Source organism: Zea mays, chromosome 9 (genome assembly GCF_902167145.1).
Source record: "Zea mays cultivar B73 chromosome 9, Zm-B73-REFERENCE-NAM-5.0, whole genome shotgun sequence".
Lineage (NCBI taxonomy): Eukaryota > Viridiplantae > Streptophyta > Magnoliopsida > Poales > Poaceae > Zea > Zea mays.
Genome location: NC_050104.1, coordinates 129,899,292 through 129,971,380, shown reverse-complemented (window position 1 = coordinate 129,971,380; position 72,089 = coordinate 129,899,292). Strand labels below are relative to the sequence as shown.

Sequence of the window (72,089 nt, the reverse complement as noted above, 5' to 3'; positions counted from 1 at the left end):
ATCGAAGTAGATCTGTCATCGGTGCCTGAAAACAATTGCGACAAAGGAAAATTGTTCGTCAAATCGTCTGTGCGTCCTATGTCTCGCATGTGAGATTTGGTGATCGATTTTTTTTGGTGTCCTACCGGCTACCGCCTGTGCATCCTGGCGTGGCTTCCTTCTTCGATGTCTCAACTCGCAAGTCAGGGCGGCGGCGCCTGTGCATCCTGGCGTGGCTTCCTGTTGGATCTTTTATGGGCTTGGCCCATTTATTGAATAAACTTTATGGTGTGTAATGGTGGAGAATACCAATAGTACCACATTGGAAGTCCAAGGGTCCTTTGCCTTGACTTATATGGTGGGATTTATTCCACTTAACTTGAGCAGTCAAGAAATGGACAAGGGCGTGCTACACGCGCGCGCGCGCCGCTGCCGGCCGGGCCGGGCGTGGCGTGGCGAGGCGAGGTGAGGCAGGCAGGCGAGCGGGCGTGGTGTGGTTGTGTTAATTTTTAGCACTCACTAACCGCGTACGTCAGCCGAGTGACCTTGTCTCTTCGTCAGCCAGCCGAGTGACCCTTCTCCTTCAGCTGCCGACTTATGGCGTGACTCGGCGAGAGCTGGCCGACTCATGGCATAACTCGGCTAGAGCTGGCCGACTCTTGGCGTGACTCGGCGACCTTTCTCCTTCAGCTTCCCTCTGCGAGAGGTTAAATAGAGGAGCACCCCTGTCACTCGGTACACGCAAGAAAACACTTTCAGAACACAGTCCAGCAGCCGAGTGAGGGTATTTCCATCTCGTGACTCTGCGCGCACAGAGAAGCGAGAGGGCAGGTGCCTCCGGAGCCCTTGCCGTTCGAGACCTTGCACGAGGGATCGGCAATTAGGTTTTTGGGGAGCGTCTACGCGACTGCCCAAAGTCTTCTTCCTGCTGACATGACAAGTGAAGTCGGACAAGGATCTAGATCCTCGGAGCGCATGGCAGGGTATGATCAATTCATCTCCTTACTGTTTTTCATTCTGCAAATTATATATGTTCATACCTGTTGTTTTATTTATAGCCATAAATTTATCCAATCTGTTTTGTCGTATTTTATCATGACGTGTCTGATGCCTGATCATACTAGTAATATGATAAATCTGTTTGTCTTAATTTTACAGTCATGCTGTTTATGTTGCTATCTGTCTATTTTCAGTTGTTCCATAATAATACATGTTCCATGCTTATTTGCTTATTATATTTATATGATTCATATGTTTCATGTTCTCTTGATCCATATTGTTATGGATATATTTGAGATAATGATTTCTATGATTAAACATATTTTATATGTCATCATCATAATGTTAATTTATGGAATTAAAATAATACGGAAAATGCCTATAATTCTAACAATCCAAAAACCTAATGTTAGGCATTTTTCTATCAGAGGTTTTGCTGCTGTGCTAAAGCCTGATCCTTTTGATGGTAAAAACTTCTTGATATGGAAAGCTAAGATGGAATTGTGGCTAACTGCAATGTCTTGTTTTCATGCCGCTGAGGGCAAGCCTGCCAACTTACCTCCTGAGGATGAGGCTAAGTTTAAGGCTGAAGACAACCTCTTTCGAGGAGCAGTAATTAGCGCACTGGATACTAAATTCCAGAAAAGCTATATCATCCTTCCCACGGGGAAAGAGATGTGGGATGCTCTTGTTGGAAAGTTTGGAGTCACTGACGCTGGTAGCGAGCTGTATCTCATGGAGCAGCTGTATGACTATAAGATGGTTGAGGACCGATCTGTAGTGGAACAGGCTCATGAGTTTCAGGCACTAGCTAAGGAACTCGAACTTTTTCCTTGTCCTTTGCCTGACAAGTTTGTGGCTGGCGGTATAATCGCCAAGTTGCCACCTTCTTGGAAGGACTTTGCTACCTCTCTCAAACATAAGAGACAAGAGTTCAATGTAGAAGAGCTCATTGGTACTCTTGATGTTGAGGAAAGGGCTAGAACAAAGGACAGTGGAAAAGGTGTTGAGACCTCTACTGCTAATGTGGTGCAGAAGAGAAACTTTCGCAAGTTTAACAAGAAGAAAAACCAGAACAAACCAGAGAACACGAATAAACCTGTTCATACAGCACAATTCAAAAAGAAGAACAACAATAACAAGGGAAAGGGAGGATGCTTTGTCTGTGGCAGTGATCAACATTGGGCAAGAGAGTGCCCTGATCGCAAGTTCACTCAAGACAAGAAATCAGCTCATGTTGTAACCACTGAAACTGAAGGAGGAACATCTGGGTATGGTAATTCTTTACCATTTGTTCTTTCAGTCTGTAATTCACCTGAGTGGTGGATGGACAGTGGTGCAAACATTCATGTGTGTGCTGATGCCTCTATGTTCACTTCCTATCAGGTCGGGAGGTCTGGCGCCTTGTTGATGGGAAATGGGTCGCGTGCTCATGTTCTTGGTGTTGGTACGGTCATTCTGAAGTTTACTTCGGGAAAGACGGTGCCATTGAAGAGCGTGCAGCATGTGCCCTCTATCAAGAAGAATCTCGTTAGCGCTTCTATGCTATGTCGAGATGGATACAAAGTTGTTCTTGAGTCTAATAAATGTGTTGTGTCGAAACATGGTACTTTTGTTGGTAAAGGATATGACTGCGGAGGCTTGTTCCGCTTATCACTGCATGATGTGTGTAATAAACTGGTGAATTCTGTTCATTTTTCTGATGAGTCAGATTTATGGCATTCACGTTTTTGTCATGCAAGTTTTGGTTGTCTTATGCGGTTAGCAAATATAAATTTAATTCCTAAATTTAACTTGGTCAAAAAGTCTAAGTGTCATGTGTGTGTTGAATCAAAACAACCCCGCAAGCCTCATAAGGCTGCTGAGGCGAGGAGTTTGGCACCTCTAGAACTTATTCATTCTGATCTGTGCGAGATGAATGGAATTTTGACCAAAGGTGGTAAAAGATACTTTCTCACTTTTATAGATGACTCCACTAGATTTTGTTATGTGTATCTCTTAAAAAACAAAAGATGAAGCGTTCAATTAATTTAAGGCCTATAAAGCTGAAGTTGAGAACCAACTTGAGAGGAAAATAAAACGTTTAAGGTCCGACCGAGGTGGAGAATATTTCTCTAATGTGTTCGATGAGTTCTGCGTGGAACATGGTATTATTCATGAGAGGACACCGCCATTCTCACCACAATCCAATGGGATTGCTGAAAGGAAAACCGCACTCTAACAGATTTGGTGAATGCCATGTTGAGTACAGCGGGATTATCCAAGGCATGGTGGGGTGAGGCGATTTTGACAGCATGTCATGTCCTGAATAGAGTTCCAACAAAGAACAAAGAGATCACTCCATTTGAGGAATGGGAAAAGAGAAGATTAAATCTCTCATATTTGCGCACTTGGGGTTGCTTGGCTAAAGTGAATGTGCCAATCAACAAAAAGCGTAAACTTGGGCCTAAAACTGTTGATTGTGTATTCCTTGGGTACTCTTTTCACAGCACTGGGTATAGGTTCTTAATTATAAAATCTGATGTGCCTGATATGTATGTTGATACTATCATGGAATCAAGAGACGCAACATTTTTTGAGAATGAGTTTCCCATGAAGAATACACCTAGTGATATAAGTCATGAGACTATAATTCCCCATGAGCACGAACTGTCGATTCCTATAGATCATGCTGAGGATTCTCATGTGCACATCCCTGAGGAGGATGACACTATAGTCACTCGAAAGAGCAAGAGACAGAGGGTTGCAAAATCCTTTGGTAATGACTTTATAGTGTACCTTGTGGAAGACACACCATCTACCATTAGTGAGGCATATTCCTCTCCTGATGCTGACTTATGGAAGGAAGCAGTAAGGAGTGAGATGGAATCTATTATGTCTAATGGAACTTGGGAGGTCGTTGACCGTCCTTATGGTTGTCAACCTATAGGTTGCAAATGGATCTTCAAGAAAAAGCTTAGGCCTGATGGTACAATCGAGAGGTACAAGGCAAGGCTTGTGGCCAAAGGATATACCCAAAAGAAGGGTGAAGATTTCTTTGATACCTACTCACCAGTGGCTCGATTGACTACAATTCGCACATTAATAGCCGTGGCAGCCTCTTATGGTCTTATCATTCATCAGATGGATGTTAAGACAGCTTTCCTAAATGGAGAGTTGGATGAGGAGATCTATATGGATCAGCCAGAAGGGTTTATTGCGGATGGTCGAGAGAACAAGGTGTGCAGGTTGATAAAATCATTGTATGGCCTAAAACAAGCACCTAAGCAATGGCATGAAAAGTTTGATAATACTCTTACAACAGCTGGCTTTGTTGTAAATGAATCTGACACGTGTGTATACTATCGGTATGGTGGGGGTGAGTCTGTTATGTTGTGCCTTTATGTTGATGATATTTTGATCTTTGGATCAAATCTCAATGTGATTGAGGAAGTTAAAAATCTTCTATCGAGCAATTTCGAGATGAAAGATTTGGGAGAGGCTGATGTCATTCTAAACATCAAGCTTGTTAGAGAAGCTGATGGTGGGGTAACTTTGTTACAATCCCATTATGTGGAAAAGGTATTGAGTCGCTTTGGTTTTAGTGACTGTGATCCTGCTCCAACACCTTATGACCCCAGTGTGCTATTAAGAAAGAATCGGAGAATAGCAAGGGATCAATTGACATACTCCCAGATCATTGGCTCGCTCATGTACCTTGCAAGTGCAACAAGGCCAGACATCTCTTATGCTGTGAGTAAGCTAAGTCGGTTTGCGTCGAAACCAGGAGATGATCACTGGCGTGCTCTTGAGAGAGTGTTGCGGTATTTGAAAGGTACTATGACATACGGTATTCATTATACCGGAAACCCAAAAGTGCTGGAAGGCTATTGTGATGCCAACTGGATTTCTGATGCTGATGAGCTTTATGCCACAAGCGGATATGTGTTTCTGTTTGGAGGTGGCGCTGTTTCCTGGAAGTCTTGCAAGCAGACTATCTTAACGAAGTCTACAATGGAAGCAGAACTCGCAGCATTAGACACTGCTGGGGCTGAGGCCGAGTGGCTTCGTGATTTCCTATTGGACTTACCGGTTGTTGAAAAACCGATACCGGCTATTTCCATGAACTGTGACAACCAAACGGTGATTACAAAGGTTAACAGTTCTAGGAATAACATGAAGTCTACAAGGCATGTTAAGAGGAGATTGAAATCTGTCAGAAAGTTGAAAAACTCCGGAGTTATAACTGTGAATTATGTCCACACATCAAATAATCTGGCAGATCAATTCACTAAGGGTCTATCACGCAATGTGATAGAAAGTGCATCGAGGGAAATGGGTATGAGACCCATGTGAGATCTACTCTAGTGGTAACCTGCTCTATGTGATCGGAGATCCCGTGAAGTAGAGTGGAGAAACAAGCTAGGAGTAGATTGTGAGGAAAGATCCCTTCTTTAACTCATTTCTGATGCACATCTTTCCTATCTGTAAGGCAGGATGGTTTTTACCTTAATGTATTCCAAGAGTCTTATAAAGGTGAGATGTTGTCCTACAGAACATCTTCAGAGGAATACACCTATATGAGTCAGACTGCTAGTCACAGTCTATGGGACTTGGGTAATCCCTAAATACTCATGAAAGGCACTGAAGTGTGACTTATATGCTTCTAAACAGCGGGAATACCCTTCTGCAGCCTAGTATCAGCAAAGGATTTGAGTGAATCTTATTTCGCACAAAACTGTCAATTCAAGGCATAGTCCATTGTTCAGTTGTGAATGAGTGAAACTCTTATTCTAGATGGATGTTCAACTTAACAGTCTCCATCGAAACACTGGTATATCAAAGGATTGTGATTCTGATACTTCATCATTACAAACCCTAGAGTTTGGTGGGGATTGTTGGATCTTTTATGGGCTTGGCCCATTTATTGAATAAACTCTATGGTGTGTAATGGTGGAGAATACCAATAGTACCACATTGGTAGTCCAAGGGTCCTTTGCCTTGACTTATATGGTGGGATTTATTCCACTTAACTTGAGAAGTCAAGAAATGGACAAGGGCGTGCCGCGCGCGCGCGCGCGCCGCCGCCGCCGCCGGCCGGGCCGTGGCGTGGCGTGGCGTGGCGTGGCGTGGCGAGGCGAGGCGAGGCGAGGCGAGGCAGGCAGGCAGGCGAGCGGGCGTGGTGTGGTTGTGTTAATTTTTAGCACTCACTAACCGCGTACGTCAGCCGAGTGACCCTGTCTCTTCGTCAGCCAGCCGAGTGACCCTTCTCCTTCAGCTGCCGACTTATGGCGTGACTCGGCGAGAGCTGGCCGACTCATGGCATAACTCGGCTAGAGCTGGCCGACTCTTGGCGTGACTCGGCGACCTTTCTCCTTCAGCTTCCCTCTGCGAGAGGTTAAATAGAGGAGCACCCCTGTCACTCGGTACACGCAAGAAAACACTTTCAGAACACAGTCCAGCAGCCGAGTGAGGGTATTTCCATCTCGTGACTCTACGCGCACAGAGAAGCGAGAGGGCAGGTGCCTCCGGAGCCCTTGCCGTTCGAGACCTTGCACGAGGGATCGGCAATTAGGTTTTTGGGGAGCGTCTACGCGACTGCCCAAAGTCTTCTTCCTGCTGACATGACAAGTGAAGTCGGACAAGGATCTAGATCCTCGGAGCGCATGGCAGGGTATGATCAATTCATCTCCTTACTGTTTTTCATCCTGCAAATTATATATGTTCATACCTGCTGTTTTATTTATAGCCATAAATTTATCCAATCTGTTTTGTCGTATTTTATCATGACGTGTCTGATGCCTGATCATACTAGTAATATGATAAATATGTTTGTCTTAATTTTACAGTCATGCTGTTTATGTTGCTATCTGTCTATTTTCAGTTGTTCCATAATAATACATGTTCCATGCTTATTTGCTTATTATATTTATATGATTCATATGTTTCATGTTCTCTTGATCCATATTGTTATGGATATATTTGAGATAATGATTTCTATGATTAAACATATTTTATATGTCATCATCATAATGTTAATTTATGGAATTAAAATAATACAGAAAATCCCTATAATTCTAACACTTCCTTCTTCGATGTCTCAACTCGCAAGTCAGAGCGGCGGCTCCACTGTCCACAGGCGTAGGGGTGGATATCGAGCCAGCTCGACTCGTTATAGCTCGTTAGGAAGCTCGAGCCAGCTTGTTAGGCTCGCGAGCCACACAACTAAATACAATATATATATATATATATATATATATATATATATATATATATATATATATATATATATATATATATATATATATATATATATATATATATATATAACCAAAAAGTCATATTTTAAGTGTTTAACACTACAAACCCAAAACCTTTGTAGTATTATTATCATATCATTGTCCTAGCGCTTCTAACTTTTAATATTAAATTAAATAACCAAATATGTATTAACTTACAAATTTATAAACCCTTATTATAATAAGATAGCAACAAGCATCACTATAAAAGCAATTCATCATTCATTCCACAAACATGTAACATTTCATTGCACAACACTAACATCATATGCTGCTAGAAACAAAGTTCACAAACCATAACCAATAATTAAATATTAAATATGCAATGTAGGCATGTAGCCATGCAATAATGCAAATATTTAAGCATATGGTATATCCACACATGTCCATATCATAGATCATAACTACGAGAAAACAAGACTATGAGAGATGAGACGACATCAACGACTAGACAAACTTGTGTTATGCCTTAGCTCGTTTGCTCACGAGCTAACCTGAGCTGGCTCATTAGAGAACCGAGCTAGAATGCTAGCTTGGCTCGCTACAAAATTAAAACGAGCCGAGTTGAGTCGAGCTACTAACGAACCGAGTCGAACGAGTTATCGAGTCACGAGTATTTTGTCCAGCCCCTACGTAGGGGCGGCAGGGACTAGGCCGTGGCCTCAAGCGGCGATCAGATGCCAAGAAGCATGCACGTTCGGGAGTAAATAGAGGATGCACGATCAACAAGGAAATAGAGGCTAAATTTGGATAGACTGTTGGTTACCCTATCTTTTATTTACCTATCTATTTCAAATAGCTAGCCACAAAATTCTATATTTAGCTAGGATTATACATAAGCTCTTGGAGTTGCTCTTATCTATTTATATTCTCATATTTAAACTGTACGTTATATACAGTACGGTCACAATACCAAACATGACTATATAGATGAACTTGAACCCGATTTTTTGTATTTTAGTCCTTTTTCCAAAAAAATTCATATCTAGACGGCTTATTTCTGCATTTGTACCCTTTGATAGGCGTCATAGGCTACGGCACCGAGCAACCTGCCCCCTGGCGCCGAGGGCTGACGCGGCGCCGACGTGGCACTTAGCTCGGCACCACAAATCTTGGCGCTGAACTAGAATTTAGCCGCCGTCGGATTTCCATTTCTCCATCCTCTCCCTTACCTCTCTCACCGCCGCCCCGGCCCCTGCATCCTCTGCCGCCCCTCACCTCTCTCACCGCCGCCCCGGCGCCCGAGCTCATCGGCCTGAGCTCCACCGTTGCCGCCCACCCCGGCGCTCGAGCTCCTCGGCCCGAGCTACACCCTCCCTTCCGGCCGAGGAGCCCGAGCTCCACCGCAGCCGAACCCGAGCTTCTCCTCCGCGGTCGAGCTCCACTGCCGCCGCCCCTCAACGCCCTTCTCCCCTCACCGGTCTGTCGTCGCCCCGCCTGCTCCTTGAAAGTCGCCTAGAGGGGGGGTGGATAGGCAAAACCTGAAAATTAAAACTTTATCCCCCAACTAGATCCTTTGATTAGTGGTTAGAACAAGATGAACAATTATCGGAGTATAAAAACTAAGTTCTTGCTAGTAAAGAGTATAGCTTTCAAATAATGCGGAAGTGATAAATCAATACAACTAATGGTTCTATGATAACAAAGCAAGAAAGCTTAGATGAAAAAGAGCACTAACTCAAGTTCTTTTCTTGCGGAGTGTTGCTTCACTTAAATGAGATTTTAACTTGAAGCAACACCAAATGATATGAGCAAAGAATAGCGCAAGAGAACTTAGAGTAAAGGAAAGCTAACAAATCACAAGCAAAAGCACAATGAACACGGGTGATTTGTTTTACCGAGGTTCGGCCCTCGAAGGCCTAGTCCCCGTTGAGGAGTCCACTTAAGGACGGGTCTTTTTCAACCCTTTCCCTCTCTCCCGATCACACAAGGATCGGCGAGCTCTTCTTCTTCTCAAGGATCACTCTCGATCCCACAAGGACCACCACAATCTTTGGTGTCTCTTGCTAGCTTTTACAAGCCTCCAACACTTTGGAGGAAGTTCGAATGGGAGTCAAAAACTCCACGCGCAAATGAACACAAAGATGTAGAACACACTATCTCTCAATGAATCTCACAAGGCGCTAGGGCTAAACTCAATTGAGTAGCTCTTAATTGCTTGCTCTCTCTTTTGTGGCACTTGTGTTGGTTGTAGTGGACTAAATCTTGTGTATAGGATGGATCAATGAATATAGGTGGTTGGGAGGGCTTGAGTATGTCAACTAGATGACTTGGAATGTTGCTTGGACTCCCACACCTTGAAGTGGCCGGTTGGGGTGGTATTTATAGCCACCATCCAAAAACTAGCCGTTGATGAAGTCTGCTGGCGATGGGCGCACCGGACAGTCCGGTGCACACCGGACATGTCCGGTGCCCCAGCCACGTCATCCTATCCGTTGGGGTTGGAGCTGGTCGACCGTTGGAGGCTTTTGTCCTCATGTGGCACCGGACAGTCCGGTGCACACCGGACAGTCCGGTGCCTCTCAGATCCTCTGCTCTGACTTCTGCCGCGTGTACTGTTCTGCACTGTATACCGTCAGAGTCGACCGTTGGCGCGAAGATGACCGTTGCTCCGCTAGCACACCGGACAGTCCGGTGCACACCGGACAGTCCGGTGAATTTTAGCGGAGCAGTCTTCGTGAAATCCCGAGGCTGCCGAGTTCCTGAGGCCGCGTTCCGTTGGAGCACCGGACACTGTCCGGTGTACACCGGACAGTCCGGTGAATTATAGCGCGCTGGCTTCCGAGAATTCCCGAGAATGAAGAGTTGGAGTCAGCGTTCCCTGGTGCACCGGACAGGTACTGATTACTGTCCGGTGGCACACCGGACAGTCCGGTGCGCCAGACCAGGGGTGCCCTCGGTTGCCCCTTTGCTCCTTTATTTTGACTCTTGTCTTGTTCTTTTTATTGGTTTTATGTTGAATCTTTGGCACCTGTAGAACATATAATCTAGAGCAAACTAGTTAGTCCAATTGTTTGTGTTGGACATTCGATCACCAAAATCATTTAGGAAAAGGTTTAAAGCCTATTTCCCTTTCAATCTCCCCCTTTTTGGTGATTGATGCCAACACAAACCAAAGCAAATATATAAGAGAATAATTGAACTAGTTTGCATAGAATAGGTGCAAAGATTACTTGGAATTAAACCAATATTCATTTCATAAAATATGCACGGATGCTTTCTCTCTTTATTTTATTTAGTATTTTGGACCACGCTTGCACCACATGTTTTGTTTTTGCAAATTCTTTTTGTAAATCCATTTCAAAGATCTTTTGCAAATAGTCAAAGGTAAATGAATAAGAGTTTGTAAAGCATTTTCAAGATTTTAAATTTTCTCCCCCTGTTTCAAATGCTTTTCTTTTGACTTAACAAAACTCCCCCTAAAAGAGATCCACCTCTTAGTGTTCAAGAGGGTTTTGATATACCATTTTTGAAATACTACTTTCTCCCCCTTTTTGAACACAAAAGGATACCAAATGATAACTACTTTTGGAAAGCACTAAGTTTTTGAATTTGGTGGTGGTGGTGCGGTCCTTTTGCTTTGGGCTCATTTCTCCCCCTTGTTGGCATGAATCGCCAAAAACGAAATCATTAGAGCCCTTGAAGTGCTATCTTCCCCTTTGGTCATAAATAAATGAGTTAAGATTATACCAAAGGCGAAGTCCGGTCTTTTAGCTTTGGGCTCTTACTCTCTCCAGAGACGAAGTCCTTTTCTTTGATGCTCATTTCTCCCCCAAAGAATGGAGAGTTGCTTGGAGTGATGGCGAAGTATGATTTATGGAGTGGAAGCTTTTGTTTTCGCCGAAGACTCCATTTCCCTTTCAATCTACGACTTAGCATAGTAATATACTTGGAAACATATTAGTCGTAGTCATGGTACGGGAATAATAGGATATATGCATTTGTACCAAAATGAAAGAGATATGATCAAGAGATATGTCAAATTAAGCATGATCATAATTCTATATAACATAGATTGCTCCCCCTAAGTATGTGCATGGAGAGGAACACATATTATGGCCTTAAATGCCAATTGCACATAATTAGGTTAATGAGAACATATCTATATCATACAGAATGTGAAGTGCATTGTGTCATATTATAAGTGTGATGCTCATGACAGTTTATGCACTTATGAAAACATGTTGTAAACATTTCAAGCATTTTCCCTTAAGGATTTCAAAGAGGCTTAAGGACCATCCACCTTTGGAACAAGGCAGCCTATCCTCGTTACAAGGTTAAGCTTTAAGCTCTTTGACAATTAAATCACTTCATCTAGTTTCAACAAAGATGCATTAAAGCATGAATGAATTTTTGAGAAGTTAAACTAGATATGAAGCAGGGATATGCATGGACATGCTTTCTGTTCCTTTTAAACAAGATATGTAAAGAGAGTATAGAAAAAGGAAGATTTAGGTACAAGTTTGAATGAAAGGAAGTGGTTTTACCCTTTTGTACCTTCACATAGAGACGCTCTCTTCATTGTGCTTTGTCTTTAGTCTTGGTTGCTTAAGACCTATACTTAATGACAATATGTGGAAATACTTTGCACAAGAGAGAGTTCTATAACTAGTGATCTTTTTCAAGTTATTGTTAGCATATATCAAATGGATCACAAGTTGCATAAATGAATCATGAATTCTCCTTTTTCCTTAGTGCATACCAATTGAAATCAAATTCAAATTATATGAGGCACTAAGAAGCATAAGTGATAATTGAAGTTGTTCAATGATCAACCAATATGCGATCAAGAAAACAACAAAGGCATTAAATTTTCAATCAAGCTTAAAAATAGGAGAATCCAATAAGCATGCTATTTTTAGAAATGAAAGCAACAAACCTTGATAAAAGCGATATTACTTTAACAAGTTTGATTGATGTGAAGTAGCATACTATATGAGAAACATTATTCTCATGCAAGAGACTATATGAAATTACTAAGATAAAGCAATAGTCTCAACATAATCAAAATATAATAATGGACTCCCCCTAAAGATATGCTTCATGTAATTGAGAGAATTGATTTCAATGCATTCAATTTTAAGAACATAAAAGGAGAATCATTATACATCTTGATCAAGGCTCATAAATTTTGCAATAAACAACTTAAGCCGGGTAACTCCATAATGAAAAAGGGTTTAGAATGCTTACAACCACACCATTGATTGTTGTGAAAACCTTATTGTCAAGTAGGTGTTGTTGTCCTTGATGTTCTTTCTTTTTCATTTGAGTGTCCTCCCTTTATATTTGTCTCTTTTTCCTTCCAAACTTATTGAAAATACTCAAGAGACATGTTAATAGCGCAAGGGAGTATATGGTGAAGGATGATTACTTTAGATAATTAGCATACAAAATTCATCATCCACAAGTCACACAGACAAGAAGTAAAATCCTTAGCATTAGTGCATATCATAGGAAAAGAGGAATATGCACTATTTAACCATTTGATCAATCATAGGAATTTACTTCTTCATATTGAGTTTATTAATCGTTACTTTAAAAACAAGTCAATATGAGAACATTTATAGCAAAGGTATGAAACAGATTCTAATGGATAAGTGCATTAATGAGAATGAGATTGAATGCATATCTTAGCCAATTTAAGTTTAACAAAGAATCTATTTCTTCACAAAGATATAATTAGAGTGAACAATCATTGATGGGAACTAAATTTAAGAGATGAGTTCCCATACCTTTGCTTTCACTTTTCTTCCTTTTGGGTGAAGAGTACCCTTTTGAGGCTTGTGGCTTTAATCTTGCACTTTCTCTCTTGTAGATTTTCATAAGTAGGCTCAAGAGAAATGTTAATAGCAACACAAGCACTAGTTTCCCTTTTTTTTTGTAATCATTTTGATAAGGAATGAAAAATTGGATTACTAAAAGCATGGAAACTTCATAGCATGAACTAGATTATCAATAAAAGATGTTATGCTCAATTTTAACTTATAAAACAAGCGTAACCAATCCTTTAAGATTAGGGGAATGAATCTAATTCATGATATGGAAAGCGATAAATGTAGAAGAATCATATCCAATTGAAGCAATAAGACATACAACATGAATCATTGGATTGATTTTTCTTGTCATGATGGATTACGCATTTCCATAGAGAAATTTATCTCTACAAGTGAGACTACTTAAATTACTTAGATAAAAACATTAGTCTCACTTTTCTAGCTATAGAGAGAATTTTTCCTTTTATAAGTGTCCTAAGTATTTGAATTTCTTACATGACACCTTATTCTTTTAAGAACATGAAATATCTTTCTATATCTAGAGCATGGCAATAATAGGATAATTAAAGTAAAATATGCCATGGGAACTTGCAACAATTTAAAGCATGTAGATTGTCATAATATAGAATTGATAAATACACAATCTACCATATGAGAGGAATTTCTTCAAAGAATGATGACATAATGTTAAAACATGCTTAAGGGCTTTCTATTTCTATGTGACTACACAAGACACACGACAATTTAGGATAATTGCACTTAAGAATATAAATGTTACCATCCTTTGATTTTCCTCCATGTTGTAGGCTTTGATATTCCGCACATGATGATTCTTTATTTCCTACAACATTAATATCTTCCCGAGATGATGTGAGTTTTGAATACAATAAATTGAAGTAACCTTGGGTCAATCTTGAATATGTAGATCATTTGAAGATTGATAGCTTGAGTTGATAGGAATTGAATTAACTCCCTCAAGCACCCCAAAGGTTCATATCATCTCCTTCTCCTACAAAGCTTGTCAAGCACATTTTGGTACCCATCGCTTGATGGGTCCGTTAAGGTTAGTGAACAAAGATCTAGGAGCCCAAGTGTCCTTTGTGCTAGCGCTTGGTAAACTTGTTACCTTTCTTGCACAAGTTGCAATCTTGGGTTGCCTAGTTATATATGGATCTAATGACAAGTTAGGAGTGGGAATTTTACCAATGGGACAATCTTTGCATTGATGTCCCTTCTTTCGGCATGTGTAGCATAGGCGTTTTCCAAGTTTTGAAGATTTCTTCTTTCCTTGTTTGTTGCCTGCTACATGGTTAGTAAAAACCTTCTTTTCTAACCCTATGCCTTTTTGTTTTAAATGGGGACAAGATCTAAGCATGTGTCCCTTCTTGGAGCATTTAAAACAAAGCCTATCATCCTTGTTAATAATCAAGCCATTTTTAATGTAGGGACATGACCTAATCAAGTGCCCCTCTTCAAAGCATTCACTACACCTCTTAATGTGAAGTGTGGCTTGATCATTACCTTGGATGTTACCTTTTGTGGAGGCGTGGTTGAGGCTTTTGGAGGAGGTGTTGAATTTCTTCTTTTGTTTATTCCTTTTGGCAATCCTCAAATCCTTGACATTTTCTTCAAGGGATGTAGTGCATGCCACGGTTGTTTCCGTCTCAAGCTTCTTCACCATGTGATCACGGTTATCTTGAGAAGGTTGGGCAATGCATTTCCCTTTAAGTTGTGTCAAGCTCTTCTTTAGCCTCTCATTTTCTTCTTTGAGCTTTTGATATGAATCATCATTTTTTCCTGCAAATTTTAGCTCAAAGGAAGATTTGCTTGTCGACGAACAACAAGCATTAGCACATGGTAATATAGTATCAATTTGAATACATGTGCATGAGTGAGGTTGTTGGGATTTTAAATTTTCTATCACAACCTCATGAGCAATGTTTAATATGATATGATCATCTATAAGATTTTCATGAGAACATAGAAGCATATCATATTTATTTTGAAAAGCTAGATTTTCAATTTTTAGCTTTTCCACTTGGTCCTTAAGCAAGGTATTCCTATTTGCTAATTGAGCGATACAATGTGAAGTGTTATTTTGCTCAATTGAAATAGTTTCATACCTTTGGACCAAATCAACATGAGAGCACTTTAGCTCCTCATGTTCTTTAGTCAACTCGTCAAAGTGTTGCATCTTTATGGAGAGAATATCTTCTAGCCTTTGACGAGCTTCGCTTTGCTCTCTCGCTCTTTCTAGAAGTTTGAGCATGACCGCCTTATCTTCTTGGCTTAGGCGAGCGTAGAGATGCACAAAACTTCTTTCTTCCTCCTCATCCTCATTTGTGCTTCCGCTATCATTTTCATTAGCCACACAACACATGTGGGAATCGAAATGGGAAGACAAACCTTTTGGAGAGGTGGATTCATCGTTTGGTCTCCATCGTTCATTTTCTCCTTCTTCCTTGCAAGGGTTAGTATCACAAAAACTAAAGGAAGTAGAGGCATCAAATGAACTATTATGTTTGGACTCATCAAACTTGATTTTAATTCTAGTCCAAATATCATGCGCATCGGGAATGGATTCGTTATAGTTTGATATGAAGGCATGATAATCTTCTTTGCTAAGAGAATTAGTTAAGATGTCAAAAGCTAGATAGTTTAAGCGATAACATCTTTGATCTTCCTCGGAATTAATTTTTCCATTAAAGCTAGAGGGAAAAATACTCTTGTCAATAATTTGTTCTAATTGAGGATGTATGGTTCTAAAGGCATTTATCACACTAGTACACCATGAATCATAATTAGAACAATCATCACATAATATCTCAAGAGTTACCTCCTTCCGAGTTGGGTTCTCCTGGGTCTTCTTGTTCTTTTGGGATCTTCTACGAGCCATCACTTCGAGTTGTTAGACTCAAGATGAAGTGCCTAGCTATGATACCAATTGAAAGTCGCCTAGAGGGGGGGGGGTGGATAGGCGAAACCTGAAAATTAAAACTTTATCCCCCAACTAGATCCTTTGATTAGTGGTTAGAACAAGATGAACAATTATCGGAGTATAAAAACTAAGTTCTTGCTAGTAAAGAGTATAGCTTTCAAATAATGCGGAAGTGATAAATCAATACAACTAATGGTTCTATGATAACAAAGCAAGAAAGCTTAGATGAAAAAGAGCACTAACTCAAGTTCTTTTCTTGCGGAGTGTTGCTTCACTTAAATGAGATTTTAACTTGAAGCAACACCAAATGATATGAGCAAAGAATAGCGCAAGAGAACTTAGAGTAAAGGAAAGCTAACAAATCACAAGCAAAAGCACAATGAACACGGGTGATTTGTTTTACCGAGGTTCGGCCCTCGAAGGCCTAGTCCCCGTTGAGGAGTCCACTTAAGGACGGGTCTTTTTCAACCCTTTCCCTCTCTCCCGATCACACAAGGATCGGCGAGCTCTTCTTCTTCTCAAGGATCACTCTCGATCCCACAAGGACCACCACAATCTTTGGTGTCTCTTGCTAGCTTTTACAAGCCTCCAACACTTTGGAGGAAGTTCGAATGGGAGTCAAAAACTCCACGCGCAAATGAACACAAAGATGTAGAACACACTATCTCTCAATGAATCTCACAAGGCGCTAGGGCTAAACTCAATTGAGTAGCTCTTAATTGCTTGCTCTCTCTTTTGTGGCACTTGTGTTGGTTGTAGTGGACTAAATCTTGTGTATAGGATGGATCAATGAATATAGGTGGTTGGGAGGGCTTGAGTATGTCAACTAGATGACTTGGAATGTTGCTTGGACTCCCACACCTTGAAGTGGCCGGTTGGGGTGGTATTTATAGCCACCATCCAAAAACTAGCCGTTGATGAAGTCTGCTGGCGATGGGCGCACCGGACAGTCCGGTGCACACCGGACATGTCCGGTGCCCCAGCCACGTCATCCTATCCGTTGGGGTTGGAGCTGGTCGACCGTTGGAGGCTTTTGTCCTCATGTGGCACCGGACAGTCCGGTGCACACCGGACAGTCCGGTGCCTCTCAGATCCTCTGCTCTGACTTCTGCCGCGTGTACTGTTCTGCACTGTATACCGTCAGAGTCGACCGTTGGCGCGAAGATGACCGTTGCTCCGCTAGCACACCGGACAGTCCGGTGCACACCGGACAGTCCGGTGAATTTTAGCGGAGCAGTCTTCGTGAAATCCCGAGGCTGCCGAGTTCCTGAGGCCGCGTTCCGTTGGAGCACCGGACACTGTCCGGTGTACACCGGACAGTCCGGTGAATTATAGCGCGCCGGCTTCCGAGAATTCCCGAGAATGAAGAGTTGGAGTCAGCGTTCCCTGGTGCACCGGACATGTACTGATTACTGTCCGGTGGCACACCGGACAGTCCGGTGCGCCAGACCAGGGGTGCCCTCGGTTGCCCCTTTGCTCCTTTATTTTGACTCTTGTCTTGTTCTTTTTATTGGTTTTATGTTGAATCTTTGGCACCTGTAGAACATATAATCTAGAGCAAACTAGTTAGTCCAATTGTTTGTGTTGGACATTCGATCACCAAAATCATTTAGGAAAAGGTTTAAAGCCTATTTCCCTTTCACTCCTCCCGCGTCGTCGTTGGCCTGCTCGCTGGATCATCGCCGGATCTCCGTAATCGCACCGATGCGGAGACTCCAAACGTCTTTTTGTGGCTAAGTTCTTCTCCTCATATGTCATTGGTGTCGGGTTCGGGGGAGGTGGCATCCAACGCTTAAAACGCTCATGTGTATTCCTTTCGCGCAACCAATTAGCGAAAAAGGAGATATCGAGGGTCAAAATTATCAGGACCGTCGATCCACTAGAAAAAAAACACCTCAAGTGATCCTACAGAAATGGAAAGAGGCATTAGTACACATGTAGTAAACATCAATAACACACAAGTCATAAGCTACATACGTTAAAACCGCCACAAGTGTAGAAGCAGCGAGCAATTGTGTCTGGATGTTTGGATTGACATACCTAAGCCGGTCTGCCACGATCACAATTAGGCAGAGGAATATCAGGAGGAACATGAACATCCTTACTAGATATTGTTGGTCACTTGTTCTCAATTGCTATACACAGTCGAAAACAAGGCAACACAATATTAAAAGATAATCAACCTTTGACTTCAAGCAGTTATCTCTTCGATAACTCCTTCGAAGACGAAGGTTAGGATTTAATTGAGTAAATCACAACTTAGTTGCATAAATAAGTATATAAGGAATGTGAAGAAGTTAAACATTGTAACTCATCTCAAACATTTCAATATCACATTTTGTGGCACCTAAAAATCCTATGATGAACTTTTAGTAAACTTCTTCACAAGACTTTGAGTTAGAATATTTTAAAGATTTTTTCCTTTACCATTGAAGTTACATTTGCTAAAACAAATATGTTTCCTAAAAATATTTAATAAAAGGACCTCTATGAGAATTTAGTTATTCCTTTGACAAATAATATATTTCTAATCTAATTATTCTCCTGATGATTTTATAAAGTAGAAATTACTTTTTTTAAGGCACATATTTTTGCGTGTGCACATTTAAAAGCATTTGCTTGGATGGGTAAATCAATCAATAAATAAATAAATTGAAGTGCCTTTGCATTTCAGGCCAGAATTTTTTTTTGTGCATTAAAATTTAACATGAGAAATAGGAATAGAGAAAAAAACTAGAAGAAAAAAGTGAAGCCTTGCATCTGCCAAGACCACTCGGTTCATCTTGTCACTCAAATCCCCACGTCAATACAACCCATACCCTTCTGTTTTTTTTCTCTCCTTTTCCAGTTGTGACTGATGTCGTGACGTGGAAGGGGTGAATAACATCATCCGGATTTTCTCAGGTATCACCGACGTGTGGGGTCTCTTGTACAGTTCCATCCCCTAGCTCACGCATGGTCAAAAAAAGACATGGAGTTTGACTGCGCTCTTCCCGCTCAGCTGTTCTTCGTCGTTGACTCTGCTGGTACGCACATGTGTCCATGTAGTCCCATGCATGGGTTCCGGTTGTTGCACCCGAAACTTTGTCGTAACTATCCTCCCTTTATCACCGGAGTCTGCTACGATCGGAGCCAACCGTCTGTGGCTGTACTCGCGGCTATTTAAACTGAGTTGCTCCCCTCATCCGCCCTGTGCCATAGTCGCGAAGCTAAACATCAGAAAACCAAGGAGCCGAGAGGCATCGTGGCGTAACTAGAGAGATAGAGGCGGGTCCGCCGGGGAACTTTAGCGCTATCGTCAGTGGAGTCGGGGCGCTTCGATAGGAACTGTGGGCTTTGGCGATCTGGTTTATGAGTGCGAGATCGAAGGGTTTGACTACAAAGTAAATTGGTGGTAGGTTAATGGTCTTTTCCGCATGATAGACTTATGCTTCCTACCTAACAGATAACTATCACCGCATACTTTTTTATTTGTGAGACTGGTATACAACACAAATTTAACAGTAGATATAATCATGATAAGTTGACAAACAGTTATGTCATGCATTTATAAACAAACATTTCCCACCGTCACATCACCTATTTATGTGCATCTCTACTAATTTACTAAAAATATGTTTTAATCTATTCAAGTTGTGTGAGGTTTATATTAATTTTTCGTACGTAGTGATAACATTGTTTTAATTATGCCACATGTTTTAATTAATTAATTACTTATTTAATTAATGTTAATTAACTAGATAACCTAGTTAATCTAATCTATAGTTCTAATCTACGTATTTTATAAATAATTGTTAATGATTAATACCAACTCAAATATTTTAATTTGATAACTGCTTAGTTTAAATGCTGTTGGGGACTTGTTCTCAAATGCTATGAATTAAGAACAAGGCAACATAGAATGTTAAATGTTAAAGTCCTTCGTCCGCTGAAGCATTATTTTCCTGAGGATTTAATGAGCTTCGGACGAAGGTTATGGATGATAAATCACGAAGGTCCTACCTTCGTGATCAGAAGTAAAATAATGCGAAATGAAATATAAAATATAAAACGCTAAAGAATACCAAAAATAAATAACTTCATTCACTCATTTTATAATATAAATTGAAATATTAAAACATGATGTTTAGTTACATTTATACCTTCGCCTTGATAGAAAACAATAATTCCAGAGTAATGCGTTAGCGATTATAGGATTGCGTGAACAGTAGAGGAGTACTGTTCACTATTTATAGGCACAGGACACAGCCTGTAAGAAATTACAATCATACCCCTTACAAAAGATTACAATTATGACTCAGACCCTTATGGACTAAAAAGTCATTCCATCTTTAAGTCGGTTCGACCCTTCACCTTCGGATACGCTATAATATCGAAGCTTCATGAGCGGTAGCTTCGGTATTACGTATAAACAGGTTTTGCCAAAGGTGTTTCTTCCTGCAGGACCTTCGGCGCCGAAGCATGGTCCCAACAAATGCAATATCTGTTAGATCCCATCTATTAGATTTATTGCGCTTAAAATATCGTTTTATCTATAAATTCTTCGTTTTAACTCCAGTTTTAATGGTTCTCGAACCTACGATCTCATAGCATCACGTAGAATATTCTTACATTGTTTGTGCTTATGTTTGGTGTGATGTTAGTTTTTCCTATTTCATGTTTGTTTGTATTGCTACGAATAGCAGCAAGGTTACAAGTCACTTGGAGACCAGGTTGGTACCTAGGAATCTTGATCTCCGGCAAGTTGTGCCCTTTATCACTCCTTTTTACCTAATAATGTCCGCTGTTAATCACTGTGACATGCTTAGGTTAATTTGATGGGACCTAATAGGTTTGCCTAGCATTGTTTATCCATCACCTTGCAAACAATGAACTATTGGGTAGTTTTGCTATTGCTCTACTTGGTTTTGGAAAACTAATGTTTCATTATGATCATGTTCCAATTATGTTGTTGTTTAATTATTGTTCATGATAAGATCATATTGTTAATTGGAACATGGAGCGACCAACCGGGAAAACAGTGCTACCACAAGGGTGGTATGAGACGCCCTTGACTGACTAATTAGGAAAGCTAGTGGAGGACTACCTTACCCGAAATGGGCAAGAGCAGTAGGAGAGTGGTCGATGTAGGGAGGTTCTCGGGCTGATTTTGCTGTGATGGCGGTCAGACGAGGGATCCCTGCATTGGGGCTTCTTAGAAACTGTAGTGAGTTTTCTGAAGCTAGTGGAACTTTATAAAGACCTCGTAGTGGTACCCTGTCTCGCTTACTTGGTAGAGGTGTATGGGGTCTAATCAACTCCGTGGCAAATGGGTAACACGACTTGTGGGTAAAGATGTGCAACCTCTGCAGAGTGTAAAACTGGTATATCAGCCGTGCTCATGGTTATGAGCAGCTCGGACCCTCACATGATTAATTTATGGAATTAAACTTAATTTGTCATATGCATTGCATCGCGGGTGTTGTTATCAATTTTGATCTATTACTTTTTTAGTTGGTATCTACTTATACCTAGTAATTGCTAATAAAATTTTGACCAACTTTAAAAGCAATGATCAGCTTTAACTATCCTCTTTGGTAAGCCTTACACTTCACATGAGCTCCCACCTTTTGCGAGTTCATGCACATTATTCCCCACAACTTGTTGAGCGATGAACGTACGTGAGCTCACCCTTGCTGTCTCACACCCCCATAGGTTAAGGACAGGTACCGCAAGATGAGGCGCGTGAAGGATGCTGCAATGAGTTCGCGAGAGGTCTATGTCGTCGTCTCCCAGTCAACTTTGGGTTGCTGGATCGTTGTCTCCTTATGATGTAATTATTTATTTTGTATAGAATTCCGTTATATATAAATGATGTAACATTCGTTTTTATACCATGAGTCATCATATGTGTGAGACTTGATCCCATCACACTTGGTGATTATCTCACGCCCGGGTTTTGGATCCGGGTGTGACACATTTCTCCCCTTTCATATAATGAATGTACAATCGTACCTTCGGTTTTACAGAGTGAATTAGGACGAAGGTCTTCTAGGGAAGATATTACACACAATTATCCAGCCCACCAAAAAGGTACTTTATGTAGGGCACTGTTCATCTATACAACTTCGTATGAATTACATTTACACCCATAAGGATTACACATAGGATTTAAAATAATACAAGGGCAATATTGTCTTTTGCTTTCAGCATTCAGGATGACACCTTCTCCTTGCATTGTTTCCTTGTGTTGCTATGACGAAGCTAGCTTCGTCGCCCCTCTATCGTCCTCCATTGAAGGTGTTCCGGTGCCGAAGCTCATGTAATACTTGGCAACATGTTGATAACCAATGGTTAAACGTGTTTTTTGAGGACCTTCAAAAGATGAAGACCCCAATAGATATATCCGGATATAACTCTCGAGGACGACCTCTCTTCTGCTACAATGACTTCCGATATATGTCTTTCATCTAAGAAATGATTTTATATTAACACAACTATATAGAAATAGCAGAAATGATTTTAACTTATAAATACAAGTATTTCACAAACTATCTAATAAACTGTAGTCACCATATAAACCATGTATCCTAGGAATCATAATGAATAGCAATATGAGCAACAATCAAAACTAATAAATCGAAACCATACAACATAATATACGTAACAAACGAATTAGTAAGACATCATACCTTGGTCTACAAAGTTTTCTAACTCGAATACGAAGATTGGAGCACCTCTGGACGATATAGAAGAAGATTCAAATGGCTAGGTGCAGCTCTCGACCAAAAAACGGCTGATTTATAGGCCTTCTCGGCGCCAAAATCTGTGGCGCCTAACTCGGTGACGAGCTAGAGGGCTACGTCGACGTCGCATCATCCCTCCGCGCCAACTGAGCAGGTTGCTCGGCGTTCTAGGCACGACATACTGAGTTGTGTTATCTCGACGTTGTAGGATACGACGACGAGCAAGGAGTAAAAAAAATTAGAAAATAAGTCGTCCAATGGTCTAAATAATTTTTTTTGAAAAAGGACTAAACAAAAAAAAACGAAACGCAACCTCAGTCACGGACACATGGTGTGTTTGGTTGGATCTCGTCCCGGTCTTTCACCTCCAACAAAACACATCCTAATCGACTCGCGACCCCGTTTCCCGGAGAGCCGCGACGGTGCGACGCCGAACTCCCTAACCCTAAGTCCCTAAGCGTAGGCGGCGGGGGGCGGCGGTGCGAGGCAAGCTGCACAGCAACACGGGCCACGGGCGCGGCCTCCGCCTCCGCCTCCACGCTTCTGCTGCTAGGCTGCAAGGGCGGCGGCGCGGCGCGGTGGGCGGCGGACAGCTGGCCAGGTCCAGCCCAGTAGTCCAGGTGACGAGGTCCGCACTCCGCAACGGTTCTGGCGTTCTGCAGCTGAGGATAGACGAGAGAGGAAGTGAGGATTTATATTAGTGATTTACAAGGTGAGTTGTTCACTTGTTCCATTGTTTATGCAGATGCAATTTGCAACTAGACTAGAAGTTTAGAACCTATAGGTTGGATTCTTTTTTCATGCGGGAGTGGGAATACCCAAGGATTTGCTCCGTGCCCTTATCTGCATGATAAATGAATTTGGAGACGAAGGCAAGTGTTCAGTGCACGAGCTGTGTGACGAATGTGTTCAACTCTTAGACATTTGCTGTCTATTCAGGGAATGAATTTTGAATAAAATTTTCATTTAGGAAATTATAGTTGACCAATATTTTTGGACACTAGTAGAAGTGGAATGGATTTGGTTCTGACTGGTTCGTTATATATAATATAGTACGTGCATTCTGTTCTTCCCTTTATATAATTCGCCAATTCGGTTCCTGTGTTCGGTGGTTTTGGAAACTATAAATCTATAATGCCTAATTACGCCATGTTCTACTCATAACCTTTGTGTGGTTACTGGCTAGATTGTTCACTACAGTTACTATGTCTTATATCATTGGTCCAGTGAACTAGTTGGATGCTGTTTATTTCCCTTCTTGTGTACATCGAACATATGGTCTGTGTATTGGGTTGTTTCATAAATATGTAGCTATTAGTACTAGAATTTGATTGATATCTGTGTTAAATTACTGTTTATTTGAAATCACTCATCACATGAGAGTAGATGTCGACTGGCTCCCTCTAATGATTGGATAGAAAACACTGGTTGATTGGTATTGCAATTAGTTTGTCTAGGCCAAACCCAATCTGCTTCATGAATTGAGGTTGAATGGGTGGAAGAATAGCCATTGGTAGCATCGGCCTAACTTCTTTGATTGGTTCACAGATGCAATTTTTCTGCATACTCTTAATTTCACATTAAATTAATGTAGCAATCTGAGTACTCAAAGTAACCTTTCATTACTACTATGAACTTTTTAGTGATTGCAGAATTATTGATAATATGCTGCTTGAAATATTGTTTGGTTTTGCAAAATGGTGACCAGCTATCGGGGTTATGATGTGAATGGGTGTAGATTTTATTCAGAGGTGCTTGAGAGACCAAAATTTAGGTTAACCATGGTTAATAGTTTTGTTTGTGTATCTTGTATTGATGAAAATGACATGAGTTTCTGCTAGAACTAGCTCCTTCCCACTGCCATAGCAACTTGAAGTTAGCATGGTATGACTTGAAGTCTGAAATCTGAATGTGCCCATAAACACTAACATTTATATCCATTATTATTTGTTCATATGCAGGCAACTTGAAAGACAGCAGGGTTGCATCCCACAATGTCAGCTCCCAACAGTGATAGCAACATGCAGCAGCTAGTCCCTATAGCACCACCAGGAAAGGCTTCTGGTGGTGACAGTGGGAAGGAGCTGGTTGTGGCAGATCCTGCAGGTAAGAGATCAGGAGGTGTAAAACTGCGAGAGGATGAGGAAGACCTGGAGGTGAAGCTCAGGCGCATCATGGAGAATGTCCCTGTGCGTGTCAGTAACACATCAGGGTCATCTGCTGGCTCTGGCTCTGGTGATTTCCACCAGGTACTCCCCTTCCCTCCCTTCCTATGTGTGTGGAACTGTGGATACACCAGTGTGGGCTTTCTGTTAGGATCTGGGTTTGATGAAAATTTTTGCTTGTTTCGTTTGATTTTTATTTTTTTGCAGTAATCACCTCTTGCTTTATACGAATGTTAATTTTCACGGTGCTATGTGCTTACAACTATTTTCCTGTAAATTTTGAACCTGAATATAATGAAGTAATGTTAGTTTCAAGGTAAACAGAAGACTGTAAAGCTATAATACCTCCTGGAATTGATTCTATACTTCCACATGTGCTATGAGCATTAAGAGCATTTCCTGTATATCTGGGTCCTGAATAGAGTTAAGTTACAATAATTGACTTAACCAACTAATCGTTCATCTGGGCCTTCAAGCTGCTGTTTTCTCAGGAAAAATATAGCAATCTTCCTTGTTTGTATGTACTGTATGTCTGTAACATTGTTAGGACCATTGTGGTTACTATAAGCTGCAAAGATATTTACTAATTTCTGTAAGATTTTGCTGTTATAGCCCAAAAAATATATGCTTTGAACTCGCTTTTTGTACGGAAAGGACTAAATACTTCTGATTCATTGAAGCTTAAATGCTTCTGATATTATGTTTAGCTTTACTTTGATCAAAAATATTGTGTCAAAATGGGAAATTGGGAAGCCTTGCTGTTGACAACTAGCTACACATGTTCCACTTTTTCTTTTCCCTTGGAAACAGAGATTTGCACTTTCATTTCATAAGACAAGATAGCTGCATATGTTGGTGGTTAAAGTAACAAAGATTAACTGTTTGATATCTGTCTTTCAAAAGAAGGGCCTTGATGATTCTTGAATCTCAGCAGTTTTTTTTCTACAGTACCAAAATCTACTCCAAAGAATTTTAGCTAATATTACAAGCAATGATCCTTGTAGAGTATGTGTCAATTCTTAGTTAACATGATCGTCATAATTAGCATGTTTGGTTGGCTTCTCTCCGTAGCCTGGTTGCATGAGCCAAGCTGGCGGGAGCCTGGCTCCAGAGATGCGACCAATTTGCTCGCGCCTACAGAGCCTGGCCCAGGGTGCTTTGAGTATCGTGCGAGCCTGGCTCCATATCTGCACGCATGTAACCAAACACACACCTCGCACGAGTAGAGTCTGGTTGACAACAATCAAACAACGCGTGATTGGTTGCAGTCTCCCACACGTCGGCCTTCCGCGCGCCTGGCTCACCAGCCATGCCGGCTGACCACTTCTCCACAGATGCAAGCGGATGGTAGAAAAAAAGCCTAGGCTGCATGAGTATACGCAGGCCGGTATCCTCTTATATATGGAACCAATCACGATCTCATATCTGGTCAAAGTATACAGAGAGCCTGATTGTGTCTGTACAGGTAACCAATCACATGGACATTGCATCCCACGATGCAAGCACTAGAAAATACAGGCAACCAAACACACTGAATGTGACTGGACTACTTAGTCTATCCATTGAATGCAAACCTGCTATTGCATGAGGTTTTGATTGAGCATCTGTTGTCAGCTTTATTCAACATGAAACCTTGGCATCTTTCATATATGGGTGTAGTTGTTGGTTGGTAGCTGCCAGTATTTTAGGTAGGCACTCCCTTAAATTATATTCCCTCCGTTCTTTTTTATTTGTCACCGTTTAGTTCAAAAATGAACTAGCGGACGACAAATATTCGAGAACAGAGGTAGTAGTTAGCATTGGTTTAGAAAAATCTATTAACATCTGCAAGTTCAAATAAATGCACCATCAAAACATATTTCATGGAGAATTTAATGAAATATTGGTGCATTTTTTGTACAAATTTGGTCAAAGAGAAATTGGACTCAGGAAAAGCCAAAGTGAACTATAATTTGGAACAGAGGGAGTAGTTGAGATCAGATGTGCAGTAAGTGAACATATATCAGGATGTGATTGGCAAATCATGAAACTTACAGCCATGCCATGCCCTTAAAGTTTCTTTACACATGTATTCTAAACAATTCTGTTTATTGAATCTTGTAATATGATTATAGATTGATATTCCAATTTAACAAATTGCGCATTTAGTGTTTTGAGGCATGATAATTAGTATGAGAATATTCTGATCTGCAACTATGCAAACACTCTTCAATTTACAGTATCGGCAAATGAGGAGGAGAGAGCAGGACCGTCTAGCACGAATGGATGCGGACTACCAGAAGAGAAAAGAGATAGCTGAGTTCGAACTGCGGAGGGAGGAGAGGATGAAAGCAGCTGAGGAGCGGACAGCCAAGAAGCGCCTGAAACGGCAAAAGAAGAAACAGCGTAAGAAAGAGAAGCGAGCTAAAACTGGTGATAATGGTGGTGAAGAACCTAACAGAGTGGAGTCGTCTGACGATGACGAAGGCTCAGATGACGATGACAAGTCCAAGCAATGACACGTCAATTTCGCACCTGAAGATGATTTCGGACTCTCTGGTTGTCTGGGCAATGAAACAAACGTCTGTACGGTTGTTGTAACAGGTTACAGGGCGAATCTGGTGCTGTTTCTGTAAGAGGATATGATATTCTGAGCAGAGATGGATAGCACTAGATAATTTGCTGTTAGTGTTCATCATTCAGAGAAGTGACCTGCGTCAGTACCTTTTGTTCAGGTCTATATTATATCAGCTGCCTTTTTTGGCTCCATTTTACCATGGGCTCAAGAGAAAATCAAGCCTCATTTCTTATGCTAAATAAATAGAAAAGTAATCTGGCATTTAAAGCTCATGCGTTGTTCTGCTAAATAAATAGACCATCAACACTATATTCTTATGTAACACCTTAACTGGCATTTGAATTCTCCACCCTGGTAGCCGGATTTCGGATGATGAGTTACGGTCATTGCAATCTGTGATAGGCCTTTTTTTGGTTGTATCTTGATTGGAGGGAATTTAAGGGGGAATTAAATAATTTTCTATACAATTTTGAATATAGCTTGTTTGGTAGCAGGGATACAGGAGAAGATTGGAGGGGCTAGTAAGAGTCTCTCCAATCTCCTCGTATCTTTCTCTCAAACAAGTTTATAGGAGGTGATTTAATTCCCTTAATTCATCCCTAACGGAAAGCCATTATTGTGAAAGAGTATATATCATCTACGAGTACATTAGTAATCCTTTTCTCGAACTTGTCGTACGCTCCATACTAGCACGCTTATTTTCTGAAGACAAATCACCAGTTCATAGAGGTATACACAGGTCACACGACAGCTGTATTTAAAGTAAAATCAACAAATCTAGAATGGAGGAGTTCAAAAATAAAAATCATCAAACTTGTACGGTACAATAGCAGACCCACGCCACACCTTCCACCCGCCTAACTAGGTTTAATTCCTAGCTGAGAATTATACTCACTTCGTTCTTTTTTATTTATTACGGTTTAGTTTAAAAATGAACTAATGGACAACAAATATTCGAGAACATAGAGTACATCATAAAAAGGAACAATTCTAACATTACATGCTGCTCAATGGCTTCAACTAACCCATGGTAGTAGTAGACCTGGAAAACTGGAGGTGAGCTCACAGCCTCAGAGGCCAACGGCAAATCAGCCATCAGCTACTATAGCTTTATATATCCTGTCGAAATAACACTTTACAAAGACCAGGAAGGAAGCCGTGTATCTACAACAAACCATATCTCAGTTAAAAAAAAGGTTTTTAAATCGAGTATATACACTTGGGCCGATGAATGCTGTCATCCATATAGTTCTCCGGGGGAACGACTGATGGCATTTACAACCAATGGGCGTAAATGGTAATGACAACATAACATACACCGCGCAGCCAAACAGGGTGTGCAGCTTTTGGAAGGGCACAAACGAAAGAGCTCGCTCTTGACTAAAACCAATGGTGGGGGCTTGCAGTGCCCAATTTTTGCTGCGGCGCAGAGCGTGAAGCAGCACACCTAGGAGGAAATGGATCAGAGAACAGATATAATTTACCCTGGCTACACACTCCAAAACTCCTATGTTATTTCGTTTTCCTCTTTTAGTAGCATAGAAGAAGCTGAGGATGCGCTTTGTAATTCTGCCGCTCTGCGACTACTGGATGCTGAACTGTGGACCCTGTGTGGTACTGGTAAGCTGGTGGAAGATGACCCATTGGCGTTGGCAGCAGCATGGCTACCGTTCCTGACTGCTGGAACATCATGGCTGTGCTTCCCTTCGTAAGTCGTTATGACGGCCTTTGGGTCTTGGGATGATCTTTCGATATGCTTCTTCACATCGCATCCTTGGTACGTGCATCTATAGTAGCTCCTACATGGTGCAAACAAGGTAGATAGGTGAAGGATGAATAGAACTAAAGTTGTTTCTCCGTGCAAATTCTCCCAAACAAATCATCAGCAGATAGAACCGATGGCTAAATAGGTCAAAAAATATTATCCATAGTTATAATTTTGAATTCTTCACCGCTATTGGCCAAGCCTAAGTAATTGTGAATTGTTATTGTTAACAGGTATGAGTAAATAAGGACTAAGGTGAGAGGCACAATGGGTGGTAAGTGTATTGCATTGATTATTGCTCTTTTCAGTTGAGAATAGACACGGAAGAATGAGGCGAAAGATGAATTGGAGTTATTTGACTTTATGTGCTGAATTTAGGGAAAAGGCCAAATGGAATTATATTTGGGGTCCACGAGAGTATTAAAGATGTCCAGGCTTTCCAGCTAGTGTCTACCATTCACAAAGCCCCATTTGGTGAACATGCACAAACCTCACCAAATAAAAGTACTAAAAAAATATGCTATAAAGTATAAATGAACTCAAAAATACGCCACAAAGTCCACAAAGCATTTTAAATAAACCAATGATATATCGTGAAAAGTAGTTTTTACTGATGGCCAAAGTTAAAATTGTTTGATAACACAGGTACTAAAATTACATATCTTGGATCAGAGATACTAAAGCTTATCAATTTCTGAAAGATCCTTTCTGGTCCCAAAGAAAAAGGAATCTGAAAGGTTCTAACTGAACACCAAAGAAATGAACTGAAGGTGAATGTAGTGAATATCAGAGAAAGTGTCAGTTTTTCTCAGCAACTGCAACATCGCCAGGACTTTAATGGGTTATGGAGTAACTTTCAAAAGATATAAAGGATTGATGTGACATTGTGCCAGACCCTAAGAGCTGCACCATAGAGCAGTGATGTGTCTGATGTCCATGTTTGGGATTTACATGGGTATCGAATGATTTGATTTGTTGCTAAAACTGTGGGTGGATTCATGGAAGGCTGTTATAGTTCCATAACTTGTGGGTTCTGTACAGGAAATAAAAATTAACAAACTCATTACAGATTTACCCCTACCGACTAAGAGCTACTAATTCTTTAATATGCATTTTTTTCTTTTCAAGAAGACTACGGAAGCAAATCCTTTGTATATAATACTAGATGCAACAAAAGCAGGTACATTACTGTATGACAACAACCAATGATTTCACACTAAATAACAAATTGCATTTGTACACCAGTTGTATATTCCTATATCAACCATATAGAAAGAGCATGTATATTCCTATATCATATATGTGTATTAATCTGCAATGTTGGTAATCCGTTAAGGAATAGCAAAACACTGGCATTATCATGCATCGACAATCACATACTGGTAACGAATCATGGACAGATCAAAGATGAATGACACCATTCAGAATTTCTCCAATTAAAAAAATGTTGTTTTAAAAGCAAGTTCTAACTTGCAGCAGAGTAGATCTAGTCAAATAAAACAGAGAACAAGTCAAAGTAAAAAAGTGGTTACCTCGGGTAGGGATTCCCTTTTACCACTTTCTGTCCATACTTGCGCCACCGATAGCCATCATCCAGAAGATCAACTTCGCTGTTTGTTTGCACAATTATCCTTTGAGCTGGAGTTGGCACATGTCTGCTCAATAAAACTAGCGATTATAGATTGAACCTTGAAAAGCTTGTTAAAAACTGTTCATGGTAGAAACCACCTTTTGTTTGCATTTGCATAGCCAGGGTCTTCGTCGCCAGCCCTTTGTTCATCATCTTGTTCCTCATCACTATCACTTGAGCCTGACAATTGCTCATCTCCTCCTCCCCTTCTTGACACAGAAGGCCCTAATATGCCATCATTTGACCCTTCATGTTTTCCAGAGTGTTCTTGAGAGCCAGGTTCTGATCTAGTTGAAATGTCTTCATTCTCATGAAGAACATCTGCTTCATTTAGTGGACCACCACCATCTTTGGACCTCCTTTTTGGTGGACGCTGGTGGTTGTGCTGACCTCTATAAATTATTTGAGTGATGTGTCCTTCTGCTGAGCGCTCCACTTTTTTCTTAACTGGACAACTCGTGTGGGTACATTTGTAGTAACTCCTTGGATACTCGCCACCCTTAACTGCCTTCTGGCCATACTTCCGCCAGTTGTATCCATCGTCAGCAGGTTTATCAAAAGTGGGTGCAGAAGTTTTGAGTCCTTGTGAAACCTCATTTGATTCAATGTTGCTATTACCTGCATGTGACGGCAGAGCTGGTTTCTCCTGTGCTGATGCCACATTGGCAGAAGAATTGGCATGCTGTGCTGTGATCAAAGCTGGTGCTGTTGTCGACGAAAAAGGAATACTGTAATCTGTGTGATTTATCATATTGTACTGAGAATGAACTGCTTGTGCTGTTACTTGTGCTAAGGCTTGTTGATGGGACATCTCAAAACTCCCCTGCAGAAAAAAATATAATAACACTTATAATCCAAAGCATTGACATATTTATTTGTAGATGTAATACCTAATTGTTAGCAAAAAAAGTAAAAAAAACAGACATTCGAAGACTTTAAACACAGGAATGACCTGAAAAATGTTAGACATGCAACAGATTACAATAGTTTTCTTCTTCCCTACAGCTAAATTGTTAGTTAGCCACAGGGGCGAAGCCAAGTTGGTTTTTCCTGGTGCACCGGCACCAGGGTAAAATAAACTTTTGTTAATATTTGTATTAAATTTGTCATGTATTTCTTTTAAAACTGCATACTTTTCTTTATGTTTGATAGAATGTGCACCAGGGTTATTTTTGAGCTGGCTTAGCCCCTAGTTAGCCAAGTGGCATTTGGCAGTTTCAGATCTGTAAGACTGTAACAATGTGTTTATAGAGTATTTCTTTGAGGTTGTTTGAAGTCTGCAGGCTGCAGCAGCATCAAAAACTTCAAAAATGGATATACCTAATTTTTTTATTTTTCTACCCAAGCTCAAATATCTCTATCCTTGAGATTAGCAAACAAAATTATCTGCCATCAATTCTGCTTGCTGAGGCAATTATAAAATAAAACTATATGACAATGTTGTGACCGCATCAAATGAAAAAGCACAAAGCATGTTGAGCTGTAGACAGTAGATACTCAGTTTCACGCACATCATCCAAAATCTTAAGTTATTGGGAAAGAAAATTGGAGTGTGCAAGACACATTTGGAATTTATTTCCCATTGCCAAAATATTGCAGGTTTCAAATGTAATGCATACCTACTGAGCAGCATTAGCTTATGTCTTGCAAGTATGGTTTATCCCCATAAGCCAAGACTAAGAAGCTTGCTTTCCCTCAAAAAATTAAACAAAAGAAAGCTTGCTCTTTTGTTAAGTTGGTTCCAATAGATTGTTTTTAGGTTCGGTTCAGATTAGTTTAAGTTTTATATGGCCTTCCACAGCATTAACATGAACTTAAAAACATCAGGCTCCGCCATAAAAAACTGGCATCCTACTTGAAAGGTTGCAACATGTAGTCACTGCCAGGACACATGTGATAATAAAAACAAAATAGAAGGAGCAACTCCTCTCGTCTTCCTCACAAGCACCAGCTCTGCTCTTTTTCCAACTGTGTACATGAAAAGCAGCTCAGGTTCACCACTATTGCGGGGTGTTTCTAACTTTCCGCCAAAGTAGGACTCCTACTTGCATGTATGAGAGTCTTGGAGAGGACTGTATAAACAAGGGGACAAAGGGTGAAGGCCACAGGCATCAACGAAACCAACACAAGGATCTCATTCAAGGCTTGTAAGGAGCAACTGAAAGCGCCAAAAAGAATTAGGGTAGACAGTTTTAATGCACTAGATTCATGTATGGGGCAAGAATAAGAGGGTCCTAGAGGGTCAAGTAGGGTTGTGAGAGAGCAAGGACCATGGAGTTATGCTTATAAAATTTGTGGTCGGCTTCACCAAATTCTAACCTCTTGTTGTGGCTGCTTCAACATCATCTTCTAGGGTTTTCTAAGAGATCCGTCTACGTTGTTCTTGATATAGTGGAAGCTTGTGTCATACTGGCAATATCCTTTCAAAGATCCGAGGGCAACTACGCATAGGGGTATCAAATTCTAACAAGGCGGCACCACCTTTGGCAGGGATGGTGGCCCAGATGGCCATGTTAGGGAGCCATGGCGCCACTAGGAGGGCCAAGTATGAGTCAATCGGGAGTGTGACCTGAAGCTCTTACACAGAAACTTTGAACTGCCCACTGTCAAGGGCTCTATGGACAACTCATCTCGACCTCCACGCCACTAACAACACTGTCAGCGGGCAGGCACAGCGTTAGGAGTGATAGTGTGATACCACAACCATCTCCCTCTATTTAGGGCCACATTGCATAGGGCCTAAGAAGTAAAGGGAAAGTTGTTAGCTGCATAGGTTGGTCTCTTAATGTACATATAACATTTGACAATCTTGAATTTATCCCTGCTGCAAAGCTTATATATCTAATGACGTTTTGAAAACCACCTACCTATCGATTATATCATCTTACAACATAGTTTTGAACCAAGTGGCACGAACTGGAAGTTGCATATAGTATTTGTTTTTGATAAATGGATGGTCCTATAAATAGCACTCATTTTCCGCTTATGTGTGTAAGATGATCGTTCACCCCACGACGTCATATCTCACGTGATCAGAAGAGTGCGAAAACATTTTTTTGTGGGGGAGGGGGGTTGAGGTAATTGAATACCAAGTTCCTGACGCACCTACATCTTTTCATTAGCTTATTACCTGAAAGAATTTATAAAAATACAGTGACCTGAAGGCAGAGTAGGCGAAGTGGCAAACATGAGTAAAACTCTCAATCTGGGCAGATTATAATCCCAAACAAACACCCCATTAACTAAGTTGCAAAATTCTCAAGGAAAAAACTACTGAGGTTCTATTTCCGTAACTGCTCCTAAATGAGATATATAATTTTCATGTTAATCGAAGTAAGTGATGCGGCCAGCGGATAACAAGACTTTTCAACGAATAGAAGTATCTGAGCGTAATCCAAAAAAAAAAAACAAATTGCTAAAGTCAAGAGAGATCATTGACACCATGTCTCACATCAGGAACAGTAGTGCACAGCATTCCGTAGTGAGCAGAGCACTGAGCACAACCACGAGGATGACACGAGTTATTAGTTAGTACAGTCGAGTTTGACCTTTCCACCTCGGATGTAGATCTCCCAGGGCGGGTCCAACAGAGTGGAACCCTCCAGCCTCCACGCCGTAATACCCTCACAAATCCGCAAACACTATTAGGAAGGAGTGATAGTAGTAGCAGCTAGCAAGCATATTCCCTGCGGTTTTAATTAAACGGTAATGGTACAGTGGTACTACTCATGAGTCATGACGCGACAGGCAAGAAGAAAAAAAAAAGCAAGCACAACTGGATAAGCGAGCGACCCAACCAGCAAGCCAGCGGTGAGGTGGTCCGATTCGTAAACGGGGTTGAGAGAATACCGTGGGAGAGAATAGGCCCGGTGAGCCGAAGAGCGTGGCCGGGCTGAGCCCCGGCGGGACGGCGAACGGAGAGGGCGGCGAGGGTACGGCCGGGGAGCCTATGGCGCCGACGAGGAGCTGGGTGAAGGAGCCGTGGAAGGCCGGGGAGGACGCGTCGGGGAAGAGCGCGGCGGCGAGGGTGAGCGGGCCGGGGCTGGTCTCGGCGGCGCCGGCCGAGGAGGAGGCGCCGGTGGCGAAGAGGGACTCGACGGCGGAGCGCGGGGGCAGGGCGAGCGTGGGCCGCGGCGGGCGGCCCGGCCCGTCGCCTGCGTGGGGCGAAGCCGGAGCCGGGGCGGAGGCCTCGCGGGCCGCCATGGGGAGTAGGGGAAGAAAAGGAAAGTGGGGAGGCAACGAGGCGCTGTGGCTTTGTGAAGCGCTTCCTCCTCCCTCCTTTTCTGGGTAGTGGGGAGCCTCGGCTGCCCGAGCGAGGAGCGGCGAGCGGGACGACACGTATCGGCTCTGCTCTCGGCCGGCGCGGTGATAAAAAAGGGGAAGCAGGATGCCGCGTTGACTCCCGGGTCCCGCCTCCACCAGGAATGGAAACGACAGTCGACAACAGTACATAAGGTAGGGGCCCCAGCGGCGGCAGCCGCATGTGCGCGATTGTGGAGCGGTCGAGTGGATTTGGCTCTCTTCGACGCGATTCTTGAAACTTATTTCTAATCCAGTTTATTTCATATATATAGATTATATAATTCGGATTATATATTTCAGTTTATATAATTCTATTACAGATGTTTGTTTATATAAATTATTTATGACTACAAAATTAAATAATAATCTAAAAAATCTAAAATAAGTGTGTAATAGCCTGCTTATAAATTATCAAAATCTATGATTGTTTCTTTTCAGAATCTATGATTGTTTCTTTTCAGAATTATGTAATCTAACTTATACACTACATAAGCACCTGATGCCCCAAATATAAAGGTAAAAGAATCATTTAAAAGATCTATTACAAAACAACCCTCCCATCCCCTCTAGATATTTTTTTTAAAAAAATGCACACTCATCTTTGTATTTGTGTCTTGGTTCTAGAGTTTACACAATGTGTATAGTTGCATCCGATTTTTTTCTAGATAAAAACATAACATGAATAAAAAATAGATAAATTATGATATATTCCTCTCAATATTGGTAATCGTAATATAGAACTCTCACTTGTATATAGTCTTGCAAAGACATAAGAATGTACTAAAACCCACACAAAAAACTTCCCTTTTAGCATGAGTCGATATCGAAACCCTAGTAGAACAAACAGTTTTAGAATAAAAGAGTACATCACATTCACAAATTGAATTGCACGTGTTACCTCATTCAAAACCTTACATGAGAATTGAGAAACCTTTATGTAAACCTTATATAGGAAAAAAGGTACAACGCTTAACCTTATTTAGGATATTATATTCATTATGAACAAATATTGATCTTCATGATCTATCATAGACTTTGATGTTTTGGATCAATGTAGATTCAATCGAATATACCCTTCCTTAAAAAATCATACTTCAAACATTTTTAAATCAACTTTTCATAAATGTGTGATTAATTAATGATATGTTGTATCATAAACTATATCTTCGAAAATGTTAGCTCATGATTCTTATATGAATTATGATATAAGTTGGTTACAATTTAGTTGTGCAAAACAAACACTTCAACATAACAAATTCTTTCAAAGGATCATGGAGTAAATAAGTTATAGTATTTAATATCTTATAGATAGTGCATCAAATCTTATGTTGGTTATAATTTAGGAATTCAAGTATACCACTAAATTAAAAATCTAGTATTGTATTTGGTATTTTAAGGATATTCCAAATCCCAAAAACACTATTATGCCCATACCTTCTATTGAATTTAGAGGATATCATCACTTCATTGCTAGCTTTTAAATATGCACTTTCTAAGTGTTTATATGACACATTCGTGTTCTTTAACTTTTCTTGTTTTCTTTATCATGAATCTATATTCATTTTAGGTATTAATTGTGTTTCTTCAAGAATCGATCTGTAACTCTTCATGGATTAATTCCTTCAAGAAAATTCTCATTTTTGGTGAACAACATTTCTCTTCTATGAGATACACTATCTACTATATGAGAGATTGTTATGTGATATACACAAGAAGGCACTGTTATTCACTAAAAAGTCATTCAATGACTCTATCCCTTCTAGGACATTGTTACGTGATATACACAATAAGGCAATGTTCTTCGACAACACCTCCCCTGCACGGTAAGGTTTCCAAAACCTGTAAATAAAACTAACACGTTGACTACATGCACATATATATCAACGACATGATGACCGTCAATCACAAATATATTTTCAATCCATGTCGCAGAATATATCAAACCACATCTAATCGACATCCCTATCCACACAATATTAAAAGTACCACACAATATTAAGGTTCAATCCACCACAATAGTGCATAAGTATGGTTCTCACTATTGTTTTTATTATTAATGTATTTGTATCAGTGCCCTTGAGTTTCATTCACATGTGTTTGAGTTATATACTACTATCTAAGTTAGGTTTATAGCAACCATATTAGGATTTCAAAAAAAACTAAGAAACAAGGTTCAAGATATCAGATATCAGAATTTAATTGGCAAGGTAGACATGAGCGATTAATCACTTATCTAGGATTAATCAAGAATTAATGGCTAGGCACTAATCGACCAAATAGTAGTGTCAATGTGCATTGTAAGTAGCTAAAATATAAACTAGAGACAACTAGTCAGCATCAATCTTCACCGTTTTCCTAATAATATTTATTGGAAGCACCTCATCATGGTCCAACTCAAACTCAACCCCCTCATCCTCTATTTTGATGTCTTCACATTCGCTATCAGATTCAAAATCATCTTCATGAAGTTCTCTAACTCTTGAACTTCTACAAAGTTGTATAGATTCATTTCACTTATTTTCATCATCAATATCGTCACATCCTTCAACTAGCTAGTCTTGAACATTAGAAGCAACAGTAGATAGAAGTACATCAACATTTTTTGTCTTGTTTCTCTTTTTTTGCTAAGCAGACTTGCATTGAATCGAACAAAGACAGGATCACTTATGCATTGTGCATCTAGCTTATTTCTTCTCTTGGTATGCACCTATATTACAAATCAAATCAGCTAAAGAATATAGAATAGACAAGGCTAATTTTAGTCTAATTGATGACAATATGGCTTTGAACAAGGGAGTTGCCATATCAAATGTGCACCAAGAGGAATATGAGGCATATACTTCTTGGTTAGACCATCGTGCTAGACTTCTAGTGGGCCTTTTTGTTTGATTGGGCTGGTTCAACGGTCGATTAATCGGGTGTATTTTCCTGGCACTCAATAAAGTTTATTTGTTTTTTTTCTTTTCTCCCCAAACCTTATTTGCCGAGTGTCTGTGTAAAGACATAACTTTGTCAAATGTCTTTACTAGCCACTCGTCATAGTTAACGATCGTCAGCTATAGACGGTGAATGACGACGCTTTGTCGATTGCCATGTTGTGCCGAGAGCTGGACACTCGACAACACTGTCTTTGTCGAGCGTCTTTATATGATGAGTGTTTGGCTCTCGACAAAGGTGATCTTTGTCAAATGTCATTTTTTATGGTGAGTGACCTTCAGTAAAATATTCTTTGTCGAGTGCTCGAGATTTTGCACTTGATAAAGATATGAGCATTCGTCAAAAACGTGTTTCGGATTGTGATGTACTATCTCTGCCACTTTTAAAATGTTGTTTATATTTCTTTCAGTTTTAGCTAGATTTGTTAGTAATAATATTATAAACAACAAAAAATATCATAAAATATACAATAGTTAATCTAATAGTATTTAAATACACATCATGAATATCAGTAATATTTTTTATTTCATCAAAATTAAGTATGTTTGACTTCTCGAATACATAAGAACAACCACTAGAAAAGATTAAAAATCATAGTGTGCAGTGAATATTAGGCCGATTTTTGTACGTATATATCATCGTGCGACTTAATTGCCTACATATTAGTTTATATGAGCATAACTTGATTTTTTGGCCTTTATGTCTATGTTTATTTGTTCCCGTATATTCACATATTCTAATTTCACTTTTGGTATTGGCTTTTCTACAATTTGTCCAAAAATTATACTACCTCTGTTCTAAGTTAAAATTTGTTTTAGATAATTAATGAATTCATACAATATTTGATATATATATATATATATGTTTTATATATGCGTCTAGATCCATAATAATTCATTTAAATATAGAAATCAAAACCAAGTACTAAAGTGACTACTATTTAGGATGGCGAGAGTATTTAGTTTCTATATAAATTATAATGTATTTTTTTGAAAAAATATTGTTTTATTATATATCTAGATATAATATAGATCCAATTATATAGTAAAAAATATGTTTTTTAAAATAAAATATGTTAGGACATGTACCATCCTGAACCTCTTGCACGCAAATAAAGATACAACTAAGACATAATAAGACTTGCTTCTGTACCCTAAATATAGCACATGATGAGCTTCTCCAGACCTCCAACAGTCACTAGTAACATTCCTAGCTTATCTAAATGTGGCGGACGAGGAGGCTCCTCTATACGCTGGTCGTTGCTGAAGACAAATCTAATTTAAAATTTGGTCCTATGGTAAATAGAGAAAAAAACAATTTGAAAAATGGAATATGTTAGCATTGTAGCTATAGAGGACAACATTAAGGGGACGATGCTGGAGATAGAGAAGATATAAAGAATGATTTTTTAGAGGATGTTGTAAATGATAGAATATTTCTTTAGATGATGAAATTTAGGGAACGCTGATAGAGATAGACTAATGTGATACAATGGATGTCTACAACTTATGTCTTACTATATTTATTACATCAATCAAAGTATTCAATAAAATCAATGCACCACACCAATAACTATGTCTTCTATCTCGAGAATAGAACTAAGAGACATGTATTAAGTTTATTTATATCTAGCTTCCTAAACATAGCCTAAGACACAGCTAAGTCATGTATTGTACGTGCTCTTGTGATTTAAAACCGAAAGAGCACACATAAACAACAAAAATACTCCTGGCCCTACTACAACATTTGGCCATCATTGTGTAGGTGATAGTGTCCGGAGAGAAATTCCCAACGCTTTTAATAATCCATAAAGACCCTTTTTGCCATTCCAAGTCTACTAGATCTAGCATGACTACACAAAACATCATTTTAGAACAAGTATAAGGGGTTATAAGTTGGCTAAATATTGAGGTGAAGGAAAGAGAAGTTGAGAGATATGTTGTAAAGCCGATGAAGAAACTTTATGAAAGAGACAGATAGGGTTTTGCATTAATATTAAAGAGCTAATCACTATCCATGTGTTTGGTTGTCTAGATACATACGCGCATGCATGTCTAGGGATGCACGAAATAATCGTAGCTCGTCGGCTCGCTCGGTTCGTGGTTAGCTTGGCTCGTATTAGCTTGCTTGAATTTTTTCACGAGATGAGCTAACATCCCAGCTTGATTTGTTAACGAGCAGCTTGGTTCGTTAACGAGCTAGCTCGCGAGCTACCACATTTTAGCAAAACAAAATTATATGTATATGATTTACACATGAATTGATGCGCATGTTATATATATATGTGTGGTGCCTATAACTTATAAGTTAAACTGATGATTACTGAATTGTGTCTATGTATTAAATTAGTCTATACAACTATGATTGTGAGTTAAACTGATAAACATGTGTGTGAATTGTGAATTGATGAGTTATGTTAATTTGGTAATTCATTGATGTGGTCTATAAAACTATAAGTATAATTACTATTCTCTATTGTTAAATTGGTTTAGAATTAACTATAAATTGATTTTTATATATATACTACTCCATCCGTTTTTTATTTGTCGTGATTTAGTTAAAAATGAACTAGCGAGCGACAAATATTTGAGAATAGAAGGAGTGCTTTTTCTATTGTGGCTCGCGAGCTAAATGAGCCAGCTTGAGCTTGTAAACGAGAGGAGTTGAGTTGACTCTTGACTCATTAACTTAACAAGCCGAACCGAGCCAGCTTGTTATCTTAACGAGTCAACTTGAACTCGGTCGAGTCGAGCCGAGCTGACTCGATATCCAACCCTAGACGTGTCCAAGCCTGCATGGTGGGATAGGGGAACTCCTCCATATCTATGCGGATGTAATCATGTCTCCTAAACTAGCCTTCCTTACATCCGCGTATGCAGTTCAGAGCTCCATCACACAGGCATCTAAACACGTACACTTAGGGTGCGTTTGATTGGAGAGCCAACTAGAACGGAACAGTTCTATTCTGATTTCTAAGAATAGTAGCCCCTTTAGTGGTTTCGGTTGTAGTGCTTAATTTAAGCCTAATTTGATCAAGTCATCTACACATGTGCCATTGAAAAATATTCTAATCCATTGAGGCCACATGTGTACTAGCAGACATGAACATGATCAGAAGTGTTTAGACTATGTACACACTAAAATATAAAATACAAAGGGATAATAAAATTCATATCGCCATATGTTCTTTGTAGTGATCATGATCTAGAGAAACAACGAATTCATTTTCATCCCAAAGTGCAGCACTCAAATTCTTAAGATACTTGATCCTAGTGTACTTCTTCTTCCATGTCTTCAAGTGATTACCAACTTGATCACATGTCCTCATGAGCTTAAAATAGTCATTGAGAGCCTTAGCACACGCATTGAGATGAACTTTCTTGAAGCCGGTGGAGGTCTTAGTGCCTTCAGCTACAATGTTGGTAAGAAAGTTGAGCACAAATGTGGATTGAGTTGGTGTCCATTGACATAGACCACCACCAACTTTTGCACTGTTTACCTCCTTGTCCATGACCTACAATTCCATACAAATAAAGATACATGTCCATACAAAATAAAAGATACATTCCAACTTTCAGCAACATACATGTCCAAATTTCAGTAAGATATATGTCCATATGAATAAAAGATACATGTCCATACAAATAAAAGATACATGTCCATACAAATGATAGAGACATTGGAAAATACATAGCAATCAAATAGTGTTGCATGATAGTCTTCCCACATAGCATTGGCAAGTTCCTGCCTGAAGTTAACCATAATATCATACTCTATTGCTTGTCCATGCGAAGATGTTTGATGATTAATGGTAGGCAATTCCTCACTCTCAGGAATGATAAAGTCATCACCCCCATATTGTATAACCCAATTGTGAATAATACAACAAGCAACCACAATTTCTACTTGTGTAGAGAAGGAAAAGAACGATGTAACATCATCAAGAATTTTAAATCTTCTTTTCAACGAACCAAATACCCGCTCTACTGAAACTCTTAGAGATTAATGCCTATGTGAGAGCACCTAGAGGGGGGTGAATAGGTGATCCTGTAAAAATTAAATACTTGTAGCCACAAAACTTGGTTAAGTGTTAGCACAATGGAGTCAAGTGACTAAGGATCGATCTCTTGTGAAACACAATAGTCACAAAGAAAACAAGCACAAGAGACACGGTGATTTATCCCGTGCTTCGGCCAAGTATAACACTTGCCTACTCCACGTTGTGGCGTCCCAATGGACGAGGGTTGCACTCAACCCCTTTCAAGTAATCCAATGATCAACTTGAATACCACGGTGTTTTCCTTTCTTATACTTTCTCCCGTTTGCGAGGAATCTCCACAATTTGGAGCCTCTCGCCCTTAAAATTGATGATCACAAAGAAGCACGGAAATAAGGGTGGGAAGAGCAACACACACAAGACTCAAAGCACGAGCACAATCACGCACACAAAACCACAACTTGAGCTCACAACACAACTCGAGGAGTTCTCTACTCAAATGGTGCTCAAGTCACTATCTCAAAGAATCGAATGCGCGAGAATGGAGTCTTGGGGCTTAGAGATGATCAAAGAATGCTTGGATGACTCCTCCATGTGCCTAGGGGTCCCTTTTATAGCCCCATGGCACCTAGGAGTTGTTGGAAGCATTCTTGGAAGGCAATTCTTGCCTTCTGTCGGGTGGCGCACCGAACAGTCCGGTGCACCACCAGACAGCCACTGTAGCATGTCCGGTGCGGATCTCCTTCCATTCCTGGCGCAGCCGACCGTTGGATCTTTGGGCTGGTTGGTGCACCGGACACTGTCTGGTGCACACCGGACAGTCCGGTGCCCCAAGCCGACCGTTGGCGTGGGCCACGCGTCGCGCGCGGATTGCGTGACCGATCGTTGCGCTGGCGGCCGTTGGCTCACCGGACAGTCCGGTGCACCACCGGACAGTCCAGTGAATTATAGCCGTACGCCGTCGACGAATTCTCGAGAGTGGCCAGTTCGCCAAAAGCCAACCTAGCGCACCGGACAGTCCAGTGCACCCAGACTGAGCAGCAGTTGGCTGTACATGGCCAACTCTTTTCCAATCCTTTTCTTTTCCTGATTTTAGCACTTAGACAAATATATTAGTACACAAAAACCAATGTACTAAGTCTAGAACCATACCTTCTTGTCGATTTGCACTTCATCCATCATTTGGCATATAATTACTCACTCAACATGTGTTGGGCACTTAATCACCAAAATATACTAGAGATGGCCCAAGGGCACATTTCCCTTTCAATCTCCCCCTTTTTGGTGATTTATGCCAACACATCAAAAAGCAACAAATAGAAGTGCAACATCAATGCAATTGAGAACAAAAATTGTCTCTTACAAGTTTTGACATATTTGGATCGTTCTTTGCCACCACTTGGTTTGTTTTTACAAATCAAATTCATTTTCCTATCTCTAAGTTAAACACACATGTTTAGACACAAAGAGAGATAATACAAGAGTAAGAATGATTAAGAGCCAAAAACTCCCCTTTTTCCCATAATCAAACATTCTCCCCACAAGAGACCAAATTTTGATAGTACGAGTTATTTTGACAAATCAAAAGTTCTACTCTACTCTTTTTCAAAAATTTCACAAGTGGTGGCTGATCCATTTGCTTTGGCCTTATTTTCTCCCCCTTTGGCATCAAGCACCAAAACGGGATCAATCTTGGCCCTTAAACCCCATTGCTTCACCAAAATCGTCAATTACTAGTAAAAAGGCAATAAGAGCATGAAGATGAACTTGGAATAAATTACCCTCTCATCGGAGTGCAGTGGAAGTCTTGCATGGTTCAAGTTCACCTTTCCCTTTCAATCCACCTTTGAGACTAGATTGAGTAAACTCAAGCACACGGTTAGTTTCAAAGGGTCAAGTTGTAGCACATCTCCCCTAAATATGTGCATCACTCACACATGGACTTTTGAGGTCCGGGGATTGCTTGCACAACTTGAGCACCATATAAATCTCATAAATGCATAAAGGAACATGATCAAAGGCATAAAACACATGTATGCTATAGATCAATCCAAGTTATGCGAATCTAAGACATTTAGCTCACTACGCAGCCTGCAAAAGGTCTTCTCATCTAAAGGCTTGGTAAAGATATTGGCTAGCTGGTTATCGGTGCTAACATAAAACACTTCGATATCTCCCTTTTGCTGGTGGTCTCTCAAAAAGTGATGCCGGATGTCTTTGTGCTTTGTGCGGCTGTGTTCAACAGGATTGTCCGCCATGCGGATTGCACTCTCATTATCACATAGGAGTGGGACTTTGCTCAGATTGTAGCCAAAGTCCCTGTAGGATCTAGGACACCGGCTAGAGGGGGGGTGAATAGACGGTTTTGACTAAAATCAACAATACTAAATAAATTTAATCAATACAACAAGAGGAATAAATTATCTAGTGTCAATAAGTAAACAATGTATGAAAAACAACTACGGAGATTGAATACTTGAAGAACAATAAGCAAATCACTAATCAATTGCAAGGCAATAAGTAATGCTAGAAGGAATAGACACCGAAATTTATCCCGTGGTATCGGTGATTTGCCGATCACCCCTAATCCACGTTGAGGTGGACTTCAAGCTCTCACTTGCTCCTCTATCAAGACACGACTTGATCTTTGAGCCAAGTGGACAAGAAGTCACTCAATACCTCGATTCCACTAATGTCACCTTTGCCGCTCCGGCGAGGTAGGCGCGAACCCCTCACAATCCACACCGCGGCTTCTCCACAATCTTCTTGGAGAGCTCGACGGAGACAATCACCCGAGCCGTCTAGGAGGCGGCAACCTCCAAGAGTAACAAGCCAACGACGCTTGCTCGGTGTACCACCTAGTGCCTCAAGAATCACCAAATGATGCAAATGCACTAGGAACCCTCAATCTCTCACTAGAATGCAATCTCAAGCAAAGAGTGTGAGAGAGTGAGTTGGAGGATCACAAATGAGCTCAATGTGTGCAAGGAATGGCCAAGAGAGCTCTCTCACACGAGCTACCCTTCTATTTATAGTCCCCCATCTAAAACCAACCGTTATGTGCAAAGGGGGGCAGTTCTGCGCACACGCGGACCGTCCGCGCCCTAGGGCCGGACGGTCCGCCGTACATATAACGACTATAATGACCGTTAGAAACATGTCAGAGCTGACTCAAAAGGTGGGTCTGGACAGTCCGCCCTTCAAGGCCGGACCGTCCGCGACCTGGCAGATTCAAACACCCGAGCCTCGGATCAAAAGAAGTTAACACATGCGGACCGTCCGGCTATAAATCCCGGACGGTCCGCGACCTGAGACAGTACTGTCCGGACTAGTCCCCCGGACAGTCCATAGTACAAATCTATAAAAACACACGGTCCCTGGCCAAAAACGAGTTTGACACTTGCGGACCGTCCGCCCCTCACAGGCGGACCGTCCGCCTATAATTCAGGGACTGGCCCGAAGCCACCCTCCTCAAGTCATGACTGCGGACGGTCCGGCCCTAAGGCCCGGACGGTCCGCAGTGCAAAAGAACACAGTGTCAATACAAATGGTCAGACTTCGGACCCCTCTGGTGGATCGCGGACGGTCCGCCCCTAAGGCCCGGACAGTCCGCGCGTCCATGACTACGCAATTTTTTAAACATGCTTTTGAAAGAACTTTTGACTCGCGAAATGAGAAGCACTGTTAGTCCTCATGCAAATGCAACTACTTGATGCTCTATGAGGCACTAAGTTTTACACAGATCTAAGTCATTGACCCCTCTTAATAGTACGGCTATCTAGCCTACTAATCCGGTCAGGTATCTTCTCTAAACTCCTTAAGACCGGCAAAGATGAAACCTATATAATACCTTTCCCTTCATCTGATCCACAACCAATGCGTATGATTCTTCAACATTTCCTGTTCTATGTGGTCCAACCCTGCATTCTTATTTCTCCAAGAATCGTTAGTCCACAAACAGTTGTCATTAATTACCAAAACATTACCAAAGGGGCCTAGATGATTCACAATCTCCCCCTTTTTGGTAATTGATGACAACAACACATAGTATATTAAAGAGAAGTTTAGTTTTTTCAAATCTCTCTCATACCTAAGGTATAAGATAGATCTTGGAGATGAGTTTCATAGGACTTATCTTGGTTTGAAGTTCTGTCCGAGAGATAGATAAATCCTAATAAAAACTCAGTATGTAAGAAAGGCTCCCCCTAAGTGTGTGCAGGATTATTTGAAGCTGAAGATATAACACACATAATATATTGGAGTTTGATGGAGACTTTCCTACAATCATGGTTATCGAGGCATACAAGAGATGATTCGTAGAGTGAGCGCAACAATTATAATCACTCCTCGATTAACCACACATAGAGTAATTTGAACTAAAACATAGTTCATCCCACAGAATATTACAGATAATAGTCCACAGACATACGACATAGAGTTAACAGTTCAAACCAGTTCCAAATGCGTAAGACATAAACTAATGCAAGCGGCATAAAAAGGTAAAATGCATATGCATGGTCTTAATGTCCACATAGAACCACCAACTCCCCCTGAAGGAGACGCCAGACAACTTCTCATCACTTCTCTCCCCCTTTGGCATCAATTGCCACAAAGGAGAGGCCTCACTGATCACTCGGCGGAGGATGCATGTTGTTGTAGTGAGTGCTGAAGGTGTCAAACAGGGAGGAGAACTGGCCAAAATCCTGCTGGAGCTGCTGCTGCCTCTGACTTATATCATGCATGTTGTCATTTGTAGAAAGATTGTCAAATTGACTGGAGAGAGCACCCATGTTATCTTGAAAACTCTGTTGCATATTATTCAGCTTGGACATGATGGGATCAGTGACATTAGTGTGAATTTGATCACGAAACTCAGAAAATTCAGAGTTGAGTGCATCCCAGTTACTGTCAAAGCGAGACTGCATGTCATCGAGGCGGTGATCCACATGCGTCATCAGGCCCTCAAAGCGAGTATCAATATGAGTCTCAAGCCCTTGCTGCATATTGTGAAAATAAGGATCAAAGTATCCTGGAGCAGGCTCCCAATAGTGCTGAGGCTGAGGAGGAGGTGGAGGAGGAGGCATCTGCTAGCCCTCAACATTAGGAGCTGCTCCACCCTCATAGCCAGGGTCTTCCTCATCATCTGGGAAGGGGGTGAGTGGCCTGGTGAGAAACCCTATCTCATTCTTAAAAGGCCTGAATGGGGTGTGAACAATCTCGCATGGGCCCTCAAATCTTGTCTTGGATTTGATGAGAGCCATAATGTAAGGAGCATATGCCAAATTTTGATTCTTATCCATTTTCAAATCATTAAGCTGTCTCATCATGAAAAGAACAATATTCATGACTTCACCATTCATGATGTGCTGGATGATGTTCCAGAACTTATCCCGTATTTTACTCTTATCACCACTCTTGGGAAGAATGGTGACTCTGGCAATCTTGTTGATTACAGCAGGATGATGTCTGAGTCCTGCTATCTCTCCAAACCTCCTGGGTATACCGAGCCTGGCTGGCTCATAAAACTGCACAAAATCCTCAAAATTATCTTCAGTATAAAGATCCAGCCCAGCAGAAATGGTGCCATAGTCCAGACTGTTGGCAGCGGCAAAGTCAGCAAAAGAAGCAGAATAGCGCTTGAAGCCAGTCATCCAGGTGATAGATTCTTCTGCAATATCAATCTCCGAGGTAGCCAGGAATTGCTTAACTGCCATTTCATTGAAATTGGTGCGTTGCCCCATAAACTGATATAATCCACATGTTTCAAATTTAGGGATGAGACCCTCCATGACTGATTGACTTAGCAAGAAGGACCAATCAATCACCTGATGCTTATGAAAATTGGTATCCACCAGGGTGCCCCAAAAGACATCAAACTGCAGCTGAGTGTGGAAAAACTGGATATTTGTATCAGATGGCAGAGTATACTGGTTCACAGTCCGTCTAGAGCAGTACTCAGCCATAGAAAATCTCCGCTTTGGATAAGTCCATCCTTGGATATCAATGGGATAATCGGGATGAACATGAGGAAAATCTTCAGCATCCATGGATTCAGTGCCCCCAGCTGAGGATTAGGCCTCTGAATCAGTGGTTGGTGTATAGTCATCATCATTTCCACGAGGGCGCTTGGATTTAAAGCGACCTGCAAGTTTCTTGCGGAGACCACCAAAACCACTGCAACAATGTGACAGACATCCATAGATAAATAATTGATACCAATCACCACTATAAAAAGGAATGGAACTGTAATGCTCTGCCAGGGTCCGGACGGTCCGCGCTAGGGGGCCGGACTGTCCGCGCCAGAGGCCCGGACGGTCCGCGTCCACCAGGCGGACGGTCCGCGACCGACCAGGGGCGACTCCAAAGAACCCTAGCCGCCACAAATGTTGAATTTGATGAGTTTGCAGAGAATACACATCCAAACAAGTTCAAAATTTTGCATAGCATTCACATTGAGGAGAACTAACAATCCCACCAATCAAATTTTGAAACCTACTGCTCAATTTCAGATCAGAGAGGAAACCCAAATAATCTCAAAAATGAAGAGATTTGATGAAATCCACAAGATTTGAAGATACCGTGATGAAGACATGTTGATGGAATGTTGCCACAAGCTGCCGGACTGTCCGCGCGCAACTTTACTTCACCGTTCGCGCACACTCGACACAGGAGAGTATTGGGCAAGTGGAGAGCAAGAGTGAAAGAGCGAATGAGCACAAATGTCAAGTCTGCGGCCACTGCCCGATTTTACTGCCCTGTCGCGGACGGTCCGCGCTGGGGCGGCGGACGGTCCGCGGCCTGATGATTTCAGACGGTCTGCGAGGTTGCTCGGACTGTCCAAGTCCTGATGCTGCGGACGGTCCGCGGCCTGATACTCATTTTTCCAATTGCTGTCCACTTGCTGATTTTGAATTTCGAATCCGAGTTGGTGCTTATATATGGACATTTCGACCAATCCAAGAGTTAGTATGCATGCATATACATATGATGTAATTGAGTAATGCAAAATTTTTGAATTAAACTATCTAGAGCAATTTGGAATGAAAAATGCACCAAAAATACCAAATAAATAGCATAAAGAGCATATTTAGACCCGAGTTGCAATACGACACATGTGTGATCAACTTCAAGCCACATTTGAGAGATCGATCACATTAATTTCACTTCTTAGAGAACAAAATCTTGTTTCATCCAAAGGCTTTGTAAAAATGTCTGCTAATTGATCATCCGTGCCAATGGAATAAATAGAGATATCTCCCTTGCCAACATGATCCCTTAAGAAGTGATGCCGTATATCAATATGCTTGGTTCTTGAGTGTTGGACCGGATTGGTAGCCAATTTTACCGCACTCTCATTATCACACATGAGAGGCACATTCTTGAAAATAATTCCATAATCCAATAAGGTTTGTTTCATCCATAATAGTTGAGCACAACAATTTTCGGCCGATATATATTCCGCCTCGGCGGTAGATAGAGCAACCGAATTTTGTTTCTTAGAAGACCATGAAACAAGAGATCTACCAAGAAATTGACAACAACCGGAGGTGCTTTTTCTATCAACTTTGCACCCTGCATAGTCCGAATCCGAATATCCAATTAATTCAAAGTGAGCACCTTTGGGATACCATAGACCAATATTGGGAGTATACTTCAAATATCTTAGAATTCTTTTAGCGGCCTTTAAGTGAATCTCTCTAGGTGAAGCTTGAAATCGAGCACACATGCATACACTAAACATAACATCGGGCCTAGATGCGGTAATATAAAGCAAACTACCAATTATTGAACGATAAAGTTTTTGATCAACCATAGTACCTCCTTCATCTAAGTCTAGATGACCATTTGTTGCCATTGGAGTCTTGATAGGCTTAGCATTTTCTAAACCAAACTTCTTGAGCATGTCCTTCGAATATTTTGATTGACTTATAAAAATTCCATCTTTCAATTGTTTGATTTGAAGGCCAAGAAAGAAGCTCAATTCTCCTATCATAGACATTTCAAATTCTTTTGACATCATTTTTCCGAACTCCTCACAAAATAATTCATTAGTAGATCCAAAAATAATATCATCAACGTAGATTTGACAAACAAATAAGTTTTTGCCAATTCTTTTAGTGAATAGGGTAGTGTCAACCTTCCCAATTTTGAAGTCTTTGGAAAGCAAGAAATCCCTAAGCCTTTCATACCAAGCGCGTGGAGCTTGCTTAAGCCCATAGAGAGCTTTAGAAAGCTTGAACACATGGTTAGGTCTTTTGGGGTCCTCAAAACCGGGAGGTTGTTCAACATACACTAGTTCACTAATCTTACCATTTAGGAAGGCACTCTTTACATCCATTTGGTAGAGCTTGATATTATGTGCACAAGCATAAGCAAGTAGAATCCGGATTGCTTCTAATCTTGCTACGGGAGCGAATGTCTCCCCAAAATCCAATCCTTCAATTTGAGTATATCCTTGTGCAACTAATCTTGCCTTGTTTCTTACTACCACACCATCTTCATTGTGCTTGTTGCGAAACACCATTTTGTACCAATAACATTGTGGTTCTTTGGTCTCTCAACAAGCTCCCAAACTTCATTTCGAGCGAAGTTATTTAATTCTTCATGCATTGCATTCACCCAATCAACATCTAGTAGAGCTTCATCTACACGGTTAGGTTCCATACAAGATACAAAAGAGAAATGTTCACAAAACGAAGCTATGCGAGAGCGAGTTTGAACACCCTTACTAATATCACCCACAATTTGATCAACCGGGTGATCCTTCACAATGGAATGATGAATTCTTGATACCGTTTGATAATTGCTTGTTGAAGCATTAGGAGGAACCGAAGGTCTTGAAGTACCTTGATCATGAGTATCCATGGTTTCATTGAGTTGTTGGCTTTGGTGATCTTCCTCATTTATAGTTGAGGATGAAGGAATGACAACCACACTATTTTCATCATCATCTTCCTTTGGTTTTATTTCACCAATGGCCATTGTTTTCATTGCATTTATCAATTGAGTTCCCCCAACATCATCGAGATTATCACTCTCATCTTGAGACCCATTTGTTTCATCGAATTCAACATCATATGCTTCCTCAATAATACCATGAGTTTTGTTGAAGACTCTATAAGCCTTACTATTTGATGAATATCCAAGAAGAAAACCCTCATCACATTTCTTCTCAAATTTAGAAAGTCGGCTCCCCTTTCTCAAAATATAACATTTGCAACCGAATACCCTAAAATATGAGATATTTGGCTTTCTACCAATGAGCAATTCATATGGAGTTTTCTTCAAGAGCTTGTGACAATATAGTCTATTTGATGAATGACAAGCGGTATTTATTGCCTCGGCCCAATAAGAATCCGATATACTATATTCCGCTAACATAGACCTAGCCATGTCAATAAGAGTTCTATTCTTTCTTTCAACAATACCGTTTTGTTCCGGGGTATATTTGGAAGAGAATTCATGTTTGATACCCTTGTCATCACAATATTGATCAATTCTTGCATTTTTGAATTCCGACCCATTATCACTTCTAACCTTTTTGATGTCGAAATCAAATTGATTTTGAGCCAATATAGCAAATGACTTGAATGTTTCAAACACATTGGATTTGTCTCGTAGAAAATAAACCCAAGTAAATCTTGAATAGTCATCCACAATCACAAGACAATAAGAATTATCACCAATACTTACAAAAGATGTGGGCCCAAATAAATCCATGTGAAGTAATTCCAAAGGTCGATGAGTGGACATTTGACTTTTATTTGGATGAGTATTTGCCACTTGCTTACCGGCTTGACAAGAGCTACACAATTTGTTCTTTTCAAACTTCACATCTTTTAAGCCTCGAACTAAGTCATGCTTGGTTAACCGATTGAGTTGCTTCATCCCAACATGACCAAGTCTTCTATGCCATAACCAACCTAGTGAAGCTTTTGAAAATAGGCAAGTTGTGAGCTTTGCCTCATTAGATGAGAAATCAACAAGATAAAGATTTTCATGTCTAAAACCTTTAAACTTAAGATTGCTACCATCAACACTAGAGATAATAACATCTTCAACCGTGAAATTGCAACAAAATCCTAAATCACATAATTGAGCTACGGAAAGTAAATTAAAATTCAAAGACTCAACCAAAAGCACATTTGATATAGAATGATCATTTGAGATAGCAATTTTACCCAAACCTTTAACCTTTCCTTTACGATTATCTCCAAATGTGATACTATCATAATTTGAGCAATCTTCCTCACTCATTTGGGTAAACATCTTCATATCCCCGGTCATGTGTTGAGTACATCCACTATCCAACACCCAATGATTCCCTCCCGCCTTGTAGTTTACCTACAAACGGAAATCAATCTCTTTTAGGTACCCAAACTTGCTTGGGTCCTTGGATGTTAGTGACCAAGGTCTTTGGTACCCAAATAGCTTTCTTTTTGTTTCCAACAATTGAAGTACCAACAAATTTAGCATGAACACCTTTTGCATTATGAGAAAGAACATAACAATGCTCAAAACAAGTGGAGGATACATTTTTGAACTTGGGACAATTTTTCTTAACATGTCCCTTTTTGTGACACTTGTGACACACTTTGTCACATTCTTTCACAAACAATGTCTTTTGCTTTACAAAAGCATTCTTTCCTTTCTTGGGAACATATCCAAGACCTTCACGGTTAAGAGAGCATCGTTGACTTCCCAATATGAAATCCAATTTAGTCTTACCACCATATGCCTTTTCTAGGTCATGAGTTAGAGTATTTATTCTATCTACTAACACTTCATTCTCAACAATAATTTTTGATTCATCAAGAGCAATGTTATCATTGAGAGAAATTTTGCATTTATCACAAATAGAGTTAGTAGGTAGTGGTTCACTTGTAAGACTATCAAGTAAGTCACAAGTGACTCCAACATCCTTAGTGACCACCTCAACTTCATGCACAATAGATGATTTTTGAGCATCCGCAAGCTTCTCACAATTTTCTTTGAGGTCATTGTGAGAGGTCTTGAGCTCCTCAAAAGACACTTGGAGGTTTTTATACAATTCCTTCAAGGTCTTAAATTTTTCTTTTTCTTTGTGCATGTAGTCATCGGCCTCACCTAACATTCTAACAAGATCATCATATGAATAGCCATCATCATCAACATCATCGATATCATCATCATCTTTTATATCATTTAAATCGGTGATGATTTTTACCTTAGCATCTCCCTTTGCCATGAGACAATGGGGGGATGAGAAGAGTGAGGGAGCTTCCTTGATAGCAATTCCGGCATTAAGCTTGGATGAGGTGTCATCATCATCATCATCCGAGCTATCATCCGAGTCCCATTCAACTAAGTAGGCTTTGCCATCTCTCTTCTTGTTATAGTATTTCTTTTTCTTCTTGTCACTTTCATCTTTGCCCTTCTTCTTCTTGCTTGGGCAATTCATGGCAATGTGACCGGGTTCCCCACACTCAAAACATTTTCTATCATTGAAAGCATTTCTTCTAGATGTTTGACCTCTTCTAGGTTGACCTCTTTTCATCTTCATGAATTTATTGAATTTCCTTACAAATAAAGCCATGTCACCATCACTCTCACTTTCATTTTCTTCATCATTGCTATCTTCTTTTTCAATTTCCTTTGAGGCCTTGGCCTTGAGAGCAATAGATTCATTTTTCACCTTCTTTGCCAAACTTAAAGCATCGGCTTGTGACTTCTTAAATATATCTTGAGTGAGAATTTCTCCCAATACTTCGGTTGGAGAAGTTGTAGATAGATCACTCCTTACTAGCATTGTCACAATAGTCTCATATTTCTCCGGAAGTGATCTAAGGAACTTGTGTGTGAAATCCACATCCGGTACATTAAAACCAAGTCCTTTGAGTTCATTTACTATCTCATTCAACCGATTGAACATATCGGATACACTCTCATCTTCTTTCATAATAAATTGCTCAAACTTCCCTTTGCACACATATAGTTTGGCACTCTTCACAATTGTAGTTCCTTCATGAATTTCCATTAGTTTTATCCAAATCTCATGAGCGGTTGTGAGATTCTTGATACGATTGAACTCATTTATATCAAGAGCATCATAAAAGACATTCATGACTTGATCATTTGTGAGGATATTCTCATTATCACTAATGGATGGTTCATCTTCCTTCAATACAACAAATCCATCCCTAACAATTGGCCAAATGTTTCCACCCATTGCTCTAAGATGCATTGACATTCTTATTTTCCAATAATCATAATTGTTTCCATCAAAGTGCGGTGGCTTCCCAATGTGCACATTGTTGTTACTAGCCATTTTGTCCCACTCCGGGATGATTAGATCCACAAACAATGGAGTCCTCGGCTTTGATACCACTTGTAGGATCTAGGACACCGGCTAGAAGGGGGGTGAATAGACGGTTTTGACTAAAATCAACAATACTAAATAAATTTAATCAATACAACAAGAGGAATAAATTATCTAGTGTCAATAAGTAAACAATGTATGAAAAACAACTACGGAGATTGAATACTTGAAGAACAATAAGCAAATCACTAATCAATTGCAAGGCAATAAGTAATGCTAGAAGGAATAGACACCGAAATTTATCCCGTGGTATCGGTGATTTGCCGATCACCCCTAATCCACGTTGAGGTGGACTTCAAGCTCTCACTTGCTCCTCTATCAAGACACGACTTGATCTTTGAGCCAAGTGGACAAGAAGTCACTTAATACCTCGATTCCACTAATGTCACCTTTGCCGCTCCGGCGAGGTAGGTGCGAACCCCTCACAATCCACACCGCGGCTTCTCCACAATCTTCTTGGAGAGCTCGACGGAGACAATCACCCGAGCCGTCTAGGAGGCGGCAACCTCCAAGAGTAACAAGCCAACGACGCTTGCTCGGTGTACCACCTAGTGCCTCAAGAATCACCAAATGATGCAAATGCACTAGGAACCCTCAATCTCTCACTAGAATGCAATCTCAAGCAAAGAGTGTGAGAGAGTGAGTTGGAGGATCACAAATGAGCTCAATGTGTGCAAGGAATGGCCAAGAGAGCTCTCTCACACAAGCTACCCTTCTATTTATAGTCCCCCATCTAAAACCAACCGTTATGTGCAAAGGGGGGCAGTTCTGCGCACACGCGGACCATCCGTGCCCTAGTGCCGGACGGTCCGCCGTACATATAATGGCTATAATGACCGTTAGAAACATGTCAGAGCTGACTCAAAAGGTGGGTCCGGACAGTCCGCCCTTCAAGTCCGGACCGTCCGCGACCTGGCAGATTCAAACACCCGAGCCTCGGATCAAAAGAAGTTAACACATGCGGACCGTCCGGCTATAAATCCCGGACGGTCCGCGACCTGAGACAGTACTGTCCGGACTAGTCCCCTGGACAGTCCGTAGTACAAATCTATAAAAACACACAGTCCCTGGCCAAAAACGAGTTTGACACTTGCGGACCGTCCGCCCCTCACAGGCGGACCGTCCGCCTATAATTCAGGGACTGGTCCGAAGCCACCCTCCTCAAGTCATGACTGCGGACGGTCCGGCCCTAAGGCCCGGACGGTCCACAGTGCAAAAGAACACAGTGTCAATACAAATGGTCAGACTTCGGACCCCTCTGGTGGATCGCGGACGGTCCGCCCCTAAGGCCCGGACAGTCCGCGCGTCCATGACTATGCAATTTTTTAAACATGCTTTTGAAAGAACTTTTGACTCGCGAAATGAGAAGCGCTGTTAGTCCTCATGCAAATGCAACTACTTGATGCTCTATGAGGCACTAAGTTTTACACAGATCTAAGTCATTGACCCCTCTTAATAGTACGGCTATCTAGCCTACTAATCCGGTCATGTATCTTCTCTAAACTTCTTAAGACCGGCAAAGATGAAACCTATATAATACCTTTCCCTTCATATGATCCACAACCAATGCGTATGATTCTTCAACATTTCCTGTTCTATGTGGTCCAACCCTGCATTCTTATTTCTCCAAGAATCGTTAGTCCACAAACAGTTGTCATTAATTACCAAAACATTACCAAAGGGGCCTAGATGATTCACAGTCCCGGAGGGTTTGCCTCATCCAAAGTAGTTGCGCGCAACACTGTCCTGCGGCAACGTACTCGGCCTCAGCAGTGGATAGGGCAACAGAAGTTTGTTTCTTAGAACTCTAAGACACCAGGGACCTTCCTAGGAATTGGCACGTCCCTGATGTACTCTTCCTATCAACCTTGCATCCAGCATAATCAGAGTCTGAATATCCAATCAAGTCAAAGGTAGACCCCTTTGGATACCAGATCCTGAAGCAAGGCATAGCAACTAAATATCTAAGAATCCGCTTAACGGCCACAAGGTGACATCCCTTGGGTTGGATTGAAATCTAGCACGCATGCATACGCTTAGCATAATATCCGGTCTACTAGCACATAAATAAAGCAAAGAACCTATCATAGACCGATATGCCTTTTGATCAACGAACTTACCTCCTTTGTTGAGGTCGACATGTCCGTCGGTTCCCATTGGAGTCTTTGCGGGCTTGGCGTCCTTCATCCCGAACCGCTTGAGCAAGTCTTGCGTGTACTTCGTTTGAGAGATGGTGTCATCCTTGAGTTGCTTCACTTGGAACCCAAGGAAGTAGTTTAACTCGCCCATCATCGACATCTCAAATTTCTGAGTCATCACCCTGCTAAACTCTTCACAAGACTTTTGGTTAGTAGAACCAAATATTATGTCATAGACATAAATTTGACACACAAATAAGTCACCATCACAAGTCTTAGTGAATAGAGCTGGATCGGCTTTCCCAACCTTGAAAGCATTAGCAATTAGAAAATCTCTAAGGCATACATACCATGCTCTTGGGGCTTGCTTAAGTCCATAGAGCGCCTTAGAGAGCGTACACACGTGGTCGGGGTACCGTTCATCCTCAAAGCCAGGGGGTTGCTCTACGTACACCTCCTCCTTGATTGGCCCATTGAGGAAAGCGCTCTTCACATCCATTTGGAACAACCTAAAGGAATGGTGAGTAGCATAGGCTAACAAAATGTGAATAGACTCTATCCTAGCTACAGGAGCAAAAGTCTCCTCAAAGTCCAAACCTGCGACTTGGGCATAACCTTTTGCCACAAGTCGAGCCTTGTTCCTTGTCACCACTCCGTGCTCGTCTTGCTTGTTGCGGAACACCTACTTGGTTCCCACAACGTTTTGCTTTGGACGTGGCACTAGGGTCCAAACTTCATTCCGCTTGAAGTTATTTAGCTCTTCCTGCATGGCCAACACCCAGTCCGGATCTAGCAAGGCCTCTTCTACCCTAAAAGGCTCAATAGAAGAAACAAACGAGTAATGCTCACAAAAATTAGCTAATCTAGAGTGAGTAGTTACTCCCTTGCTTATATCACCCAAAATCTAGTTGACGAGATGATTCCTTTGAATGGTCGCTCGGACTTGAGTTGGAGGGGCCTGTGGTGCTTCTTCCTCCATAACATGATCATCTTGTGCTCCCCCTTGATCACACGCCTCTTCTTGATGAACCTGTTCATCATTTTGAGTTGGGGGTGCACCATTGTTGAGGAAGAAGATTGATCTTGCTCTTGGTGTTCCTATGGTCGCACATCTCCAATAGCCATGGTGCGAATTGCGTCCGTTGGAATATCATCTTCATCTACATAATCAAGATCAACTTGCTCTCTTGGAGAACTATTAGTTTCATCAAATACAATGTCGCTAGAGACTTCAACCAAACCCGATGATTTGTTGAAGACTCTATACGCCTTTGTATTTGAGTCATAACCTAACAAAAAACCCTTCTACAGCTTTGGGAGCAAATTTGGAATTCCTACCTTTCTTCACTAGAATGTAACATTTACTCCCAAATACACGAAAATATGAAACGTTGGGTTGTTACCGGTTAGAAGTTTGTACGACGTCTTCTTGAGGAGGCGATGAAGGTAGACCCAGTTTATGGCGTGGCAAGTTGTGTTCACAGCTTCCGACCAAAACTGCTCGGGCGTCTTGAATTCTCCAAGCATCGTCCTTGCCATGTCTATAAGTGTCCTGTTCTTCCTCTCTACCACACCGTTTTGCTGTGGTGTGTAGGGAGCAGAGAACTCGTGCTTGATTCCTTCCTCCTCAAGGTACTCCTCCACTTGAAGATTCTTGAACTCGGACCCGTTGTCGCTCCTTATCTTTTTCACCTTGAGCTCAAATTCATTTTGAGCTCTCCTTAAAAAGCGTTTTAGGGTCCCTTGAGTTTCTGTTTTATCCTGCAAAAAGAATACCCAAGTGAAGCGGGAAAAATCATCAACAATAACAAGACCATACTTACTTCCCCCAATGCTGAGGTAGGCGACGGGTCTGAAGAGGTCCATATGAAGTAGCTCTAGAGGTCTTGTCGTGGTCATCACGTTCTTGCTGTGATGAGTACTTCCCACCTGTTTACCTGCTTGACAAGCTGCACAAGGTCTATCTTTTTCGAAAGAAACATTGGTTATACCTAACACATGTTCTCCCTTTAGAAGTTTATGAAGGTTCTTCATCCCAACATGTGCTAGACGATGATGCCACAGCTAACCCATGCTAGTCTTAGCAATTAAGCATGCATCTAGATCGGCCTCCTCCTTCGAAAAATCAACTAAATAGAGTTTGTCGTCTAGTACACCCTTAAAGCTAATGAACCATCACTCCTTCTAAAGACAGACACATCTACATTGGTAAATAAGCAATTGTAACCCATATTACATAGTTGACTAACAGACAGCAAGTTATACCCGAGCGATTCAACTAAGAACACATTAGATATGGAATGCTCGGAAGAAATAGCTATTTTTCCTAGTCCTTTAACCTTGCCTTGATTCTCGTCTCCAAAGATGATCGAATCTTGGGAATCTTTGTTCTTGACGTAGGAGGTGAACATCTTCTTCTCCCCCGTCATGTGGTTTGTGCATCCGCTGTCGATAATCCAGCTTTAGCCCCCGGATGCATAAACCTGCAAGGCAAATTAGGCTTGGGTTTTGTAGCATCCCAAAAATTCAAATCTTGGAATTTTCTCAAACTCGCTCTAAATTCAAAATGAATTTCAAATTTTGTTTCAAAATGTTTGTTTGCAAGTTGATATCAACAAATAAATTATAGTGGTCTATATTTTCTCCAAAATCCTCCTCAAAATATCCTACAAATATTTCCTCAGTGACCCCCCTCAAATTCTTTCCAGAAATACTGCCCAGATATTTCCCCAGTAATCCCCCTCAAGTTCTTTCCAGAAATATTGCCCAGATATTCCACCGATATATCGCCATGTATTTTCCTCTTGAGAAATACCTTCAGAATCATTTTTCAAGTCCTTATAAATATTTTCTTCATGCTCATACGTATACGTATGCCTCCAGTGTCATACGGTGAGCTCTACAAGCTAATCTCACTTATACAAGACAAATACATGCTAATCTCCCACTAATCCTCTCATCCTCCCACTAATCCTCTCATCCCTCCCCCTAATCCCCCCACCATGGCTATAAATAGAGGGGCAAGGGCCTCCTCTCATCCCACCCCAAGCCATTTCATGGCAACTCTCTTCCCCCCCCCACACCCACTCCATGTTCCACACAAGCACACACTAGCACAAGGATCGTTCGGTCCTTCTTCGATCGTTCGTCCCCCTGTTCTTAGTTTGTCCGTTCGATCGTTCGTCCGATCGTTCATGGTTCGTTCGTCCGTTCGTCCGATCGTTCGATCGTTCGTTCGTCCAAATAATCTTTGTCCTGCCGTTATGCTGCCGAAATTCCGATCGTTCGTTCGTTCGATCATTCGATCGTTCGTCCGTTCGTTCGTCCAAATAATCTTTTTCCTGCCATTATGCTGCCGAAATTCCGATCGTTCGTTCGTTCGATCATTCGATCGTTCATCGTTCGTTTATAGTTCCTATTCATCGTTCGTTCATAGTCCCTATTCATCGTTCTTCCAGATAATCTTTGTCCTGCCATTATGCTGCCGAAATTCTGATCGTTCATTCGTTCGATCATTCGATTGTTCATCGTTCGTTCATAGTTCCTATTCATCGTTCATCATTCGTTCATAGTCCCTATTCATCGTTCTTCCAGATAATCTTTGTCCTGCCGTTATGCTGCCGAAATTCCGATCGTTCGTTCGTCCGATCATTCGATCGTTCGTCTGTTCGTTCATAGTTCCTATTCATCGTTCATCGTTCGTTCATAATTCCTATTCATCGTTCATCGTTCGTTCATAGTTTCTATTCATCATTCATCGTTCGTTCATACGAACTATTCACCATCACTATTCACCATTACTATTCATCATTACTATTCACCGACACTATTCACCATTGTTACTATTCATTGTTACTATTCATCATCTTACTATTTATCATCGTTACTACTCATCGATGATATCTATAGTAACTTTTTCGTCGTCACTATTCATCGTTACTATTCATCGATCATCCGATTGCCCCAAATTTCAACTACTCATCCATCATGTTGTCCAGTCCACCCAAGACCAGCCAGACCCATATTCCAGTCATACGAACTCCGGTGACTGTGATTTTCTTTCCAGTGGGAACTTCCCATCTGGTCACCCATCCTAGGTTTCTCCAAGTTGAGCATGCTTAACTTTGAGATTCCTTTGAACCAGGCTTCCAAGCTCAGATTCCAATAATTCTTGTTTCTAAATTCTTATCGAATTATTCCCTATCCAACCATGTCATCCCTTAAGCATGGTTCATATTCCAGAAAACTCCCAAAATACTCTTGTCCCATATTCTGCTTATAACTCTCCTGTTCATACTAAGTCAGACGATTCATTCGTCACTATTCTCACCAACAGTGAACTTCACTGTGCTACACCACATACACCCAGCTATAAATACACCCAGTTACCCTCTCCCTCTCCGCACACGCTCAACACCCTCAGCCAAGGCAAACACCCCACCCACTCAGTTACTCCGCTCTACCGGCTACACGCATAGTGTCGCTTCGCCTCCAGTCCACCCTCCTGGTAAGCACCTCCGCTCCACCACTAGTAGTATCTCAACACAACATGACACAGATTCTACTCAAGACTCTACCCATCCATATATCGCAATTCTGACCATTATACTAAATATTTGTTGGTATACTTGCTGGTTTGTATGTTTGCTTGTTCATGTTACATAGTTATCGGAGCGTTCGTGCCGTCTCGTGGAGGCCAGATCCGCAAGTCTACGCTAGGCGGTGGAGCCAGAAGCCAGTTCCGCGAGCTCCCCTTCCCCCTTCGCCGAATAAGCACGGCAAGCTCACTAGATCCCTTTGATGCATAAATTACCTATGATCTTTGAACCACAACCCTCAGCCTGTTATTTTATGCATGATATGATTTTGAGACAAGTTATTATGGCCACCCAAGCCGCTTGCCGCAATCAATCCTTAATATATTTGTTACAAATGATTTGAGAAAAGGTGTGAGTTTTTCAAAAGAAAATGCTTTTCAAAATGTGTATGATGAAGGGTTTTCACCCTTATCACCTTTGAGTAGGGATGATCAGGGACTCCCTGGTTTAGGGGAGGGCCTAAGGTGAAGGCTCAGTTGGTTTAGGCGTGAGCAGAAGGATTGTCCCCTCATATAAGGACTGGTTTGTCATCCTTCACTACCTGTACTCATGACAAGTACAACCACTCGAGACTGTGTGGGCAGTCACTCAATCTGAACTCGTACGGTCCAACCCCAGGGTTATGAAGGCTGGGGAGCACCGGGAGGATAAGGAGGGGGAATGTTTTGTCCGGTTTGGACATAGCGGTGGCCTGACTCCTTCCGGTATAACCATTAAGGTTAGGACATGCGGGGAAAGAAAGAGATTCGGATTCGGGTCTCACTAGCTATGAGATCGCAGAGCCGGACTAGTGGGTAAAGTGTACACCTCTGCGCAGAGTTTGAAAACCTATTCGAATAGTCTGTGTCCACAGGAATGGACGAGTCTGGTATGGTATGGCAATTAATGTTTTGTTTTCCAAAAAAAGAGATGCTTTTGAAAAGTGGGTTTTAAAAGGTCTGGCTGTTGAACCGTGAGCTATGGTGGACGGGAAGTCCTGTAGCTGTTTTTGGAAATGAAAACCAGTGGGAAATTGCTGAGATACCTGGATGGTTTAGTCCAGGGGATTTTGTTATAATACTGAAAAACTTCCTGCTCCTTTTGGAGAGGATGCACTTTGCAAAAGTACAAAATGTTTTTCAAAACAACCCTGCATAAAATATTGTTGTTTCTGCAAAATATTCTGAGCTCCACATATTTCATGCATTATATCTGATTTCCCCATTCCGCGGGTGAAGGTGGGCTGCTGAGTATGTTTGTACTCACCCTTGCTTATTTGTTGTTTTTCAGAAAAAGGAGATCGGGTAAGAGTTACGACTGTTCCCAACCTTGCCTGTGGCTGTTGGACCGCTGATTTGCTTCGCTGCGTATATCGGGCTGCTTCAGCCCCACTCTGATGATATGTCCCGAGTTGTGGACCAACTCTTAAAGTTGTTCGCCACCTTTATAGGTTTGTCTCGTTTAAGCAGATCTGGAACTATCTGATGTATAAATGTGTTTACTAGCCTCCTGGGACTAGTAATTGTATCACATTTGAGTCCCAGAGGATTGGAGACGCTTCAGGTGGTATCAGAGCTGTTAGGTTGGCCGCAGGACGTAACCCTTAGCCTGATCCAAAAGTTTTTGAGTCAAAACTATTTTCTTAAAAAAATTCTTGCTCTCATCCCTTCATTTCAAAAATGCTTCCCCCTTTCTTTCTCTCAGAAGTCAGATGGAGGTCCGCTGCCAAACCAGCTTGTGCCAGAATGAAGATGGTTTCCCCAAGTTGCTGAGAGCATGCACAGTTCGCCTCGGAATCAGGAGTCAGCCAGAGTATGATGGTCGTGAATTCGTCGAGCATGGCACAGAGAAGTGTGTCATGACTGTATACATTGGATCCAGTCTGCACCATGTGGAATGGAGTGCCACTGCTGCTGGGCACAGATTCAAAGACACCTGTCAAGTCGTCGCTCGCAAGGCATTGAGGGCCCTGTGTCAAATTTATGAAGAAGAAGTGGCCGACACACCGCTCAGATTCTTTCCGCCCTTTCAGAGAAACCATCTAGTTTGGATGGCAAGGATGCGTGCATTGGAAGGTCAGCATTTGCTTGAGGACGACCCCTCAGTCGTGTACCTCACTGCATACCTGCTCACCTTGGATGCATAGTATGATTTCTTGGCTCGGCACCACCGTCAGATGATTGCCCGAGCAGAACATGCAGAGAAGAGCAACCGTCAGCTCCATGTGGATCTCACCACAGCTCAAGCCCGTGTAGCTGCCTTGGAAAGTCGTGAAGCCATTGCTGTTGAAGCCCTAAAGCAAGCCAAGGATGAGTACGTCCAGAAGTTGATGGAGGCCTACTTGGTAACCCATAACCAACGTAGAGCCCTGCGGATCCAAGAGCCTGCTTCATCCAACCCAGTTCAACCCATGAGAGCCGAAAATCCCAAGATTCTTGAAGGTCACCCGGTCTCTATCAGAGGAGAGAAGAAGGCTTGGGAACTACCAGAAGGAGCCATAGTCTTGGAAGGAATTACAGTCTTCCCTCAGGCTATGAATAAGCAAGAGCACCCTGAATCCTCCCAAGATCCCCCACCGGAGTTGTTCGAGCCCCTCACCATGAAGAAGATTCCAGCACCATCCCTTGAAGTCAAGGAAGAAGCTGCAAGCACCCCGCTAGCACCGCCGCCCTCTGAGGAGCTACAAGAGCCAGTCCCGCTTGAAGAAGAGTTCGACCCCGTGCTGCCATCTCAGTCGCCGCCAGAAGAAGTCATCAACATCAGCTCCCTCTTGACCCATCCAAGAGATGTCTCAGATTGAAGTTGTGTGCAAGCCTTGCCAGAAGAGAAGCTGCCTGGTCTGAAGTTAGTTATGCCCAGTCTTCTGCATGCATTGGGTAGTGAAGTTTTTCTTCACTTTGGCTAGAGCCCTGCATGTATGAGAGGTAATCGTGTAGACTCGTGTTTTGCAAAACTCTAATTGTGTGGCCGCCTAGGGCATTTCAAAATGAATTTTGCTTGATGTTTTCTCCTCTTTTGAGTGCATATGTGATCCTTTAACGTTAGTGCTCATAAGTCCTGTTTAGTATAGTTCTCAGTTCAGGAGCCGAGCAATAGTAGTTATACTTAGCCCCCGAATCTGAGTAGTCCGTGCTTTGAAAAACTCTATTCTTCCCTTATTCAAAACATTTGATTTGTTTGTGTGTATCATTGCTGAGCTTGTGTGTTTTCTTTCTTTTTAAGAAAAGTTTTCTCTAAAAACAAAGATAACAAATTAGATCTAATACTCACCTTATGCTTCCATTCTCATCTTGACCCATCTCAAGAGAAAAGCACCTTGCCCAAGAAGATACCGGGAAGCTTACCCTTGAAGCCTGGAACAAGCTACAGAAGAAACCAGTCCAGCCGCTCAGTCAAAAGGACCGACCGTGAGAATCAAAGCACTGCCCCTGAGTCAAAGTAAACAGGAAAAGAGGACAAAAGGATTTATTACCATACAGAGAGGCAAAGATTCTTGGAACCAGAGACCACAAACATCAGGATCATTGACCCCCACCACTCACCCGTGCCCCCCGCACACGTGCTCGCCTCCATGCGCACTACCACCGCCTCACCTCCCTTTGCAGCGCACCCACCACCGCCATCGTCGCCGGCAACATGCCCCCTTCCCCTTGTCGCACATATTGCCTCGTGTCACCTGCTCCATCACCACCACTCCACACCCTTGCATACCGCTCGCCTATAAAATCCCCCCACCAGCTCCCTTAACTCCCATCTCACTCAAAGCAAAGCACACTCCAGATAAACCCCCTGCCAAATAGCAAGCAACTCCATTTTCCACTCCCTTGCCCATAAGATCACAATGCTTGGCGATTCTTGGGTTGAAGACTGTTGCACATGGTTCATAGTCTTTGGTTTCCTCCTCTGTATGATGGTAATACTCTTTGATAGAATCCTCCAGTGGGAAGAGCAAAGAGAAAGAAAGGGGCAGTGAAAAGAAGATAGTGAAGAGAAGATGAGAAGAAGGTTCTCCCAGAATCAACCCTGTGTCAGTCATTTCTCCGCAGCCTGGTCAAGCAGCAACAACAGAATAAGGCCCCATAACACCCTTGTTATGAGGTACTTCAAGGAGTTCAAATCCCCAAGATTCAAGAGATCTACCCTCATTCCTTTTTAAGTGGGGTAGTGTTCCAGCCAAGTTCCTGCTATGGAGAAAAAGAAGAAGGCCTATAGCAAGCTTGTGGAGGACCAGATCATCAAAGCATATAAGTTTCTGGATGAGAAGTGGTCACCCAAGTTTTGTTGATGAAGCACCAGAAGACCAATCAAGGAAGGAATCCATGTGGGAGTTTGCAAGGGAAAGGTTTGTGCATTGGCATCGATGCTTCTTCAATAAGCTAGCTGCCAAGCGAAAGCTAGAAGCCTGAAGATGATCTTTGAGTAGCCAGAATCAGTGTTGCAATCGGCAACCGGATGCTCCTGCAAGGCCATATTTTGTTGAAGTTCCATCTCCTCGAAGAGTCTGCAAAGTGAAGATATGTAGCTAAAGTAAAGCTATACCCATAACCCTTCTGAGCCGAATCTCGAGGACGAGATTCCTTTCAAGTGGGGTAGATTTGTAGCATTCCAAAAATTCAAATCTTGGAATTTTCTCAAACTCGCTCTAAATTCAAAATGAATTTCAAATTTCGTTTCAAAATGTTTGTTTGCAAGTTGATATCAACAAATAAATTATAGTGGTCTATATTTTCTCCAAAATCCTCCTCAAAATATCCTACAAATATTTCCTCAGTGACCCCCTCAAATTCTTTCCAGAAATACTGCCCAGATATTTCCCCAGTAATCCCCCTCAAGTTCTTTCCAGAAATATTGCCCAGATATTCCACCGATATATCTCCAAGTATTTTCCTCTTGAGAAATACCTTCTGTCGGGGACCATAATTAGGGGTACCCTCAAGGCTCCTAATTCTCAGCTGGTAACCCCCATCAGCACAAAGCTGCAAAGGCCTGATGGGTGTGACTAAGCCAGGGATCGGTCCATTCAAGGGACTCGATCACGCCTCGCCCGAGCCCAGCCTCGGGCAAGGGCAGCCGACCCCGGAGGATCTCCGTCTCGCCCGAGGCCCCCCTCCAGCGACGAACAAACTCCCGGCTCGCCCGAGGCCCAGTCTTCGCCAAGAAGCAACCCTGGCCAAATCGCCACGCCAACCGACCAAATCGCAGGGGCATTTAATGCAAAGGCGGCCTGACACCTATATCCTGACGCACGTCCTCCAGTCGACAGAGCCGAAGTGACCGCAGTCACTTCGCCGCTCCACTGACCGGCCTGACAGAAGGACAGCGCCACCTGCGCTGCTCCGACTGCTGTGCCACTCGACAGAGTGAGGCTGACCGGCAGTCAGGCCTGGCCTCAGGCACCATAGGAAACTCCGCTTCGCCCGACCCAGGGCTCGGACTCGGGCTCAGCCCCGGAAGACGGCGAACTCCGCTCCGCCCGACCCAGGGCTCGGACTTGGGCTCAGCCCCGGAAGACGGCGAACTCCGCTCCGCCCGACCCAGGGCTCGGACTCGGGCTCAGCCCCGGAAGACGGCGAACTCCGCTCCGCCCGACCCAGGGCTCGGACTTGGGCTCAGCCCCGGAAGACGGCGAACTCCGCTCCGCCCGACCCAGGGCTCAGACTTGGGCTCAACCCTGGAAGACGGGGAACTCCGTCCGCCCGACCCCAGGGCTCGGACTTGGGCTCAGCCCCGGAAGACGGCGAACTCCGATCCGCCCGACCCCAGGGCTCGGACTCGGGCTCAGCCCCGGAAGACGACGAACTTCGCTTCGCCCGACCCCAGGGCTCGGACTCAGCCCTGGCTTCAGCCAACGGTCTCCGCCTCGCCCGACCCAGGGGCTCGGACTCGACCTCGGCCACGAAAGACAGACTCGACCTCGACCTCGGAGGAGCCTCCACATCGCCCAACCTAGGGCGCGGACCGACCACGTCAACAGGAGGCGCCATCATTACCCTACCCCAAGCTGACTCAGGCTACGGGGAACAAGACCGGCGTCCCATCTGGCTCGCTCCGCGAGACAAGTAATGATGGCACCCCGCACGCTCTATGACGACGGCGGCTCTCAGCCCCCTTACGGAAGCAAGAGGACGTCAGCAAGGACTCGACAGCCCCGACAGCTGTCCTTCCGCTAGGCTCCAGCGCTCCTCCGACGGCCACGACACCACACGAACTGGGTGCCAAAACCTCTTCGGCTGCCACGATGGCATGTACTTAGGGCGCTAGCTCTCCTCCGCTAGACACGTTAGCACTCTGCTACACCCCCATTGTACACCTGGATCCTCTCCTTGCGCCTATAAAAGGAAGGACCAGGGCCCTCTTACAGAGGGTTGGCCGCGCGGGGGAAGAGGACGGGACAGGCGCTCGCGTGAGGCCGCTCGCTCCCCCTCCCGCGTGGACGCTTGTAACCCCCTACTGCAAGCGCACCCGACCTGGGCGCGGGACGAACACGAAGGCCGCGGGATTTCCACCTCTCTCTTTCGCTCCGGCTGCCCCTTTTTTCCCCCCTTCGCGCTCCGTCTCGCGCCGACCCATCTGGGCTGGGGCACGCAGCGACATTTCACTCGTCGGCCCAGGGACCCCCCGGTCTCAAAACACCGACAGTTGGCGCGCCAGGTAGAGGCCTGCTGCGTGTTGACGAACAGCTTCCCGTCAAGCTCCAGATGGGCAGTCTCCAGCAACCTTTCCAGCCCGGGATGGTGCTCCATTTCGGGAGTCTTGAGTTCATGTCCCTCGACGGCAGCTACGACATGGTACTCCTTCCCCCGCCGTGCGACAGCGACAATGGCGGCCGACAGCCCGCCCGCCGGCGGCGGAATCGACGACGTCTTCCCCGCGTGGTGGAAGAACAACATTCGAGCTCACCCCGCCCTCTCCCCCGCCGACGGAGGAGGAGGCGGGGCAACCAAGGCCAAGCAGGAGGCGGCACCTCGTCGGCTGTCGAGCGAGTCGACGGCACCGGTGCCCCAACGGGGGGCACGTCGGGCATCGACCTCGCGTTTGAGACGAAGACGAGCGCCGTCTCCCCGCAACACGCCAATTCCAAGCAAACGGACGACGCCAGCACGCTCGCGAAAGGCTTGCTGGGTATCACCCTCGTACCTGAGACGACGGTGCAGTCAGTCCCTGACGTGACTTCCTCACCGTCCGTCGACCAAGAGGTACCGACCGATTCCCATCTCAAGCCCCTTGGATTCAACCTCGACCCGCCAAGCGGCTTCGCTTTAGCGGACGCTCTCGTAGAGGTGAGTCCGAACCCTCTGGGGTATCGTATGCGGTCACCCTGGGACCGGCTGACGGACGTCTCGACCTACGGGCCCTCGGGGTCCGAGGAAGATGACGAGCCCGACTTCTGTTGGGATTTCTCCGGACTTGGTAACCCCAGTGCCATGCGGGACTTCATGACCGCATGCGACTACTGCCTTTCCGACTGTTCCGACGGTAGCCGCAGCCTCGGCGACAAGGACTGCGGCCCAAGTCGTGAATGTTTCCACGTCTATCTAGGGGGTCCCTCCGAAGGCAACCATCTCGGTATGCCGGAGAACGGTGATCTCCCTAGGCCTGTGCCTCGCGTTGACATCCTACTGGAGCTAGCTGTGGTCCCCGTTATGGCGGGGGGTCATGACCCACAGCTCGAGTAAATCCGCGGGGTGCCGGCCAGGCTCGACGAGGGAGCAGGAGCACTTGAGCCGATCCGCCGGGACGTCGGGCAGGAATGGGCGGGCCAACCTCCGGCCAGAGAAATGCGTCATCTACCCCAGGGTATCCAGCACCGCATCGCCGACGATGTCAGGGCAAGGCCGCCACCCGCTTCCAGTGGAGTCGGCCAGAACCTGGCTGCAGCAGCAATGCTTCTCCGCGCGATGCCAGAGCCATCAACCACCGAGGGGCGGCGAATCCAGGGAGAGCTCAAGAATCTCCTGGAGGGCGCTGCGGTCCGACGGGCCGAAAGCTCCGCCTCCCGAAGGCAGGGGTACCCCTCGGAATATCGCGCTGCGACTTCTCGATTCATGCGGGAAGCCTCGGTCCACACCGGGCACACGCGCAACACAGCGCCTGTGGCCCCGGGTCGCCTCGGCAATGAGCACCATCATCGCGACCGTCGGGCCCACCTTGATGAGAGGGTGCGCCGAGGCTACCACCCCAGGCGTGGGGGACACTACGACAGCGGGGAGGATCGGAGTCCCTCGCCTGAACCACCCGGTCCGCAGGCTTTCAGCCGCGCCATACGACGGGCGCCGTTCCCGATCCGGTTCCGACCCCCAACTACTATCACAAAGTACTCGGGGGAGACGAGACCGGAACTGTGGCTCGCGGACTACCGGTTGGCCTGCCAACTGGGTGGGACGGACGATGACAACCTCATCATCCGCAACCTCCCCCTGTTTCTCTCCGACACCGCTCGCGCCTGGTTGGAGCACCTGCCTCCGGGGCAGATCTCCAACTGGGACGACCTGGTCCAAGCCTTCGCCGGCAATTTCCAGGGCACGTACGTGCGCCCTGGAAACTCCTGAGACCTCCGAAGCTGCCGGCAGCAGCCGGGAGAGTCTCTCCAAGACTACATCCGACGATTCTCGAAGCAGCGCACCAAGCTGCCCAACATCACCGATTCAGATGTCATCGGCACGTTCCTCGCCAGCACCACTTGCCGCGACCTGGTCAGCAAGCTGGGTCGAAAGACCCCCACCAGGGCGAGCGAGCTGATGGACATCGCCACCAAGTTCGCCTCTGGCCAGGAGGCGGTTGAGGCTATCTTCCAGAAGGACAAGCAGCCCCAGGGCCGCCCACCGGAAGATGCCCCCGAGGCGTCAACTCAGCGCGGCGCCAAGAAGAAGGGCAAGAAGAAGTCGCAAGCGAAACGCGACGCCGCCGACGCGGACCTTGTCGCCGCCGCCGAGTACACGAACCCTCAGAAACCCCCCGGAGGTGCCAACCTCTTCGACAAGATGCTCAAGGAGCCGTGCCCCTATCATCAGGGGCCCGTCAAGCACACCCTTGAGGAGTGCGCTATGCTTCGGCGCCACTTCCACAGGACCGGGCCACCCGCGGAGGATGGCAGGGCTCGCGACGACGACAAGAAGGAAGATCACCAGGCAGGAGAGTTCCCCGAGGTCCGCGACTGCTTCATGATCTACGGTGGGCAAGCGGCGAACGCCTCGGCTCGGCACTGCAAGCAAGAGCGTCGGGAGGTCTGTTCGGTGAAGGTGGCGGCGCCAGTCTACCTAGACTGGTCCGACAAGCCCATCACCTTCGACCAAGCCGACCACCCCGACCACGTGCCGAGCCCGGGGAAATACCCGCTCGTTGTCGACCCCGTCATCGGCGACGTCAGGCTCACCAAGGTCCTCATGGACGGAGGCAGCAGCCTCAACATCATCTACGCCGAGACCCTCGGGCTCCTGCGTGTTGATCTATCCTCGGTCCGGGCAGGCGCTTGATTGTCGCCTAGAGGGGGGTGAATAGGGCGAAACTGAAATTTACAAAGTTAATCACAACTACAAGCCGGGTTAGCGTTAGAAATATAATCAAGTCCGCAAGAGAGGGCGCAAAACAAATCGCAAGCAAATGAAGAGTGTGACACGTGGATTTGTTTTACCGAGGTTCGGTTTTTGCAAACCTACTCCCCGTTGAGGTGGTCACAAAGACCGGGTCTCTTTCAACCCTTTCCCTCTCTCAAACGGTCCCTCGGACCGAGTGAGCTTTCTCTTCTCAATTACTTGGAACACAAAGTTCCTACAAGGACCACCACAAGATTGGTGTCTCTTGCCTCAATTACAAGTGAGTTTGATCGCAATAAAGAATCAAGAAAGAAGAAAGCAATCCAAGCGCAAGAGCTCGAAAGAACACAAGCAAATCTCTCTCACTAGTCACTAAAGCTTTGTGTGGAATTTGGGAGAGGATTTGATCTCTTGAGTGTGTCTAGAATTGAATGCCTAGCTCTTGTAAGTGGTTGGAAGTGTGAAAACTTGGATTCCATGAATGGTGGGTGGTTGGGGGTATTTATAGCCCCAACCACCAAACTAGCCGTTTGGTGGAGCTGACTGTCGTATGGTGCACCGGACAGTCCGGTGCACACCGGACATGTCCGGTGCGCCAGCCACGTCACCAAGGCCGTTGGGTTCCGACCGTTGGAGCTCTGTCTTCTGGGCCCGCCTGGATGTCCGGTGGCGCACCGGACATGTACTGTAGAGTGTCCGGTGCGCCAGTATGGGCGTGCCTGACTTCTGCGCGCGCTGGCGCGTATTTAATGCGCTGCAGGTAGCCGTTGGCGCCAAAATATATGTTGCTTCGATGTCACACCGGACAGTCCGGTGTACACCAGACATGTCTGGTGAATTATAGCGGACTAGCCGTTGTGAATTCCCGAAGCTGACGAGTTCCTGAGGCGCCGTTCCTTGGAGCACCGGACACTGTCCGGTGTACACCGGATAGTCCGGTGAATTATAGCGGAGCTCCTCTGAATTTTCCCGAAGGTGATGAGTTTGACTTGGAGTCCTTTGATGCACCGGACACTGTCCGGTGGTGCACCGGACATTGTCCGGTGCGCCAGACCAGAGGTGCCTTCGGTTGTCCCTTTGCTCTTTTGTTGAACCCAATACTTGGTCTTTTTATTGGCTAAGAGTGAACCTTTGGCACCTGTATAACTTATGCACTAGAGCAAACTAGTTAGTCCAATTATTTGTGTTGGGCAATTCAACCACCAAAATCAATTAGGAAAATAGGTGTAAGCCTAATTCCCTTTCAATCTCCCCCTTTTTGGTGATTGATGCCAACACAAACCAAAGCAAATATGGAAGTACATAATTTAACTAGCTTGCATAATGAAGTGCAAAGGTTGCTTGGGAATTGAGCCAATATAAATACTTAAAAGATATGCATGGATTGTTTCTTCAATTTTTGACATTTTGGACCACGCTTGCACCACATCTTTTGTT

The 72,089-nt window shown here is 43.0% G+C and overlaps 2 protein-coding genes across 4 annotated transcripts; one reads left to right on the top strand and one right to left on the bottom strand.

The window, feature by feature from the left end:
* Positions 1-21,985: 21,985 nt before the first annotated feature.
* LOC103639063 (probable WRKY transcription factor 4) lies at positions 21,986-35,149 on the bottom strand. 2 transcript variants are annotated; one of them, XM_020544433.3, is made up of 4 exons: positions 34,660-35,149; positions 30,909-31,633; positions 30,713-30,835; positions 21,986-22,417 (listed from the first exon to the last, which is right to left on the bottom strand). In XM_020544433.3, exons 1-4 carry the CDS (start codon positions 35,011-35,013, stop codon positions 22,414-22,416), a joined length of 1,206 nt encoding a protein of 401 aa, XP_020400022.1. In that variant the 5' UTR covers positions 35,014-35,149; the 3' UTR covers positions 21,986-22,413. The 2 variants fall into 2 exon arrangements, with proteins under 2 accessions (XP_020400022.1, XP_008660080.1); XM_008661858.3 differs by lacking the exon at positions 21,986-22,417 and adding an exon at positions 28,199-29,214.
* LOC100283986 (PRKR interacting protein 1) lies at positions 23,010-27,800 on the top strand. 2 transcript variants are annotated; one of them, NM_001156884.2, is made up of 3 exons: positions 23,010-23,405; positions 24,655-24,942; positions 27,078-27,800. In NM_001156884.2, the coding sequence occupies exons 2-3, from the start codon at positions 24,688-24,690 to the stop codon at positions 27,354-27,356; spliced, it is 534 nt and encodes a 177-aa protein (NP_001150356.1). In that variant the 5' UTR covers positions 23,010-23,405; positions 24,655-24,687; the 3' UTR covers positions 27,357-27,800. The 2 variants fall into 2 exon arrangements, with proteins under 2 accessions (NP_001150356.1, XP_008658672.1); XM_008660450.4 differs by lacking the exon at positions 23,010-23,405 and adding an exon at positions 23,450-23,565 and having other exon boundaries at positions 27,078-27,630.
* Positions 35,150-72,089: the final 36,940 nt, after the last annotated feature.

Coding starts and splice junctions, on each gene's coding strand:
- LOC100283986 (NM_001156884.2), top strand. CDS start 24,688: ATGTCAGCTCCCAACAGTGATAGCAACATGCAGCAGCTAGTCCCTATA. Junction 24,943..27,077: donor GCTCTGGTGATTTCCACCAG/GTACTCCCCTTC, acceptor TTCAATTTACAG/TATCGGCAAATGAGGAGGAG.
- LOC103639063 (XM_008661858.3), bottom strand. CDS start 35,013: ATGGCGGCCCGCGAGGCCTCCGCCCCGGCTCCGGCTTCGCCCCACGCA. Junction 31,634..34,659: donor CGGGCCTATTCTCTCCCACG/GTATTCTCTCAA, acceptor TTTTTTCTGCAG/GGGAGTTTTGAGATGTCCCA. Junction 30,836..30,908: donor TATGCAAATGCAAACAAAAG/GTGGTTTCTACC, acceptor TTTATTGAGCAG/ACATGTGCCAACTCCAGCTC.